This window comes from Salmo trutta, chromosome 5 (genome assembly GCF_901001165.1).
Source record: "Salmo trutta chromosome 5, fSalTru1.1, whole genome shotgun sequence".
Classification (NCBI taxonomy): domain Eukaryota; kingdom Metazoa; phylum Chordata; class Actinopteri; order Salmoniformes; family Salmonidae; genus Salmo; species Salmo trutta.
This window is the reverse complement of record NC_042961.1, coordinates 57,841,653-57,913,741: the sequence shown is the minus strand read 5'-3', so window position 1 is coordinate 57,913,741 and position 72,089 is coordinate 57,841,653. Positions and strand designations below refer to the sequence as shown.

The 72,089-nt window shown below is 42.6% G+C and overlaps 1 protein-coding gene across 1 annotated transcript; it reads right to left on the bottom strand.

The window, feature by feature from the left end:
• Positions 1-18,598: 18,598 nt before the first annotated feature.
• LOC115194993 (collagen alpha-5(IV) chain) lies at positions 18,599-70,056 on the bottom strand. Its single transcript, XM_029754894.1, has 48 exons — positions 70,000-70,056; positions 69,770-69,829; positions 69,534-69,623; positions 69,399-69,443; positions 67,007-67,051; positions 63,940-64,002; positions 63,015-63,068; positions 62,890-62,916; positions 62,641-62,721; positions 62,296-62,358; positions 57,657-57,692; positions 57,332-57,373; positions 57,028-57,120; positions 56,036-56,089; positions 55,658-55,759; positions 55,126-55,179; positions 54,993-55,034; positions 54,192-54,282; positions 53,748-54,035; positions 51,534-51,623; positions 51,249-51,319; positions 50,642-50,833; positions 49,782-49,950; positions 49,386-49,478; positions 49,060-49,164; positions 48,665-48,762; positions 47,972-48,122; positions 47,477-47,590; positions 45,744-45,911; positions 44,296-44,385; positions 43,879-44,025; positions 43,406-43,504; positions 41,814-41,903; positions 40,149-40,288; positions 39,690-39,816; positions 39,398-39,577; positions 39,142-39,192; positions 36,943-37,128; positions 29,663-29,796; positions 29,357-29,429; positions 28,969-29,040; positions 28,721-28,849; positions 28,453-28,551; positions 26,492-26,704; positions 26,019-26,196; positions 21,496-21,610; positions 21,123-21,295; positions 18,599-20,901 (listed from the first exon to the last, which is right to left on the bottom strand). The coding sequence occupies exons 1-48, from the start codon at positions 70,054-70,056 to the stop codon at positions 20,820-20,822; spliced, it is 5,016 nt and encodes a 1,671-aa protein (XP_029610754.1). The 3' UTR covers positions 18,599-20,819.
• Positions 70,057-72,089: the final 2,033 nt, after the last annotated feature.

Below are 72,089 nucleotides of genomic sequence, written 5' to 3'. Positions count from 1 at the left end.
AAGTGTCAGCACACAACTTGAGAATCGAGGAGGAGTGATAGAACGACCGTCGTAAAGCTGAAGACCTTCCTCTTTATCATTTTATTTTCCCTTCAGTGTTTTACTTTTATGCAAGTTTGACAATTTGAAGTACTTTTTTTTTCACCACTGGTTTAAATACCACAACATTAAGCAGTGCTGTGCTACAAAGCTGTACATGATGTTTGCATTTATAGTACAGCGCATAAGAGCAAAATCCAATGGGTACAGATTAGTGTTAACTGCAGATTTAACCTCAGCGGACTGATCTCCGCTGAATGGAACTTCACCAACTGTATTTTGACTAAAGTGTGCCATGGTTTTTTGTATTCCACTTTTTGCATTTTTTTTTTTTTTTTACCGCTATCTCTCCCTTCTGAAAGGCTGGAAGCAGTTAGTCCTAGAGGACTGTTGTGTATTTTGCGGTATAATCTCTGCCAGCCTTTTCTGTAGTTAACCCACTGTAGGGGTGTAGAGGGAGGGAGAGATGGACGGAACAAGGAACGGAGGGAGGAGGAGGTGTGACTGGATATTTTACATTTTGTTTTTGTACTCACCTGATCATTATACTGCCTCCCTCCTTCTCTTCCTCTCCTTCCCTCTCCAAAATGTCAGTGGAAATAAAAACGAGCTTGACATTTTGTTTCGAAAAGAGAGAGAACGTGAAAAGCAAAAAAAAAGGTGTGTTTTCAGTAAGAGGGCGATCATGGTGATGATATAATGGTTGGTGTAGAAAAGAGGACAATATAAGAAAGTTGACCCCAAACCCTTTCAACAACCAGTCACATCCCGTCTAGCTACCACTCCAGGAATAGGGTGACTTAACCTGTTTTACCCCATTTGGTACAACCAATGTCTTCTATGGTACAGTTATATGGCACAGAACCTACTGTTATGGAAAAGGAACCGTTACCATACCTACCAAGGCTAGAACTATAGAACTAGAATTATCATCATTCTAATTCTATGGTTGGAACACATTTTAAAGGCTGTACTGTGATTTGTCTGCAAAATTTTAAACTTTTATTTGTTTTAAAAAAAAAAACATTGGAATTTCGAAGGTTACGATATGCGCTGAAACAAACTTTGTTGCTTTCATATTTCGGGTACGTTTAGTTTGACAATGTTTAATTTCTTTAGGTTTTTCTGCAGCGCTTTTTGGCTTTGAGCTATTAGATTTGACCAATACAAAAGCTTTATTTGGCAAAATACTTTCTGTGATTGAGAAGTCTTACCTAATCAATTCAATCAATCAGAAAGATGAGTATCGATTATCAAGCCTATCGGCATTGTTCAGATTTTCTTACGATTTAGTTTTAGTGAATGAGGATTCTGTTGTCCTGATCTGATATAGGCCACTACGGCCACGTCCTAAAACTCCATTCTAGACATGTACTGGACTTGCATTCTCAGTAGTGTACGACAAGCTACTAGTGTGCATACTAAGTTGTATGCTAGTGTGATGTTTTGAAAAGGGCCATAGTGTTCTGAGTAAAGAATGGAAAAATTTGGATGATGATACCTACATAATATATTACAGAGGAAGTAAGTGGTACTGCGTAAACATATGCAGTTGTATTTTCTTTGTTTTATCTAGTTTACAGAAAAGAGCAGAAGTTAAATCTCTGTAGTTTTTGTTGGTGTTGTGTTGATACTTTTGGTTGAGACTCTTAAAGACAGACGAGGGTTTAAAATCATTTTTAAACTACAGACAGGAGAAACTTTTTTTCAAAAAGTACGACTTGGAAATTTTGCAGTTTTGTAAAAAAAAAAGAGAAAAACAAGTCAAAAGAAGTAAAAATCGCTGCCTAATGTTTTGTAACTATTACTATTTTATTTGCTGCTGTGTAGTACGAAATAACAACTGGTTGCTTGATGGCAACCACCACAGTGATGAGGAAGGTGTCATTTTCATTGCTACCTGTGTTTTGTTTCAGAATTGAATGGCTTTGTAATTTAGCTTTACGGAACAGACCGTTCTCTTCATACTGTGGAGGTGTTGATCCTCAGATGTGCATTATATTTTCTCAGCAACGTACGTCTTTAGGGGAAAAAATTCAAATAACAATGATTTTCAAAATAACTGTTCTTGGGGGATTCCACCCCCCTCCCCCCCCTTTAAATAGCATACAGTTGTTTTTCTTCATGTTAACAGCTCCTCAAGGCACCTCTTTTCTTCTCTTTATTTCTCATTTACTTTGGGGGGGAAGGGGGAGGCTCTATTCAAGGAATGTTGAGCGTTGCATAGTGTTTATATTTATCAGACTTTTTTTTGCTTTCGATAGAGCTATTGCAATAAAAATGTGTTAATGTACATCTTACCGCGTCAGCTGTCCCTCATTTTGTATTCGTGTGTGTTTGCACATGTACAGTGCATTCTGAAAGTATTCAGACACCTTGACTTTTTCCACATTTTGTTACGTTACAGCCTTATTCTAAAATGTATAACATTATTCCCCCCCCCTCATCAATCAACACACAATACCCCATAATGATCATGCAAAAACAGGTTTTTAGTACATATTTACATTAGTATTCAGACCCTTTTGCCATCAGAATTGAAATTTAGCTTTGGTGCATCCTGTTTCTGTTGATCATCTTTGAGATGTTTCTACAACTTGATTAGTCCACCTGTGGTAAATTGAATTGATTGGACATGATTTGGAAAGATACACACCTGTCTATTTAATTAAGGTCCCACAGTTGACCGTGCATGTCAGAGCAAAAAACAAGCCATGAGGTCGAAGGAATTGTCCATAGAGCTCTGAGACAGGATTGTGTCAAGGCACAGATCTGGGGAAGTGTACCAAAACATTTCTGCAGCTTTGAAGGTCACCAGGAACACATTGTTAAATAGAAGTTTGGAACCACCAAGACTCTTCCTAGAGCTGGCGACCTGGTCAAACTGAGCAATCGGGGGAGAAGGTCACTCTGACAGAGTTCCTCTGTGGAGATGGGAGAACCTTCCAGAAGGACAACCAGCTCTGCAGTACTCCACCAATCAGGCCTTTATGGTAGAGTGGCCAGATGGAAGCCACTCCTCAGTAAAAGGCACATGACTGCCCGCATGGAGCTTTCCAAACGGCAACTAAAGGACTCTGACCATGAGAAACAAGTTTCTCTGGTCTGATGAAACCAAAATTCAACTCTTTGGCCTGAATGCTAAGTGTCACCTCTGGAGGAAACCTGGCACCGTCCCTATGGTGAAGCAAGATGTGGGGATGTTTTTCAACGACAGGGACTGGGAGAGATGAATGGAGCATAGTACAGAGAGATCCTTGATGAAAACCTGCTCCAGAGCGCTCAGAACCTCAGACTGGGGCGAAGGTTCACCTTCCAACAGGACAACGACCCTAAGCACACAGCCAAGACAACGCAGGAGTGGCTTCAGGACAAGTCCTGAAGCCCGGAGTTGAACCCGATCGAACATCTCATATTGTTTTGGTACCCATTCAACCTGACAGAGCTTGAGAGGATCTGCAGAGAAGAATGGGAGAAACTCCCCAAATACAGGTGTGCCAAGCTTGTAGCGTCATACCCAAGAAGACTCAAGGCTGTAATCACTGCCAAAGGTGCTTCAACAAAGTACTGAGTAAAAGGTCTGAATACTTATGTAAATGTTTTATAAAATTCTAAAGATTTCTAAAAAACTGTTTTTGCTTTTTCATTATGGGGTGTTGTGTGTAGATTGATGAGGGGAACAATTTAATCAATTTTGGAATAAGGCTGTAATGTAACAAAATGTGTAAAAAAATCGAATTAAGGGGAATGAATACTTTCTGAATGTGTATGATAGTATTAATGTTCATTGTCTTAGACACACAGAACTGCTGTATACAAATAGTCACTACACACTCAACACGATACATGCATGTTACCCCATCATACACATGTACATGTCAATTATTGACTCTTGATCAAATGCGCTTTGCTTTCGAAAGGTCTATACCCAGAAAGCAACTAACCAAAAAACAGCCCTGATAGTTTGATCACCTTTCAAAAAGTGACATTTAGGTCAAAGTTTGACCTTCTAGTAGTTGTGGGCTCTGGTTACCTTTTGGTCCAAACAGCTTAGTGTTTATCAGGCTACTCTTTCGAGTACCTCAGGCAGTTCCAGTTAATAGTCCACACTGGTCAAAAGGAAGGCTGACAGCAGTGGGATTCAAACCCACAGCCCCAAGGAGATTACAGCCTTGAACCAGTTCAGCAGACCGCTCGGCCACACAACTTGGTTTATGTTTCTCTCCCACCCCATGTTACCCTATCACTGTCTATAAATATGTTTACATAAGGGAGTCCTCCTGGGCCTCTATCCACAAAGTGTCTCAGAGTGCTGATCAAGGATCTGTCCATAAAATCCTATTCATTGTGATCTAAAAGTCTAAACTGATCCTACATCAACACTGCTACTCTGAGATGTGAGTCATGGCCTCTGGTTGCAGTGACTGCTTTGGGCTATAGATAGCTCCTCACTCTGTGTGATAGTGTGGCTGAGCGGTGCTGGATTAAGGCTCCAGTCTCTTCGGGGGCGTGGGTTCGAATCCCACTACTTTTGACCATAGTGGACTACTAAATTGATGGTTCTGGAGTGTTCAGTTCGATTGGGAAACTGGACCAAAAGGGAACCAGAGCCCACAACTGTTAGATCAGACGATAGTAAACAAAGTTGTATGAGGAAAAATGTTGTCACTCACAGTTGTTACTTTATGACCTCGGTGTACTATGAACTGAAATACTGTTTTTCTGACAGCTAGAGGGTTGGGAATGGTCTTGGTATCTCCAGATTCCTGAAGGAAACACATTCTAATTGGATACAAACACTTTTCTCTCTCTCTTTCTCGCTCTCACTTTCTCTCTTTCTCAGTCTCTCTCTCTCACTCCACTATACTGTAGATATATTTCTAGTTCTCTGACTAACCCAGTGTTTGTCCCAAAGTCCACAGGGGGAGAGAGAGAGAGGCTCCTGATTGTCAAAACAAGGTAAAGTCCACATAACAGGGACAGGACAGCAATCAGCTGAGCTCTGGCTTTGATCAGCCGCCACAGAGAAGTATATAGGCCTTTCCCGTCTGCCTCCCATGCTTAAAGGGGCAATCTGCACCTCAAACAATAACGTGGTCAACCCCCACACTGTTTTGGTAAACAGATGAGGGAAGGGGTTGGAAAAATGTAGTCACTCTCAAATTCATAGACGAAGCAAATTCTGAGTCTCTGTAAAGGCTCAAGCAATGACGGTAAGGGTCTAAGTCAGAGATGTGTCTCAGCTCTTCCTGGAAGCTGTGCTGATATCTCCCTGTTGAACAACATGCAGGTCAACCTGGGGTCATGTCTGTAGAGGCAGATATTCTTCTGGTCACTAAAAAGATGAGCAAAAAGTCTTCCTTCTTCAGTCAGGATTCAACCTGACCACAACCTGACTACAACCTGACCACAACCTGAACACAACCTGAACACAACCTGACCACAACCTGACTACAACAACCTGACTACAACAACCTGACCACAACCTGAACACAACCTGACCACAACCTGACTACAACCTGACCACAACCTGACCACAACCTGACCACAACCTGACCACAACCTGACTACAACCTGACCACAACCTGAACACAACCTGAACACAACCTTAACACAACTTCACAAAATACGCTGGTCTCCATAAGACACAGATGCAGACAACATGAGAGCCAGTCATCCCTCTGAAGTTCTTTACCAGGTCTTATCCTGTCCTCTAGTCAGTTATCTACTTGACCCATAATACCACATCTATTGATCCCTCACAACCTGCCACCACCCAGCCACTGGACACACACACACACACACACATGATTATTCATTGTGATGTGAAAGTCTAAACTGATCCTACATCAACACTGCTACTCTGAGATGTGAGTCATGGCCTCTGGTTGCAGTGACTGCTTTGGGCTATAGATAGCTCCTCACTCTGTGTGATAGTGTGGCTGAGCGGTGCTGGATTAAGGCTCCAGTCTCTTCGGGGGCGTGGGTTCGAATCCCACTACTTTTGACCATAGTGGACTACAAAATGGAACGGTTGAGGGTTCTCAAGTAGCAGATTGGGAAACTGCTATAAACTAACTGGGCCAAAACAGAACCACAGCCCACAACTGTTGGAAGGTCAGACTATAGTAAACAAAGTGTGATACCATGGCCGAGCAGTGTAAAGAAACATTTTGTCATGGTTACCTTATGACCTCGGTGTACTATGAACTGAAATATTGTATTTCTGACAGCTAGAGGGTTGGGAATGGTCTTGGTATCTCCAGATTCATGAAGGAAACACATTCTAATTGGACACAAACACGGTTATCAGATAGAAGCCCACTACTAGCACGTTCTGTCTCTCTCGCTCTTTCTGTCTCTTTGTCTCTTTCTCTCTTTGTCTCTCTTTCTCTCTTTGTCTCTCTTTCTCTCTCACTCTCTCTCTCTCTCTGTTTCTCTTTCTCTCTCTCTCACTCCACTATACTGTAGATATATTTCTAGTTCTCTGACTAACCCAGTGTTCGTCCCAAAGTCCACAGGGGGAGAGAGAGAGAGAGAGAGAGAGGCTCCTGATTGTCAAAACAAGGTAAAGTCCACATAACAGTCACAGGGACAGGACAGCAATCAGCTGAGCTCTGGCTTTGATCAGCCGCCACAGAGAAGTATATAGGCCTTTCCCATCTGCCTCCCATGCTTAAAGGGGCAATCTGCACCTCAAACAATAACGTGGTCAACCCCCACACTGTTTTGGTAAACAGATGAGGGAAGGGGTTGGAAAAATGTAGTCACTCTCAAATTCATAGACGAAGCAAATTCTGAGTCTCTGTAAAGGCTCAAGCAATGACGGTAAGGGTCTAAGTCAGAGATGTGTCTCAGCTCTTCCTGGAAGCTGTGCTGATATCTCCCTGTTGAACAACATGCAGGTCAACCTGGGGTCATGTCTGTAGAGGCAGATATTCTTCTGGTCACTAAAAAGATGAGCAAAAAGTCTTCCTTCTTCAGTCAGGATTCAACCTGACCACAACCTGACCACAACCTGACCACAACCTGACCACAACTTCACAAAATACGCTGGTCTCCATAAGACACAGATGCAGACAACATGAGAGCCAGTCATCCCTCTGAAGTTCTTTACCAGGTCTTATCCTGTCCTCTAGTCAGTTATCTACTTGACCCATAATACCACATCTATTGATCCCTCACAACCTGCCACCACCCAGCCACTGGACACACACACACACACACACACACGCGCGCAAAAACAAACACACATGTAATGTCATGTAATATTTTAAATTGTATATAACTGCCTTAATGTTGCTGGACCCCAGGAAGAGTAGATGCTGCCTTGGCAGGAACTAATGGGGATCCTTAATAAATATACACACACACACACACACACACAGAGAATGCACAAACACACATTAGAATGGCACTGCAATGGAAAGCAGCAGTCTGATAGGCTCCTGATAAACTCTGCTATTTCAACTTTTTTTCTACATAATGTTTCCGCCATCAAGTTGGAGGACATACTGCTCACCCCGGGCCAGGCCCTGGGGGGGGGGGGGGGGGTGCAGCCCTGGTGCCGTTTCTTCCAGGGAAATGTCCTCCGTCACAGGGAGATGAGGCTCCCCTTGCCTTGCTGACAGACTGACCTCCACAGGGGCATTGGAGGTATGGAGATATGACTGAGTGTGTGTGTGTGACGTAGGTCAGTCCTGCTGTGTGGGGTTGGTATGGAGGGCATTTCAACACAATCATGTGATTGGTAGAGTTTAATTACTGCTTCTGTTAGCAGCAGGCAGCACAGAAATACACACATACATACCTAGCGGGTATCTCTCAGGAGAGATAGTATTTGTGGCGAACTTGAGTTTCAAAACAACACTGTCCCAAGTCTCAGAGTGTGTGTGTGTGTGTGTGTTTCAGATGTGGCAGTTCATCAAGAGGAAAGGTTAGGGAATTTACAGACAACGTAGAGAGCTTTCATCTGGTGTATGACACGCGCACACCATCATTCCTCCCTTTTATCATTGTGGGTTCATACTGTTTCTCCCAGTTGCATTTGTATGGCTTGGTAAGGTCAGTTCATGGACCTGGAATTTGCCAAACCTCTCCTCATACTTCTCTCCTCTACCATCACTCAGTTTCTCCGTGGTCATTTCCCGTCCATGTCTCTGTCGGGGCCGTCCGCCAGATCCTTCCACTGTACTTGACTCCCCACCTATGTGACCAGCTGCTTCTGTGTGAGCTAAGTGGTCTGGCTCTGCAACTCACCCTGACCATCTCTTCTTCTTCTTCTCTCTGTGTGTGTCAAATCAAATCAAACTTTGTTTTGTCACATGCACCGAATACAACCTTACCGTGGAATGCTTACTTACAAGCCCTTAACCAACAGCGCAGTTGAAGAAAGAGTTAAGAAAATATTTACAAAAAACAAATCTGAAAAAAGTAACACAATAAAATAACAATAATGAGGCTATACACAGGGGGTACTGGTACCGAGTTAATGTGGAGGGGTACAGTTTAGTCGAGGTCATTTGTACATGTAGGTAGGGGTGAAGTGACTATGCACAGATAATAAACAGCAAGTAGCAGCAGTGTACAAAACAAATTGAGGGGGAGGGTCAATGCAATTTTCTGTTCAGCAGTCTTATGGTTTGGGGATAGAGCTGTTAAGGACACTTTTGGTCCTAGACTTGGCGCTCCGATACCGCTTGCCATGTGGTAGCAGAGAGAACAGTCTATGAATTGGGTGACTGGAGTCTTTGACAATTCTTTGGGCTTTCCTCTGACACCGCCTGATATAGAGGTCCTGGATGTCAGGAAGCTTGGCCCCAGTGATGTACTGGGCCGTACGCACAACCCTCTGTAGCGCCTTACGGTCAGATGCCGAGCAGTTCCCATATCAAGCGGTGATGCAACCGGTCAGGATGCTCTCGATGGTGCAGCTGTAGAACTTCTTGAGGATCTGGGGACCCATGCTAAATCTTTTCAGTCCCCTGAGGGGGAAAAGGTGTTGTTGTGCCCTCTTCACGACTGTCTTGGTGTGTTTGGACCATGATAGTTCGTTGGTGATGTGGACACCAATCAGGCCGCTGAGGCCTGGTCTAGGGTATCCGGGATGATGCTGTTGATGTGAGCCATGACCAACCTTTCAAAGCACTTCATGGCTACCAACGTGAGTGCTATGGGGCGGTAATCATTTAGGCAGGTTTCCTTCGCTTCCTTGGGCGTCTCTGTCTCTGTCTTGGGACCGTCTGTCATGTAGATATTATAGACTCGGTCAGGGAGAGGTTGAAAATGTCAGTGAAGACACTTGCCAGTTGGTCAGCGCATGCTTTGAGTACACATCCTGATAATCCGTCTGGCCCGTGTCTTTGTGAATGTTGACCTGTTTAAAGGTCTTGCTTACATCGGCTACCGAGAGCGTTATCACACAGTTGTCCAGAACAGCTGATGCTCTCATGCATGCTTCAGTGTTGCTTGCCTCAAAGCGAGCATAAAAGGCATTTAGCCCGTCTGGTAGGCTCGCTTCACTGGGCAGCTCACGGCTGGGTGTCCCTTTGTAGTCCGTAATAGTTTTCAAGCCCTGCCACATCCGAAGAGCGTCAGAGCTGGTGTAGTAGGATTCAATATTAATCCTGCATTGCCTGTTTGATGGTTCATCTGAGGGTAGAGCGGGATATCTTATAAGCGTCCAGATTAGTGTCCCGCAACTTGAAAGTGTGTGTGTGTGTGTTTGAGGACTGGAGTGTGTGTCCAAATGTCACGCAAGTGTCCATCAGAGACATGACTCTCTCTGTATTCTCTCTGTAACGCCCACAGGAGGAATCACCAATATGGGATTAATTCACACTGCAACCGTAGACATCTTAATCACAATACTAAACCAGGGCTGTCTCCTAGAACTTCTGGGTACACAAGCAGCTGTCACTCTTAGGAATGACTTCAAGGAGTCATTGGGCTCCCTGCCTGTGCCATTAAACCCCTACAACTCATCCAGAACTCCACAGCCCGTCTGGTGTTCAACCTTCCCAAGTTCTCTCACGTCACCCCGCTCCTCCGCTCTCTCCACTGGCTTCCAGTTGAAGCTCGCATCCGCTACAAGACCATGGTGCTTGCCTACGGAGCTGTGAGGGGAACGGCACCTCCGTACCTTCAGGCTCTGATCAGGCCCTACACCCAAACAAGGGCTCTGCGTTCATCCACCTCTGGCCTGCTTGCCTCCCTACCTCTGAGGAAGCACAGTTCCCGCTCAGCCCAGTCAAAACTGTTCGCTGCTCTGGCACCCCTATGGTGGAACAAATTCCCTCACGACGCCAGGACAGCGGAGTCAATCACCACCTTCCGGAGACACCTGAAACCCCACCTCTTTAAGGAATACCTAGGATAGGATAAAGTAATCCTTCTAGCCCCCCCCCCTCCTTAAAAGATTTAGATGCACTATTGTAAAGTGGTTGTTCCACTGGATATCATAAGGTGAATGCACCAATTTGTAAGTCGCTCTGGATAAGAGCGTCTGCTAAATGACTTAAATGTAAATGAGTCTTTCCCCTCCACACACCTTTTACCTCGACCACCACACTGAAAACAGCATGCAGTGTGTGTGTGTGTGTGTGTGTGTGTGTGTGTGTGCGTGCGTGCGTGCGTGCGTGCGTGTGTTTGTGTGCATGTGAAGGGTGTGTCTCTGAGGTCTTACCAGATCTTTAGTTCATCCACAAACTTCATTCATAGGAAACCATGCAATAAACCCGCTATAGGAATCAACCTGCTATAGGAATCAACCTGCTATAGGAATCAACCTGCTATAGGAATCAACCTGCTATAGAAAACAACCTGCAATAGGAATCAACCTGCTAAAGGAATCATCCTGCTATAGGAATCAACCTGCTATAGGAATCATCCTGCTAAAGGAATCAACCTGCTATAGAAACCAACTTGTTATAGGTATCGTCCTGCTATAGAAAACAATCTGCTATAGGAATCAACCTGCAATAGGATTCAACCTGCTATAGGAATCAACCTGCTATAGGAATCATCCTGCTTAAGGAATCATCCTGCTTAAGGAATCAACCTGCTGTAGAAAATAACATTCTATAGAAATCAACCTGTTATAGGAATCATCTTGCTATTGGAATCAAACTGCTATAGAAAACAACCTGCTATATAAATCAACCTGCTATTGGAATCAACCTGCTATTGTAAACAACCGTCTATAGGAATCAACCTGATATAGAAACCAACCGTCTACAGGAATCAACCTGATATAGAAACCAACCGTCTATAGGAATCAACCTGATATAGAAACCAACCGTCTATAGGAATCAACCTGATATAGAAACCAACCGTCTACAGGAATCAACCTGATATAGAAACCAACCGTCTACAGGAATCAACCTGATATAGAAACCAACCGTCTATAGGAATCAACCTGATATAGAAAATAACCGTCTATAGGAATCAACCTGATATAGAAACCAACCGTCTATAGGAATCAACCTGATATAGAAACCAACCTGCTATAGGAATCAACCTGATATAGAAACCAACCGTCTACAGGAATCAACCTGATATAGAAACCAACCGTCTATAGGAATCAACCTGATATAGAAACCAACCGTCTATAAGAATCAACCTGATATAGAAAATAACCTGCTATAGGAATCAACCTGATATAGGAATCAACCTGATATAGGAATCATCCTGCTATAGAAAACAACCTGCCGTAGGAATCAACCTGCTATAGGAATCAACCTGCTATAGGAATCAACCTGCTATAGGAATCAACCTGATATACAAAATAACCTGCTATAGGAATCAACCTGATATAGGAATCAACCTGATATAGGAATCAACCGTCTATAGGAATCAACCTGCTATAGAAAACAACCTGCCGTAGGAATCAACCTGCTATAGGAATCAACCTGCTATAGGAATCAACCTGATATAGAAAATAACCTGCTATAGGAATCAACCTGATATAGGAATCAACCTGCTATTGTAAACAACCGTCTATAGGAATCAACCTGATATAGAAACCAGCCGTCAATAGGAATCAACCTGATATAGAAACCAACCGTCTACAGGAATCAACCTGATATAGAAACCAACCGTCTACAGGAATCAACCTGATATAGAAACCAACCGTCTATAGGAATCAACCTGATATAGAAAATAACCGTCTATAGGAATCAACCTGATATAGAAACCAACCGTCTATAGGAATCAACCTGATATAGAAAATAACCTGCTATAGGAATCAACCTGATATAGGAATCAACCTGATATAGGAATCATCCTGCTATAGAAAACAACCTGCCGTAGGAATCAACCTGCTATAGGAATCAACCTGCTATAGGAATCAACCTGATATAGAAAATAACCTGCTATAGGAATCAACCTGATATAGGAATCATCCTGCTATAGGAATCAACCTGATATAGGAATCGTCCTGCTATAGGAATCAACCTGATATAGGAATCAACCTGCTATAGAAATCATCCTGCTATAGGAATCATCCTGCTATAGGAATCAACCTGCTATAGGAATCAACCTGCTATAGGAATCAACCTGCTATAGGAATCAACCTGCTATAGGAATCATCCTGCTATAGGAATCATCCTGCTATAGGAATCATCCTGCTATAGGAATCAACCTGCTATAGGAATCAACCTGCTATAGGAATCAACCTGCTATAGGAATCATCCTGCTATAGGAATCAACCTGCTATAGGAATCAACCTGCTTTAGGAATCAACCTGCTATAGGAATCAACCTGATATAGAAAATAACCTGCTATAGGAATCAACCTGATATAGGAATCATCCTGCTATAGGAATCAACCTGATATAGGAATCGTCCTGCTATAGGAATCAACCTGATATAGGAATCAACCTGCTATAGAAATCATCCTGCTATAGGAATCATCCTGCTATAGGAATCAACCTGCTATAGGAATCAACCTGCTATAGGAATCATCCTGCTATAGGAATCATCCTGCTATAGGAATCATCCTGCTATAGGAATCAACCTGCTATAGGAATCAACCTGCTATAGGAATCATCCTGCTATAGGAATCAACCTGCTATAGGAATCAACCTGCTTTAGGAATCAGCCTGCTATAGGAATCAAACTGCTATAGGAATCAAACTGCTATAGGAATAAACCTGCTATAGGAATAAACTTGCTATAGGAATCAACCTGCTATAGAAAACAACCTGCTATAGGAATCATCCTGCTATATAAATCAACCTGCTATAGGAATCAACCTGCTTAAGGAATCAACCTGCTGTAGAAAATAACGTTCTATAGGAATCAACCTGCTATAGGAATCATCCTGCTATAGAAAACATCCTGCTATAGAAAACAACCTGCTATAGGAATCAACCTGCTATTGGAATCAACCTGCTATAGGAATCAACCTGCTATAGGAATCAACCTGCTATAGGAATCAACCTGCGATAGGAATCAACCTGCTATAGGAATCAACATGCTATAAGAATCATCCTGCTATAGGAATCAACCTGCTATAGGAATCAACCTGCTATAGGAATCAGCATGCTATAGGAACCAAACTGCTATAGGAATCAAACTGCTATAGGAATCAACCTGCAATAGAAATCAACATGCTCTAGGAATCAACCTGCTCTAGGAATCAACTTGCTATAGGAATCATCCTGCTATAGAAAACAACCTGCAATAGGAATACACCTGTTTTTTGACATCTTTGTAAGCCTACCACACACACACACACTATACGATACATTTATTAAACATTACAATGAGTGTGAGTTTTTGTCACAACCCGCCTCGTGGGAAGTGACAGAGCTCTTATAGAACCAGGGCACAAATAATAATAATCAATCATTTTCTCTTTATTTAGCCATCTTACAGGTAAACCTTATTTTGTCACAACAAATTATGAATAATTCACCACAGGTTAATGAGGAAGGGTGTGCTTGAAAGGATGCACATAACTCTGCAATGTTGGGTTGTATTAGAGAGCGTCTCAGACTTAAATCATTTTCCACACACAGTCTGTGCCTGCATTTAGTTTTCATGCTAGTGAGGGCCGAGAATCCACCCTCACATAGGTCTGTGGTTGCAAAGGGCATCAGTGTCTTAACAGCGCGATTTGCCAATTTGATATTTTAGTCATTTAGCAGACGCTCTTATCCAGAGCGAACTACATGAGTAATTAAGTGCCTTGCTCAAGGGGACATCGACAGAATTTTCACCTAGTCAGCTCAGGGATTCGAATCAGAGCTCTTTTGGTTACTGGCCCAATGCTCTTAACTGATCTTAACTGCTAACTATCCTATTATCCTAGACTATTAACCTAGCCTATTATCCTAATAGCCTATTATCCTATTATCCTATCATATTATCCTAGCCTATTATCCTAATAGCCTATTATCCTAATAGCCTATTATCCTATTATCCTAGGCTATTACCCTAGCCTATTATTCTATCCTATTATCCTAGTCTATTATCCTAATAGCCTATTACCCTGGCCTATTATCCTAGCCTATTACCCTAGCCTATTATTCCATCCTATTATCCTAGTCTATTATCCAATTAGCCTATTACCCTAGCCTATTATTCTATCCTATTATCCTAGTCTATAATCCAATTAGCCTATTACTCTATCCTATTATCCTAGTCTATTATCCAATTAGCCTATTACCCTATCCTATTATCCTGGTCTATTATCCAATTAGCCTATTACCCTGGCCTATAATCCTATTATCCTAGCCTATTTCCCTAGCCTATTATTCCATCCTATTATCCTAGTCTATTATCCAATTAGCCTATTACCCTAGCCTATTACCCTAGCCTATTATCCTAGTCTATTATCCAATTAGCCTATTACCCTAGCCTATTATTCTATCCTATTATCCTAAATATGTACCAATCCACCTGGCGCTTGCCTGAACTGCCCTATGGCTGGGCTATCCCAAGCGTTGTGGAGACACTGCACAATGGTTGTATCAAAACCGTTGTGTCAAATGCGTTGTGGGCTACATCAGTTGTACAACTGAGTATGTATGGGGCCACAGAGAGACACGTACTGTCACCTCCTTCCAAGCCCAAGACCTTAAAAAAGGATTCATTCATCATTCTACGCTACTCAATGAGCCTATAATGGGTCTAATATTAGAGTTAAAGACCCATTGTGAGAAACAGACGGGTAGCTTTAACGTGACCTGAGGACAATAGTAATAGGACTAGAGTAAATAAATATATCAGAAATCAAAACAGCTTGCAGTGTGGTTTAATGATCTATTTGTGTTTTATTGGTTTTGTTTAATAAGGGCTATTTAGGTATATGTAAGCTAATTTAGATTAATTCATTCGCTTTTTAAATGTTATTTAGGGACTGACGTTGATCCACTGTTCCCTCCTCCCTTCATCTTGCTTCCTCAAGTGGTGGCTTTGAGACATTACAGTTTCTCCCATAGCAAAGTGGTGTAACCCTCACCGTACAGAATGGTGTGAATTACAACATTGATTTACAGACAGTAATTCTACTCCATTCTATGATATGCTATCATATCTCTAGTGATTGTCTAGCATAGTCAATGTCTCCTTCAAGCTTGGCAGTGCAGGATTAAAGTGTATTGTGTGAGCTGCAGGAATGATGATAAGACAATGCACAGAAGGACATTAGTCAAGGTACTGTTACAGCAGTGGAGGCTCCTCAAAGGAGAAAGGGGAGGACCATCCTCCTTAGTGAATTTAATAAAAATAGAAATAGTGAAACAATACAAAAGTTGAAGGAGAAGCAAGCGAGATAGAGAGAGCTAGCTATATTCCATAGCATTTTTTTCTACTTTCACTTAATGATGCACTGTGAAGAAATTGCACTGCCATTTCCTTATTGCTTATTGTAATAGAAATAAGGCCATGCTCATAAAACAAAATCATCCTCCCTAATCTTTATCGGCACTTCCAAGACAGTGTGCACTTTCAAAATAGTGTGCACTTTCAAAATAGTGTGCACTTTCAAGATAGGGGGGAAACATTTGCACACAAAACGATGGACTTTGGGTTTATTTTTCAGTCTTAAAAGTTTATAACAACTTCTGAATAACATAACATGAAATAAACAAAAACAACAATAGATTTTCACACCCCAGAAGTACATTACAATAATAATAAAAAAGTAGCTTGGAAAAACATCACAGGAAGAATCATCCCCCTACAGCTCTCCTCATTGGCCTTAGAAAAAGAAATAATAGACCAAATTCTATTCAATTCTATTCTTGCAGTACATAACAATACACAATGTACTACCGCCAGTTCATAGTGGGACAACGTAGACCAGAGTAAAGATGTGAATTAATCAGTGGTGTAAAATACTTAATTAAAAATACTTTAAGGTACTACTTGTCGTTTTTTTGGGGTATCTGTAGTTTACTTTACTATTTATATTTTTGACAACTTTTACTTCACTACATTCCTAAAGAAAATCATGTAATTTTTACTCCATACATTTTCCCTGACACCCAAAAATACTCGTTACATTTCGAATGCTTAGTAGGACAGGAAAATGGTCCAATTCACGCCCTTTCAAGAAAACATCCCTGGTCATCCCTACTGCCTCTGATCTGGTGGACTCACTAAACACACATGCTTAGTTTGCAAATGATGTCTGAGTGTTGGAGTGTTCCCCTGGCTATCTGTAAATGATGTCTGAGTGTTGGAGTGTGCCCCTGGCTATCTGTAAATGATGTCTGAGTGTTGGAGTGTGCCCCTGGCTATCTGTAAATGATGTCTGAGTGTTGGAGCGTGCCCCTGGCTATCTGTAAATGATGTCTGAGTGTTGGAGTGTTCCCCTGGCTATCTGTAAATGATGTCTGAGTGTTGGAGTGTTCCCCTGGCTATCCATAAATGATGTCTGAGTGTTGGAGTGTGCCCCTGTCTATCTGTAAATGATGTCTGAGTGTTGGAGTGTGCCCCTGGCTATCCGTAAATGATGTCTGAGTGTTGGAGTGTACCCCTGGCTATCTGTAAATGATGTCTGAGTGTTGGAGTGTGCCCCTGGCTATCTGTAAATGATGTCTGAGTGTTGGAGTGTACCCCTGGCTATCTGTAAATGATGTCTGAGTGTTGGAGCGTGCTCCTGGCTATCTGTAAATGATGTCTGAGTGTTGGAGTGTGCCCCTGGCTATCTGTAAATGATGTCTGAGTGTTGGAGTGTACCCCTGGCTATCCGTAAATAAAATAAAAACAAGAGAATTGTGCCATCTGGTTTACTTAATATAAGGAATTTGAAATGATTTATTTAAAACCAAATACTTTTAGACTTTTACTCAAGTAGTATTTTATTGGGTGACTCTCACTTTTACTTGAGTCATTTTCTATTAAGGTGTGGAGTGGATTTAATGATCAACCTATTATCGCATTCAACGATAGATTACTAGTAAAAATCAAATACAAAAGCTTGAGTGATTGGCATTATCATACACAGTACATCATCATAGGATAGGGTCTTTGATTAGTTGACTGGGAAACACTTTTGTTGTCAGGAGGAGGACAACAGTCAATAGTTTTGGGAAAAAAATTACAACCTTTTGGAGATAAAATAAATGAATGATGAAAAAACCTCACGCCCGTATCCAAATAAAGTTGGTATAATTATACTTTTTTTTCTATATATATATATATATATATATATATATATATATATAGAAAATACTGTTTCATTTATTGATGCCATACTTTGTACAATATTTGTGAGCGAGTGAGTGAATTAATGAATCCATAAATCAATGCAATGTGTGAAGCAGAGTGAACAAACAAAAATAACCCAGAAATTCGTAATATAGCTAAATACCTATTTTATGTCTTACATAATATACACATTGAATTACTTACATGAAGAGAAAAAAGGCCAGTAGTTAACGGGCTGGGAGAGACACCGCAGTGTTAGTTAGTAGCACCAAGGAGAAAAATTTTTTAAAAACTTTTTAAAAAAGATCGATGGAAAGATTCATAAAAAAAATGTAAGCCTAGAAAATAAGCAGTCTTGCTAAGAAAGCTCATCAGTGCATCTGTTCTCTTTGATGTTCCGAGGTCAAAGTGCCGATTTGGTAACAACAAAACAAAAAATACTAAAAACAAAAAAATAGCACATCTGTCTAAAAACAAAATGATGTACCTCGTCTGTGCCAATAACCAAAAATCCACATGTATTATTTTGGTAACATTTCCTTTTAATGGGTCCTTATTACAGTGTAATCACATATGTAATTACACTGTATCAAATACTGTAGTTAATTGTAATAACTCTAACTTATAGTTACACTGTGATAACAATATGTAACTGGTGGTAATTATTGTTACACACAGGGGTGTAACAACAAATGGTTGTTACCATGCTTGTTATAAATGTTACAGTTTCCGATAGTATCCCAACACACCATATTTCAGCCTGCACAAACCACGTGATAAGTGTTAGCCAATTAAAAACCGACCACCTCATTGACACAACTCTGCAAAAAAGAGCTGGAGTCTGATACCCAGGTCCAACGGCAAAAACGGGTTCCCAAATGGTTCACATCAACATTTTTTTTTTTTTTTTTTTAATGGTGCATTTGACAATTGGTCAATTACTTTAACCATCAATTAAACATTTTTAGACACAAACAGTTATGGTTAAAATTGTGAGATTGTAAGCCTATTAAGCTTGGTTAAATTGTAAGCCTATTAAGCTTGGTTGAATAATGGTATATAAATTAATTTAAAATGGTCATAAGGCAAACTCTTATTCCATCATGTAACTTTGCAAGGGTTTTACTGTTGAGGAACAGTCTCAGTTTTAGATGGGATGCATTGGTGCAATTATACTTTTTTTGCAGGAATTAAAGCATCATGTCAAAATCTTCCCATTTGTGCAACATGCTCGAAATAATGACCTCGAACGTGCCCACGTGTTGATGCTGACATCATGTAACAGTGTGCAAAAAACAGGGTCGAGAAGGTCATTGTGCAAAATCCAGATATGAAAGATTTCCGTGAAAAAAAAACAAAGTGTTGTAGGTCAAAAACATCAACACAGGAGAGAGAAAGTACATTTTCCATGCAATTTGTTCTACCTTTTTTGATACATGAATTCTGCTGGACGATTTAACATAGGTAGTTAGCTAGCCTTGTGTTGGCTAGCTAGCTAGCAAATGTTAGATGGCGTTTTTATTGGGCCTACCAACTAGGCTAGCTAGCTAGTTAGTTACCATCTACGGAATAGACTTTCCATGCAATCTGTTGAGATTTTTTGGATTAGCTAGCAGAAGTAATTACATTGTACTTATACATATATTACATGTACTCTGTTGTATACTAGTGTGTTTATTTTCTCACTTGGATGGTGCTTCCAGAAGCGTTACAATGAGGGCCAAGTTGTCAGGGTGGGCAATGTACTATATAAGTACACGTTAATTACAAGTTGTCAGGGTGGGCAATGTACTATATAAGTACACGTTAATTACAAGTTGTCAGGGTGGGCAATGTACTATATAAGTACACGTTAATTACAAGTTGTCAGGGTGGGCAATGTACTATATAAGTACACATTAATTACAAGTTGTCAGGGTGGGCAATGTACTATGTAAGTACACGTTAATTACAAGTTGTCAGGGTGGGCAATGTACTATATAAGTACACGTTAATTACAAGTAAGTAACCATCAAGATACACTTCATTTTAACTATCTGAAACCCTGTGTAACATCTAGTAATTATACTGTACTTATGCAGATATTATATGTAGTCTGTGGTGTACTTGTGGGTTTATCCCCCCACATAATGGACAACATACACATTCATTATAAGCAAAATATATATTATAATCCGGGGTATGACACCCATATGGTAGACCCCAGTCAGTGAGGTTGTCCTATAGCTGATCTGGGGGGCAACTGCTAGCAACAACGAGTGGAGATTTTGAAGCATGCGCCTTCACAGGTAGGTAATTAGAGCCTATTGAGCCACCAAACTTTGTAATCTTGGACCCAGAACATCTGTCCAGAAGAGATTACAACCTTGTGACAGTTGACACTTATTGGTGAATTTAGTGGAGACTTTCCCATTTGTAACAAGCATGGTAAGCATGGTAACAAGCATGGTAACAAGCATGGTAAGCATGGTAACAAGCATGGTAAGCATGGTAACAAGCATGGTAAGCATGGTAACAAGCATGGTAAGCATGGTAACAAGCATGGTAAGCATGGTAACAAGCATGGTAAGCATGGTACAAGCATGGTAAGCATGGTAACAAGCATTTGTTGTTACACCTCTGTAATTACAGACTGCAATTATCACCAGTTACATGTTGTTATTACAGTGTGACTATGAGTTATTACAATTAACTACAATATTTGATACAGCGCAATTACACATCTAATTACACTGTAATAAGGACCCCTTAAAATGAAGTGTTACCATTATTGATAACACTTTATATATATATATATATTCTCTGCGAAATAGAGAAAAAATTTAAACAAAATGCACTTTTGTCACACATTCACCATGGCACCTTTTGTGGATTTTGTGTGTTTCTTTTTGACGTACTTGAGGTAAGTAAAAATAATAAAAGATTAAATAAATTCATTTTATCAACGTTTTTTTTTCTTTTCTTGCTGTGTTGCACAGTAGCACCATTTAAGTTGCTGTTTCCGGAAGACAATGCACCATTGGAATTCCACCTTGTTCTCACGGAGACGTCAACATCACCCCCACTCCGCCCGCCTGCCGCCATTGTCGGTCGTCGCCGGCAACGGTTGCCACCACGCTGTTACGTCCTCTTCATACAGACCACACAGCGGCTAATGCGCGTCGATAGGTTACCTGCCTTCAGCGTCTCTGACTGTGGCTTCCTGTTATGGGTCAGGGGTTACAGGTCAGGGGTTGGCATCACTGCATGATCACTGGGATCTTTACATCGTATATGAAAAGAACCAATCTGTTTAGCTAGCACTTCCAGTTATAGCTAGAGTGCACTATATAGGGAATAGGGTGCTATTTCAGTTGCAACCTCAGTGTCTTGTACCTAAACATTTCCTGTTTGGAAAATCATTGGTCGATTTATTGATGGTACCTGAACATGTTTGATTGGTCGACAGTGGCCAGCCAGAAGCTGTATGTGTTGCCATAGTAGTTGCAGGTCCCTCGGCCGTGACACTCGATGAAGGGAGAGCTCCGGAACTCCTCTAGACAGGAGCCAGGAGAGGCCAGAGCCTGACCAGAGCCCTCAGCACCTGCACTGGTGTGCTGTTAGAGAGGGAGGTGGAGGGAGAGCGAGAGAGAGAAGAGAAGAAGAAGAGTGTGTGGATATAGTGGGCTTTGAATATGTGTCGTTAACACACTTAAAATGTAAAACTTCATTCATGTGTACTTTGGCAAGGGTTGGTTGGTGTGTGTGTGTGTGTGTGTGTGTGTGTGTGTGAGAGAGAGTGTGTGTCTGTGTGTACCATCATGAAGGAGTATCCGATCCACAGTGGTTCCCAGTAGTTGGGACAGGTGGGGATCTGAATGGTTTGACTGTGCACAGCGATCACCATGGCAGGGGCCTCACACACTGCACACCTAATAACATACACACACCGAGGAGTTAAACACACACTTTTCACATCTAGTCTCAGAGATCTTAGGACGCTCACACTGCCTTTACTTTTGAACCAAAGTTTGCCAGACTCTTTTGCCAGACTCTTTTGCCAGTTCACGTCACCTATTTGATGGTCTGAGTCCTCTTCGCATTCACACTGTTATGTTTAGAAAAGGAACCAATATTTTTTTTCCCCCACCACCAGCATTCACTCAATGTACTAGGTAAAAGTACAGGACAAGCCATTCCATCAGAACGTGTTATCGTACAGCTAGATATACCTACTTCACATGGAGGTTGGTGGGACCTTAATTGGGGAGGATGGGCTCATGGTAATGGCTGGAGTGGAATCAGTGGAATCGTTTCCATGTGTTTGATGCCATTCCATTGGCTCCATTCCAGCTGTTATTATGAGCCTCCTCTCAGCAGCCCCCACTGACCTACTTACATTTTGGAAACTAATATTCAGGGATTGGAAACAAAATAATTTTTCAATCATTTAGTTCTGAACAGAATCATTATTTTTTTTCATTCAGTTCCACTGTTCCAACCAGCAAAATACAGTTTTGAACCGATTCAAACCAAAAAAAGGCTGGTTTTATAGTGTTCCTTTCGGATATTTTTTAAACCTCTGAAATATATATATTTTTTACATTTAGCGTGACATTAAATTACTTCACCATTCAGTGTGGATAGAACAGCTTGCTGTGGAGCGGGTAAGTGATTTAATCTGTATTGGAAAGTTGTTAAGAGGAAATTGTATTTTGCTGCCACAGCATGGTTTCATTATAATGAAACAGGGTGCAAGATGCAACTGAAATTTAGAGGGTGAGGTGCAAGCAAGAGAGGATGGAGGAAGCTTGCCTCGAAGCGCTGGGCATCTTGTTATAATATGCATTATCTGAATTAGGACCACAGAATTATACCTACGGAGGAGCGCCTTCTATGGAGGAACTTTTAATGTCTTTGAACTTCTGTGTTGGTTTAACTTTGGACCAGAGCAAATGTTAGCTAGCTATCTAACAAACTTGTGTGTGCAAAGCAGCACTAAAATTAAAAACACATCTTACCTTTTAGTAGTTAATAAATCCAATGTGAAATGTGATAACTATAGTATCCTTAACTAGTATTGAAAAAGTAAATCCATTCTCTAATTAAAAATCTCTCCCTAATTTCTGAATTACGCTTGTAACGTTGTCAGTAGGCTACAGTAACCTATGCTTTAGAGGGGGAGGGGCTACAGTAACATATGCATCTGAGGGGGAGGGGCTACAGTAACCTATGCTTTAGAGGGGGAGGGGCTACAGTAACATATGCATCTGAGGGGGAGGGGCTACAGTAACATATGCTTTTGAGGAGGAGGGGCTACAGTAACCTATGCTTTAGAGGGGGAGGGGCTACAGTAACATATGCATCTGAGGGGGAGGGGCTACAGTAACCTATGCTTTAGAGGGGGAGGGGCTACAGTAACATATGCATCTGAGGGGGAGGGGCTACAGTAACATATGCTTTTGAGGAGGAGGGGCTACAGTAACCTATGCTTTAGAGGGGGAGGGGCTACAGTAACATATGCATCTGAGGGGGAGGGGCTACAGTAACATATGCTTTAGAGGGGGAGGGGCTACAGTACCATATGCATCTGAGGGGGAGGGGCTACAGTAACCTATGCTTTAGAGGGGGAGGGGCTACAGTACCATATGCATCTGAGGGGGAGGGGCTACAGTAACCTATGCTTTAGAGGGGGAGGGGCTACAGTAACATATGCATCTGAGGGGGAGGGGCTACAGTAACATATGCTTCAGAGGGGGAGGGGCAGGTAGCCTACAAACACCCACTGGCACATCCAGCTGGCAGCCAGACACTGGAATAACTTTCTGAGTGACAGAGTGAGGGCTTTGCATAGGCGCTTTGTTGAGATTTTTGTGGGAAAGGAAAAAAATGCCTGGAACGTAAAATAACATTATTAACCGGTTCCCATGTTTTTAAAATAACAGTTATGTTCCAGAACAGTATATATAACTTTCGTTTTGGGTTTGGGTTCTGTTGCTCAAATAATTGTGTTATTTTCCGGTTTTCGGTTCTGTTCCCTTAACCGGTTCCAACCCTTGAAAACATTGCATTTAGTTAAAAGATTAGACATAATAATTTTAATCAGAAGATAATATTTACATTTTACATCAATATTACATGTAAATATTATTGGTAACAGATTAAATAGCAGAAGAATAACTGCAGATTAAATAATGCTGTTGGCCTAATTGAAAATTGTACACCCAATGTAGGCTACTGCCCCTTTAAGAGCTAGAACGATTTTGTGCCCTATGTTGTTGTCTTCTCACACTATTCAAACCCCACAATCAATAAACAGTTTATGAATCTCTCTCTTAGCCTATAGATCCACATATTGCAAACAAATAATCTGAACTAAAAGCTCCACACATATTCTGGAACTCCTGTGCAACCTTGACAATCGCTAATCAATATTTTTTCAGCAAACCCACACATCATCATCTTCTCTTTTGTGGAACCAATGTGAGGGATTATGTCAGTAGTCTAGTGTGAGGGGTTATGTCAGTAGTCTGGTGTGAGGGGTTATGTCAGGGGAGTCTAGTGTGAGGGGTTATGTCAGTAGTCTAGTGTGAGGGGTTATGTCAGTAGTCTAGTGTGAGGGGTTATGTCAGTAGTCTAGTGTGAGGGGTTCTGTCAGTAGTCTAGTGTGAGGGGTTATGTCAGTAGTCTAGTGTGAGGGATTATGTCAGTAGTCTAGTGTGAGGGGTTATGTCAGTAGTCTAGTGTGAGGGGTTATAACAGTAGTCTAGTGTGAGGGGTTCTGTCAGGAGTCTAGTGTGAGAGGTTCTGTCAGTAGTCTAGTGTGAGGGGTTATGTCAATAGTCTAGTGTGAGGGGTTATGTCAGTAGTCTAGTGTGAGGGGTTATGTCAGTAGTCTAGAGAGAGGGGTTATGACAGTAATCTAGTGTGAGGGGTTATGTCAGTAGTCTAGTGTGAGGGGTTATGACAGTAGTCTAGTGTGAGGGGTTCTGTCAGGGGAGTCTAGTGTGAGGGGTTCTGTCAGGGGAGTCTAGTGTGAGGGGTTCTGTCAGTAGTCTAGTGTGAGGGGTTCTGTCAGTAGTCTAGTGTGAGGGGTTATGACAGTAGTCTAGTGTGAGGGGTTATGACAGTAGTCTAGTGTGAGGGGTTATGACAGTAGTCTAGTGTGAGGGGTTATGTCAGTAGTCTAGTGTGAGGGGTTATGACAGTAGTCTAGTGTGAGGGATTATGTCAGTAGTCTAGTGTGAGGGGTTATGTCAGTAGTCTAGTGTGAGTGGTTATGTCAGTAGTCTAGTGTGAGGGGTTATGTCAGTAGTCTAGTGTGAGGGGTTATGTCGTAGTCTAGTGTGAGGGATTATAACAGTAGTCTAGTGTGAGGGGTTATGTCAGTAGTCTAGTGTGAGGGGTTATGACAGTAGTCTAGTGTGAGGGGTTATGACAGTAGTCTAGTGTGAGGGATTACGTCAGTAGTCTAGTGTGAGGGGTTATGACAGTAGTCTAGTGTGAGGGGTTATGTCAGTAGTCTAGTGTGAGGGGTTACGTCAGTAGTCTAGTGTGAGGGGTTATGTCAGTAGTCTAGTGTGAGGGGTTATGTCGTAGTCTAGTGTGAGGGATTATAACAGTAGTCTAGTGTGAGGGGTTATGTCAGTAGTCTAGTGTGAGGGGTTATAACAGTAGTCTAGTGTGAGGAGTTACGTCAGTAGTCTAGTGTGAGGGGTTATGTCAGTAGTCTAGTGTGAGGGGTTATGTCAGTAGTCTAGTGTGAGGGGTTATGAAAGTAGTCTAGTGTGAGGGGTTATGTCAGGGGAAACAGTGTTACGGTAGTCTAGTGTGTGGGGTTATGTCAGGAGTCTAGTGTGAGGGGTTATGAAAGTAGTCTAGTGTGAGGGGTTATGTCAGGGGAAACAGTGTTACGGTAGTCTAGTGTGTGGGGTTATGTCAGTAGTCTAGTGTGTGGGGTTATGTCAGGGGAAACAGTGTTACGGTAGTCTAGTGTGTGGGGTTATGTCAGTAGTCTAGTGTGTGGGGTTATGTCAGGGGAAACAGTGTTACGGTAGTCTAGTGTGTGGTGCAGGAATAATGACAAGTGAACCTGGGGAGCTTTGTATTCACATTGCCCTAATGAAGTGATCCGATCTCAGACCACCTCTCGAGATTGTCTCAGCTTCAGGGGTTCTTTTGGGGGTCTGAATTCCTTTGGAGTGTTTACCCTGCACTAAAAAAATGCACTGAGTTCACTAAAAATGTCTCAAATGGACCAAGTGTGAAAACACCCTTAGACGTTATCAAATCATAGTCCCCTACTGTATCTTTCCCCTCCCTCCCTCCCTCCCTCCCTACCTGCTGATATAAGGTTTGATGCCTTCTCCTGTGATGGGGGCCATACTCATGGGCATGGGCATGGGTGTAGACAGCCAATAGGAGTAGTCGTTACGGGAGGCGAAGTTACACACGTTGTTGATGTTACAGAACATGAATGGCATGGTGCTGAACCGACGCAGGCAACTACCAGCAGTACCTGACAAATGAGATGAGAGGAGAGAGGGCGTGAGGAGAGGAAAGAGGGAGGGGAGGAAAGAGGGAGGGGAGGAAAGAGGGAGGGGAGGAAAGAGGGAGGGAAACAGAAGGAAACAGGAAAAAAATAAGTGAAGAGAAGATTTGAGGTTAATACTGTGAGTTGCTTCTCTCACAACAACAACCATCTATGTTCATGCATGTGCATGTCATCGTGTATCTCCAGTCTCCATCCATACCCAGGTCATGTCTGTGTGCCCTCTCATTACCCTGTGTGTGTGTGTGTGTGTGTGTCTTACCTAGGTCCTGTCCGTGTGCCCTCTCGTTGCCCTGTACGTAGAGCAGAGAGAATCCGTCGTAGATGAGGCTGGTCCCTTCGGGGCAGGGAGGGACATAGTCAGCCTGGCTGTGTCTAGAGATCAGGAAGCCATGGTTCACAGAGGCTGAGCCGGGGTTACCCGGGGGGCCCTGCTGACCATCTGAACCAGTGGGACCTGGGTACCCACGCTGACCTGGGAACAGGGGATAGAACGGACATTAAACAACTCAATACACTTAACGAACAATACTATAGTTTACTTGATTTTAGTTTATTTGACACTTCTTGAGCTATGTATTGATATTAATGGACTAGGAGAGATATAGGAGAGACAAAGGGGACAATAATGATAACATTATATTAATATGAATATGATTGATATTAATATGAACCCATTTTAATAAATGGTTCCAGCATGGAGTATCATTTGGCCAAACTATTTCTGGTTTGCTCTGGCAGACCTGAGCCAAAATGTGAAAAAACTTCTCTAATACTTGGTTTAGTTTGGTCGGTACAATGGACCCAGTGGAATAGTCCCAAAAATGGAAAACTACAAGCTAAATCAAATGCACCTCAATGTATTTGATCAAGGTTTGTCTGATGACTCAATCTTGTCTATACTGTCCAGTCATTGACACAGAGAACAAGGAACATTAAGAACTCAATGAACAATAGGCTACTATAACGAAGTTGACTTGATGGGAGTTTATGTTACACTTCTAGAGATATGTATTGTAATGACTATTGACACAATGCATTCAGACCCCTTTACTTTTTCCACATTGTGTTACGTTACAGCCTTATTCTACAAATGATTAAATCGTTTTGCCCCCTTATCAATCTACACACAATACCCCATTATGACAAAGCATAAAACTGGTTTTTAGAACATTTTGCAAATGTATAAAAAAAAAAACTGAAATATCCGACCCTTTACTCAGTACTTGACAGAGCAAAAACCAAGCCATGAGTTCGAATGAATTGTCCGTAGAGATCCGAGACAGTATTGTGTCGAGGCACAGATCTGGGGAAGGGTACCAAAACATTTCTGCAGCATTGAAGGTCCCCAAGAACACAGTGGCTTCCATCATTCAAAAATATATATATATTTAATCCATTTTAGAAAAGGCTGTAATGCAACAAAATATGAAAAAAGTCAAGGGGTCTGAATATTTCAGAAGGCACTGTACATGGCTGATATACACACTGTACATGGCTGATATACACACTGTACATGACTGATATACACACTGTACATGACTGATATACACACTGTACATGACTGATATACACACTGTACATGACTGATATACACACTGTACATGACTGATATACACACTGTACATGACTGATATACACACTGTACATGACTGATATACACACTGTACATGACTGATATACACACTGTACATGACTGATATACACACTGTACATGACTGATATACACGCTGTACATGACTGATATACACGCTGTACATGACTGATATACACGCTGTACATGACTGATATACACACTGTACATGACTGATATACACACTGTACATGACTGATATACACAATGATACATGACTGATATACACACTGTACATGACTGATATACACACTGTACATGACTGATATACACACTGTACATGACTGACATACACACTGTACATGACTGATATACACACTGTACATGACTGATATACACACTGTACATGACTGATATACACACTGTACATGACTGACATACACAATGATACATGACTGACATACACAATGGACGGTTAGGTCTGTGTTGCTGTGCCCTTGAGCAAGGCTAAAATCTGTTGCTGTGCCCTTGAGCAAGGCTAAGGACCCGAACAAGATGGAAGGTTAAGTCTGTGTAACATAGAGTATGGAGTTCAGGAGGTTTGAACCATTATTAGTGTTCTATGGACCTGAGCAAGATGGCAATCTTACCTGGCTGTCCGGCGGGTCCAGAGTCTCCCTTGCGGCCGAAGGCTCCACTGAATCCTGGGGGTCCTTCAGGACCGGGGTCCCCTGGTTGACCGGGCTGACCTGAAACAGACCAGAGGACTCAGTGAGTGGTCTCCATTTGAGGGGAAAATTAGCTTCCTCCAGTAACTAGCTAACTGCAGCTTTAAGCCTTCTCTGGCAAAATGAAGCTAACTGTAACTTTATAAATTAAATCCTGTGTCAAACAGACACTGTGTGACAGTCCAATGACCTGAGCGTCCCTCCTGTCCGGGGGGTCCTTGGGAGCCACGGTTGCCTGGCAGACCTGAAGGGCCGGGGGGGCCACGTTCTCCCTTCAGCATGATGGGGGTCGCAGCGACACCTGGGTCACCTTGGTTTCCTGGAGTTAACAAAGACGGGGGTCAGAGTGTATGTGTGTGTGATCGCTAACAGACACCCACTGCTTTTAGCCATTCATCTTTCTGGTGTTTCTCCTTTAGGGTGCAACACTAGACTCACCAGCAGGACCAGGATCTCCAGGATCTCCAGGGAGACCGGATGATCCAGGGCTTCCAGACTCTCCCTTTAGTCCTGGAGTGGAAAGAGAGAGGTAGAGAGAGTGAGGGAGGAGAGAGGGAGAGAAAAGGAGTGGAGAGAGAGAAGGAGTGGAGAGAGAGAGGGAGGAGAGAGGGAGAAGGAGGAGAGAGGGAGAGGGAGGAGGATGGAGAGGGAAGGAGTGGAGAGAGAGGGAGGAGAGAAGGAGAGGGAAGGAGTGAAGAGAGAGATGGAGGAGAGGGAGAGGGAGGAGAGAGGGAGAGGGAAGGAGTGGAGCGAGTCAACATCAGTGTTGACAATGTCAATGTTGTTGCTAATGTAAACGTATGTAATAATGCTGTTACTCGTTTACCTGGGAATCCGGGAACGCCGGGAAGTCCGATGTCTCCCTTCAGCCCGCTGACACCAGGAGGGCCAGGAATACCCTGGTCACATGATAGAGGAGAGGTCAGGGGTCATGTGACATCACAATCCCAGATGGAATTCAAATTTACTTCACACAATCCCAAACTAACCCATAGCCCCTTTCCCCGGGTTAGGATCTATATTTGAGAGGAGAGGATCAATGAAAGCAATTTGGTCCATGATTGAAATGTAATTTATCCTGCTAACAATGGGGGAAGGAACATCAGTGGATCTAAATTGTTTGGTTCCTTACTGGGAATCCGGGCGATCCCAATTCTCCCTTCGATCCGGGGAAACCAGGGGATCCAGAAGATCCAGGGATTCCCTTCTCACCTTTGGTCCCTCCGCTGCCCCCAAGGCCACGGGGACCCTCGGGTCCAGGAGGACCTTCACACACAGAGGTCAGAGGTCAGAGATAACAAACAACTCAACCTGACATTACAACAAAAAAGAATATTAGTAACCAGAGTTCAAACTAGATCTATCTGATCCATCTCTATGGTTACTGTATAACACTATCTAATCCATCTCTATGGTTACTGTATAACACTATCTGACCCATCTCTATGGTTACTGTATAACACTATCTAATCCATCTCTATGGTTACTGTATAACACTATCTGACCCATCTCTATGGTTACTGTATAACACTATCTAATCCATCTCTATGGTTACTGTATAACACTATCTGATCCATCTCTATGGTTACTGTAGAACACTATCTGATCCATCTCTATGGTTACTGTATAACACTATCTGACCCATCTCTATGGTTACTGTATAACACTATCTGACCCATCTCTATGATGGTTACTGTATAACACTATCTGATCCACCTCTATGGTTACTGTATAACACTATCTGATCCATCTCTATGGTTACTGTAGAACACTATCTGATCCACCTCTATGGTTACTGTAGAACACTATCTGATCCATCTCTATGGTTACTGTAGAACACTATCTGATCCATCTCTATGGTTACTGTAGAACACTATCTGATCCATCTTTATGGTTACTGTATACCACGATCTGATCCATCTCTATGGTTACTGTAGAACACTATCTGATCCATCTCTATGGTTACTGTACTAACCTGTTGTAATACAGTTGGTTTTATGAAACACATCCATTCAAATTTCACTGTAGCTGTATTAGCTACTATACATACAACCATTTAAAAATACAGTATGAATCAGAGGAAGCTATTGGGAGGAGCTATAGGAGGACGGGCTCATTGTAATTACTGGAATGGAATAAATGAAACGGAGTCAAATATGTGGATTCCATATCTTTGACACCGTTCCCTTCATATCATCCCAGCAATTACAATGAGCCCGTCCTCCTATAGCTCCTTCCACCATCCTCTTCTGGTATGCCAGTCTGTTCGAGTGCCAGTCTGTTTGTGCTATCATTCCAACAATGCAATGGAGTTGGCAAGAGCACAAACGGATCAGGGACCAGGGCTAACAAAATGGCCGCTATTCAATATGAACACAGATCAGTATTATCACAACAGAAAAACAGTGGTCATCATCATCATCAAACACCATGGAGTCTAACCTGGATTACCTAAGTATCCCAGAATTCCCTGTATAGCAGAGCCGGGCGGCAGAATGTGCAGGGGTAAAACAAGAGTTAGCATAGACACAGGATAACTAACATCTGACACAGCCAGATCTCAAGGCAAACCAAATAACTTTTTGAAGAAGTCAAATCTTATGTAGCTTATTGTCAATATCGTTATTTCATTTCAATTAATACCTGCTTGGGGTTTGGCTGTGTACATATATGATGAAGCGGAAGTATTTGTAATAGTTTGAAAGGGAAAGATAAATAGTGTCAGTTCTTAAAGTATTTAACAATAATGGAGAACATGCTAACATCTCTATATTATCTTACACGACATAATGCTAAATTCTTGTTGATCAACTACTTAATCAACAAATGAGTCAATTCCAAGTTTAACACAATTACTGTATTTAGCGTTAGAAGTTTGTGTTAATAACTAACATATTATTCATTCAAATTATCATCAGAAATAGTGGTTGCTAAAAAAGGTTTTGATTATTTCTAAACATGGTTTGTTTTATAACATCTCAGTCTGTTACCACATTTAAAGACAAAACATATAAAAACATTCTAGCAAAAGTTATGTCCTTTTAGTTAAGGTCCTTTGACCAGTGTGAGTACTCAATCAGAGGAAAATTGAGATTAGCAGGAGTAAAAAAGGCATGATCAGAAAATAAGGGAAGAAAGTAATTTATCAAATCAAAATCAAGAGATCCAAGATCATTTGGTAACACTTTGACTGCACTGTGTGTTCTAAGGTTCTAGATTTGTTTTTCAGAACAGGGTCACAGTGAGATTAATGAGTTATAAATGTTGTTTTGGTCAGGAGAACATGCAGTAGGACAGAAGCCTGGGTACTGGAACTCTGACTTGAGGGATCTGGTCACGGACACACGTGTCATCAGAATGGGCGGGGCCACACCACAGGGGGTGGAGCCAAGCCACAGGAAACAGGAAGTACATGTCATCGCGCTCAACACTATATGAGGATGACGCTAGTCACACACCGAGCTGGGCTAGTAGTACTGGGCTCAATAATGCTTGAAATAATAATATTAATAGAAAGTAAATACAGGTAACTACCTAAATAATGGAAAATGAGGGATACAAAGTATATTGAAAGCAGGTGCTTCCACACAGGTGTGATCCCTGAGTTATTTAAGCAATCAACATCCCATCATGCTTAGCGTCATGTATAAAAATGCTGGGCAGGCCATTATTTTGGCTGTCATGGCTATGCCCCCATAGGATGGTCTATACCGCCATCCACAGGACACGACCGGTCATTGAATGGTTTGATGAGCCTGAACAACGATGTAAACCATATGAAATGGCCGTCTAAGTCATCGGATCTCAACCCAATTGAACACTTATGGGAGAGTTTGGAGCGGCGCCTGAGACAGCGTTTTCCACCACCGTCAAACAAAACACCAAATGATGGAATTTGTTGCATCTCTCCGATAGAGCTCCAGACACTTGTAGAATCTAGGCCAAGGTGCAGAGAAGCTGCTCTGGCTTGTGGTGGCCCAACGCCCTATTAAGACGCTTCATGTTGGTGTTTCCTTTATTTTGGCAGTTACCTGTATGTGTACCTAGATCTCTAATAGAAGATATTTTTGGGAGGTATTTCCTAGTACAGCTATAGGTGGTAAGGAGATAGTGATTTGAGGAAATCGAATAGGATGCTATAGACCCCTGAAACTCAACTCTGGAAGCCAGATCCACTTTGTGTTTTCATTGTTCCCCTCTAATCAGGGACTGATTTAGACCTGGGACACCAGGCGGGTGCAATTAATGATCAGGTAGAACAGAAAATCAGCAGAAAATCAGCAGGCTCCGGACCTCGTAGAGTAAGAGTTGAATACCGCTGGTATAGAGGATTATAGACCTATAGCAATCCCCTTTTAGACACATTATCAATGTGACTCTTTGTATAGGGAAGTGGAATAAATCAGAAATTAAATCATGTTAAATTGCTCATGTTTGAACTGAGCCCAGTTAGTCCAACTCTGTGATATAGGCTGGCGTTGTGATTCAGGTGTACTTGGACACACATGGCCGTGCAGTACAGTGGGCCGACAGATACAGATGACTGTGGCAGAAACACAGACGAGTCACAGACAAACCTTCTCTCAGTCTTAAGTGCAGTATACAGTCAGGGTCCATGCTATAGCTTACATCTGCACTCAAAATGTTTAGTTGAAACTTGCAATACATTTTTAACTAATGGTCTGTAATAATAATCAATTCACTTTATACTGTAGTTAATGATGGTCTTTCTTGTTTCGAGATTCATACCCCAAATGTTAGTTTAACATTAGCATTAGTTAAAGGTAAGTTAGTTTTCTCCCCCTACTAGTATAACACAGTTAAAACTGGTACAGGTTTGGCTTAACTGCATCACACCAATCTAACGCAATTAGACAAACACAGACAAACACAGACAAACACAGACAAACACAGACATCACCAGGACACACACATCAGAGATGAAGAGATCAGGAACCGTTCCCCTGCAACCGAGAGAGGATGAGGGGATGCAAGGATGGAGGGATGAACAACAAACAGATAGATGGATGGAGAACGTAGACATTGGGTGTCTCTCTCAACTCCGGCGGTGAGAGAGACACAGCGATTGGTGTGTGGTAGCAGCACACCCTAACATTTTGCAGTAATAGGCTGGGGGGGGGGGGGGGGTAAGTTTGCTTGCAATGTGCATGGTGGTGGTGGTGGTGATACAATCGGTTGGTTTGGTTCAGTGCTCAGTGTACACACAATGCAGTTCGACGATGGTGATTTGAGTGAATGTGTGTGTTTGTGCTCAGTGACATAGCTGATCTGGGACCAGTGGTGATTGACAAAGAGGTTTACGTCTCATGCAAATCAATGGGATTAACATGAAGAATTCACACAACTGCAGTATGTCAGTTAGTTTGCTGCCTGGTTTTCACTTGGATTTGGGTGGGTTGGTTGTGTGTGTGTGTGTGGGCGGAGGTGTATGCCACATGTCAGAGAGAGAATATTTCAATAATCTATCTATCCACAGTGGATTCGGAAAGTATTCAGACCCCTTCCCCTTTTCCACATGTTGTTACGTTACAGCCTCATTGTAAAATGGTTAAATAAAAAATGTTCCTCATCAATCTACACACAATACCCCATAATGACAAAGCGAAAACATTTTTGCAAATGTATAAAAAATAGGTCTCTGTCACGTCCTGACCAGTGAAAGAGGTAATTTGCCATAGTAGAATGGTCAGGGCGTGGCAGGGGGGTTGTTTTGTAGGTATTTGGGGTTTTCTGTTTCTATGTGGGTTTGTTCTAGTTATCATTTTCTATGTGTTGGTTTTCATGTTCGGCCGGGTATGGTTTCCAATCAGAGGCAGGTGTTTTTCGTTGTCTCTGATTGGAAGCCATACTTAGGCAGCCTGTTTTTCCTTTGGGGTTGTGGGTAGTTGTTTTCCGTTTTGTCTGAGTACCTTACGGAACTGTTGGCTGTCATTTTGTTATTTTGTTTAAGTGTTCTCATAAAATAAAGTAAGAATGAGCACTCTACACGCTGCACCTTGGTCTCCATTTTACGACCCCTGTGACAGTCTCCCGAGTGACGCAGTGTCTAAGGCACTGCATCGCAGTGAGGCATCACTACAGACCTGGGTTCGATCCCAGGCTGTGTCACAACTGGTCGTGACCGCAAGTCCCATAGAGCGGCGGACAATTGGCCCAGCGTTGTCCGGGTTAGGGGAGGGTTTGGCCCGGCGTTGTCCGGGTTAGGGGAGGGTTTGGCCCGGCGTTGTCCTGGTTAGGGGAGGGTTTGGCCCAGCGTTGTCCTGGTTAGGGGAGGGTTTGGTCCAGCGTTGTCCTGGTTAGGGGAGGGTTTGGCCCGGCGTTGTCCTGGTTAGGGGAGGGTTTGGCCCAGCGTTGTCCTGGTTAGGGGAGGGTTTGGCCCGGCGTTGTCCTGGTTAGGGGAGGGTTTGGTCCAGCGTTGTCCGGGTTAGGGGAGGGTTTGGCCCGGCGTTGTCCGGGTTAGGGGAGGGTTTGGCCCAGCGTTGTCCGGGTTAGGGGAGGGTTTGGTCCGGCGTTGTCCGGGTTAGGGGAGGGTTTGGTCCAGCGTCGTCCTGGTTAGGGGAGGGTTTGGTCCAGCGTTGTCCGGGTTAGGGGAGGGTTTGGTCCAGCGTCGTCCTGGTTAGGGGAGGGTTTGGCCCAGCGTTGTCCGGGTTAGGGGAGGGTTTGGTCCAGCGTTGTCCGGGTTAGGGGAGGGTTTGGTCCAGCGTTGTCCGGGTTAGGGGAGGGTTTGGCCCAGCGTTGTCCGGGTTAGGGGAGGGTTTGGCCCAGCGTCGTCCTGGTTAGGGGAGGGTTTGGTCCAGCGTCGTCCTGGTTAGGGGAGGGTTTGGCCCAGCGTTGTCCGGGTTAGGGGAGGGTTTGGCCCAGCGTTGTCCGGGTTAGGGGAGGGTTTGGCCCAGCGTTGTCCGGGTTAGGGGAGGGTTTGGCCCAGCGTCGTCCTGGTTAGGGGAGGGTTTGGCCCAGCGTTGTCCGGGTTAGGGGAGGGTTTGGTCCAGCGTCGTCCTGGTTAGGGGAGGGTTTGGCCCGGGGGGGGCTTTACTTGGCTCATCGCACTCTAGCGACTCCTTGTGGCGGCGGGACGCCCGCAGACTGACTTCGGGTGTCAGTTGAACGCTGTTTCCTCTGACACTTTGGTACAGCTGGCTTCCGAGTTAACTGAGCAGGTGTTAAGAAGCGCGGTTTGACGGGTCATGTTTCGGAAGACGCATGACTCGACCTTCGCCTCCTGAGCCGGGTTGGGGAGTTGCAGCGATGAGACAAGATCGTAATTGGATCACAATTGGAAATCACAAAATTCGAGTGAAAAAAAAAATATATATAAAAATGTACATTAATACCTTATTAACATAAGTATTCAGACCCTTTGCTATGAGACTGGAAATTTCATTTATCATCCTTGAGATGTTTCTTCAATTGATTGGAGTCCACCTGTGGTAAATTCAATTAATTGGACATGATTTGGAAGACAGGATTGTGTCGAGGCACAGATATGGGGAAGGGTATCAAAAAATGTCTGCAGCATTGAAGGTCCCCAAGAATACAGTGGCCTCCATCATTCTTAAATGGAAGAAGTTTGGAACCACCAAGACTCATCCTAGAGCTGACCAATCAGAGGTCTGACAGAGCTCCAGAGTTCCTCTGTGGAGATAAGAGAACCTTCCAGAATGACAACCATCTCTGCAGCACTCCACCAATCAAGCTACTCCTCAGTAAAAGGAACATGACAGCCCATTTGGAGTTTGCCAAAAGGCACCTAAATGACTCTCAGACCATGAGAAACAAGATTTTCTGGTCTGATGAAACCAAGATTGAACTCTTTGGCCTGAATGTCAAGCATCACGTCTGGAGGAAACCTGGCACCATCCCTACGGTGAAGCATGGTGGTGGCAGCATCATGCTGTGGGGATGTTTTTCAGCAGCAGGGACTGGGAGACTAGTCAGGATCGAGGTAAAGATGAACAGAGCAAAGTACAGAGAGATCCTTGATGAAAACCTGCACCAGAGTGCTGAGGACCTCAGACTGGGGTGAAGGTTCACCTTCCAACAGGACAGCAACACTAAGCACACAGCCAAGAAAACGCAGGAGTGGCTTCAAGACAAGTCTCTGAATGTCCTTGAACCTGATTGAACATCTCTGGAGAGACCTGAAAATAGCCGTGCAGCGACACTTCCCATCCAACTTGACAGAGCTTGAGAGGATCTGCAGAGAAGAATGGGAGAAACTCCCCAAATACAGGTGTGCCAAGCTTGTAGCGTCATACCCAAGAATACTCAAGGCTGTAATTGCTGCCAACTATAACATACACTCCAACCAGGAGGTTCTACACTTCAAAATGGCCAGAAAACCAGGCAGCAACGTTGGCTATCAGGTGATGGAGTGATCGATTCATAACATACCTCCTCTCCCAGGGGGGCCGGGGGATCCACTGCTACCCTTGGGCCCCTGGAGGGCCACACCGGGGGCACCAGGGGGCCCGATGCTCCCGGGGGACCCAGGTTGGCCGGGGAAACCCATCTCTCCCTTCTGACCAGGGAACCCAGGGTTACCTGGAAGACCAGGGGCGCCAAAATCTCCCTTAGCACCTGGAGGGGACAGACGGCAACCACACAGGGTAATTTCAGAATCAGAATCACTTTAATTCGCCAAGTACATTTACACATACTCAGTGAATTGGTGCTTCCAGCAATAGACAAATTGTAAAGACAGAGTACAGACGGAATACAAACATTATACAGACAGTATATACAATATAAATACAGCAAACTTGAAACATTGAACATTTTGTGTTGTGTGCGAGAAGTGTTGATTGAAGGATGTCGGTCGATGTAGAGTAGTAGAAGTAGTAGTTGTTATAGCAGAAGTAGTAGTAGTAGTAATAGTAGTAGTAGTAGTAGTAGTAGTAGTGGTAGTAGTGGTGGTAGTAGTAGTAGAAGAAGTAGTAGTTGTTGTAGTGGTGGCGGTGGTGGTGGTGGTGGTAGTAGTATTAGTAGTACTAGTGGTTGTAGTAGTAGTAGTTGTAGTAGTAGTAGTTGTAGTAGTAGTAGTAGTAGTGGTGGTAATAGTAGTAGTGGTTGTAGTAGTAGTAGTAGTAGTACTAGTGGTTGTAGTAGTAGTAGTAGTAATAGTTGTAGTAGTAGTAGTACTAGTGGTTGTAGTAGTATTAGTTGTAGTAGTAGTTGTTGTAGTAGTAGTAGTGGTTGTAGTAGTAGTAGTAGTAGTAGTAGTGGTTGTAGTAGTAGTTGTTATAGTAGAAGTAGTAGTAGTAGTAGTAGTAGTTGTAGTAGTAGTAGTACTAGTGGTTGTAGTAGTAGTAGTTGTAGTAGTGGTTGTAGTAGTAGTAGTGGTTGTAGTAGTACTAGTAGCAGCAGTAGTATTTGTAGTAGTAGTTGTAGTAGTAGTAGTAGTAGTAGTAGTAGTAGTTGTTGTAGTAGAAGTAGTAGTGGTTGTAGTAGTAGTAGTAGTAGTAGTGGTTGTAGTAGAAGTAGTAGTGGTTGTAGTAGTAGTAGTTGTAGTAGTGGTTGTAGTAGAAGTAGTAGTGGTTGTAGTAGTAGTAGTTGTAGTAGTAGTAGTAGTGGTTGTAGTAGAAGTAGTAGTGGTTGTAGTAGTAGTAGTAGTAGCAGTAGTAGCAGTAGTAGCAGTTGTAGTTTTAGTAGTGGTTGTTGTAGTAGTAGTAGTAGTAGTAGTAGTAGTAGTATTAGCAGTGGCTGTAGTAGCAGTAGTAGCAGTTGTAGTTTTAGTAGTGGTTGTTGTAGTAGTAGTAGTAGTAGTAGTAGCAGCAGCAGTGAATTGACTCAGTGAATTGGTGCTGCCAGCAATTGACAAATTGTAAAGACAGAATACAAACGGAATACAATCATTATACAGACAGTAAATACAATATAAATACAGCAAACCTGAAACATTGAACAATTGGTGTGGTGGAGGAGAAGTGTTGATTGAAGGATGTTGGTCGATGTAGAGTTGTAGTAGTAGTAGTAGTAGTTGTAGTGGCAGCAGTAGTAGTAGCAGTAGCAGTAGTAGTAGTATTAGTAGTAGAGTTTTGTGGTGTGCATGGTGTGTGTGGTATGTGTATGCTGTGTGTATTGTGTCTGTATGATGTGTATGGAATGTGTGGTGTGTGTATGATGTGTGTATGGTGTCTGTATGGTGTGTATAGTATGTGTGGTGTGTGTATGATGTGTGTATGGTGTCTGTATGGTGTGTATAGTATGTGTGGTGTGTGTATGATATGTGTATGGTGTCTGTATGGTGTGTATAGTATGTGTGGTGTGTGTATGATGTGTGTATGGTGTCTGTATGGTGTGTATAGTATGTGTGGTGTGTGTATGATGTGTGTATGGTGTCTGTATGGTGTGTATAGTATGTGTGGTGTGTGTATGATGTGTGTATGGTGTCTGTATGGTGTGTATAGTATGTGTGGTGTGTGTATGATGTGTGTATGGTGTCTGTATGGTGTGTATAGTATGTGTGGTGTGTGTATGATGTGTGTATGGTGTCTGTATGGTGTGTATAGTATGTGTGGTGTGTGTATGATATGTGTATGGTGTCTGTATGGTGTCTGTATGGTGGGTACAAGCAAGTGGTGTGACTCTCACCTGGTGACCCTGGGAGACCAGGTGAACCGGGGCCGCCAAAACCAGAAAGACCTGGAAGAGAAGAAGATTTAGACATCCAACTATTATATAACACATTTTGGAAGAATCTTCATTTTCAAAGAGATTTGAAAGAGAATAGTCATACAATTATACAAGTACATGGTCTTTCTGCGTAATATCACCATGACAAGCACAACTCAGTGATGAGAACTGTCTCATGGGTAATGTAGTTTTCTCCTGTGACTACGCCACCTACCTTGGTCTCCTTTGACTCCCGCTGGTCCAGGGATTCCGTCGCGACCTGCCTGACCCTTGTCGCCTGGGAACCCAGGTGATCCGGCACGGCCATTCTCTCCCGGTCGGCCGGGGCCTCCGGCGGGACCGGGGTTACCAGGGGTACCATCCAGACCCTTAGGCCCGGGAATACCGGGAGAACCTAAATGAATTACCATAAAGACAGACGGACAGATTTAATGACACTATTCCTGGTTTTTCTACTATCCAGCACTGGTGGTTAGCACCGTAACCGTTAGTTACCGGAAGCGTACCTTGGAATCCTGGGAGGCCGGGGTCGCCTTTGGCTCCGGGGCTGCCGGGAAACCCTGGAAGACCTGGTGTTCCGGGAGTTCCTTTCACTCCATTTTGTCCGGGGAATCCCGACCGACCGGGCTCACCCTGTGTGTGAGAGTGTGTGAGAATGAGAGTGTGTGAGAGAGAGAGAGAGAGAGAGAGAGAGAGAGAGAGAGAGAGAGAGATGAATAAAGATACATTATAGATAGAGAACAGTCATTTATCTAATATTGAAAGTAAAACTAACAGTACTAGCTCTACAACTACTGATAATAAAGATAACAACTTCATCAATATAGCACTTTTCTATATATTACAAATCTCATTCATATTGAGTAGACAGTTCACTACAAATAACTAATCTAAACCTGGAGAGATAAAGATTCAAGCATAAAGGAACCCATGGTTCTATGATGGTTCTAAAGTCATTTCCATACCTTGGGACCTGTAGCTCCTGTGGCACCAAATCCGGGGGAACCTGGGTCTCCTTTAGCTCCGGGGAACCCTGGTGCTCCTGAACTACCGGGTACACCCGACTGACCTTGCTGACCTGGAGTTCCTTTCGCTCCTGTGGGTCCTGTGACATCATCAGAAATGGACAATAAGATTAGCGCAGTTGGCCAAATAGAGTTCATTCACAACACTCTAACTGTGATTCATCTATCAATCAGTTCACTGACAACACTCTAACTGTGATTCATCTATCAATCAGTTCACTGACAACACTCTAAACTGTGATTAATCTATCAGTGTCTATTTTCCATCACTAAACTGTTACAGAATTACGGGACACAGAAAATTATTCAGGCATATCAATTCATAATGGGTTTATATCAACAGGAATGTGTTAGATGGTTGAGAGTGGCCGAGTCTAAAGGGTTATGGGGAGTCTTTAAACACATTTTATAATTATTTATAGCATTTAGTGAATAAAATATAAAAGTGACAAGAGAATAAACAAACCATGGTGGTGCAGAGTGGATATGGGAATTTATAGAACATGATGGTGATGATATGAGGTTATAGAACATGATGGTGATGATATGAGGTTATAGAACATGATGGTGATGATATGAGGTTATAGAACATGATGGTGATGGTGGAGATATGAGGTTATAGAACATGATGGTGATGATATGAGGTTATAGAACATGATGGTGATGATATGAGGTTATAGAACATGATGGTGATGATATGAGGTTATATAACATGATGGTGATGATATGAGGTTATATAACATGATGGTGATGATATGAGGTTATAGAACATGATGGTGATGGTGGTGATATGAGGTTATAGAACATGATGGTGATGATATGAGGTTATATAACATGATGGTGATGGTGGTGATATGAGGTTATAGAACATGATGGTGATGGTGATGATATGAGGTTATAGAACATGATGGTGATGATATGAGGTTATAGAACATGATGGTGATGGTGGTGATATGAGGTTATAGAACATGATGGTGATAGTGGTGATATGAGGTTATAGAACATGATGGTGATGATATGAGGTTATATAACATGATGGTGATGATATGAGGTTATAGAACATGATGGTGATGGTGGTGATATGAGGTTATAGAACATGATGGTGATGGTGATGATATGAGGTTATAGAACATGATGGTGATGATATGAGGTTATAGAACATGATGGTGATGATATGAGGTTATAGAACATGATGGTTATGATATGAGGTTATAGAACATGATGGTGATGATATGAGGTTATAGAGAACATGATGGTGATGATATGAGGTTATAGAACATGATGGTGATGATATGAGGTTATAGAACATGATGGTGATGGTGGTGATATGAGGTTATAGAACATGATGGTGATGGTGATGATATGAGGTTATAGAACATGATGGTGATGATATGAGGTTATAGAACATGATGGTGATGTTGGGGATATGAGGTTATAGAACATGATGGTGATGATATGAGGTTATAGAACATGATGGTGATGATATGAGGTTATAGAACATGATGGTGATGATATGAGGTTATAGAACATGATGGTGATGATATGAGGTTATAGAACATGATGGTGATGGTGGAGATATGGGGTTATCGGCTGGCTGACGCCCACCTGGGAAGCCCATCTCTCCCATGTTGCCTTTAAGTCCTTGGCTTCCTGGTGAGCCTGATACTCCAGGGATACCCATGTCTCCTTTGGGACCTGGAGATATTACGTAAAGAATGGTACATCATCAATACATGACATTAGAGGTCTCGTTTGGGACCTGAGCACAATGGAAAGAGGATGTTAGGAGTGATTGTTCAGTAGAGGACATTATGGAGAACATTCTGGTGCTCAATAACAAATTGAGATATAGGTATTTTATAAGCGCATGTTGGTTGGGCGTATCTGAAGATGCAAGACACTAATAATGAAATAATTAATATGTGAACGGCACATTGAAGTCAACAGGAAACGTTATCAAGTAAGATCTCTAGGTAGGATGACTGTATTATAGGATGACTTTACTATAGGATGACTACTATAGGATGACTTTACTATAGAATGACTGTATTATAGGATGACTTTACTATAGGATGACTGTACTATAGGATGACTGTACTATAGGATGACTTTACTATAGGATGACTACTATAGGATGACTTTACTATAGGATGACTACTATAGGATGACTGTACTATAGGATGACTTTACTATAGGATGACTTTACTATAGAATGATTGTACTATAGGATGACTGTACTATAGGATGACTGTACTATGGGATGACTACTATGGGATGACTTTACTATAGGATGACTGTACTATAGGATGACTTTACTATAGGATGACTTTACTATAGGATGACTGTACTATAGGATGACTACTATGGGATGACTGTACTATAGGATGACTACTATGGGATGACTGTACTATAGGATGACTTTACTATAGAATGACTGTACTATAGGATGACTACTATGGGATGACTTTACTATAGGATGACTTTATTATAGAATGACTTTACTATAGGATGACTTTACTATAGAATGACTGTATTATAGGATGACTTTACTATAGGATGACTGTACTATAGGATGACTGTACTATAGGATGACTACTATGGGATGACTTTACTATAGGATGACTTTACTATAGGATGACTTTACTATAGGATTACTGTACTATAGGATTACTGTACTATAGGATGACTACTATGAGATTACTTTACTATAGGATTACTGTACTATAGGATTACTGTACTATAGGATGACTGTACTATAGGATGACTTTACTATAGGATGACTGTACTATAGGATGACTACTATGGGATGACTTTACTATAGGATGACTGTACTATAGGATGGCTACTATGAGATTACTTTACTATAGGATTACTGTACTATAGGATGACTTTACTATAGGATGACTTTACTATAGGATGACTTTACTATAGGATGACTGTACTATAGGATGACTGTACTATAGGATGACTTTACTATAGGATTACTGTACTATAGGATGACTACTATGAGATGACTTTACTATAGGATGACTGTACTATAGGATGACTACTATAGGATGACTTTACTATAGGATGACTTTACTATAGGATGACTGTACTATAGGATTACTGTACTATAGGATTACTGTACTATAGGATGACTACTATGAGATGACTTTACTATAGGATGACTTTACTATAGGATGACTTTACTATACCTTGAGGTCCAGGGAACCCAGGTCTTCCATCCTGTCCTGATATACCAGCGTCTCCAGGGAGACCGGAAATACCCTTCTGACCTGGCTGACCTCGCAAACCTACACAGCACAGAGACAGGATGGTTAGACAGTCAGACAGCCAGATAGACAGACAGACAGGCAGACAGCAAGACAGACAGGACAGTGTTTCAGCAATAGCAGTAAACATATCAAACAAGAGCTGGGTATCCATCTTTGCTGAGTGAAAGTCTTTCTTCTACACTGGGGAGAACTTCTACATTCATAACATTTGCAGAGGTGTCTAGATTTATTATGGGAGTGCCCAGCGGAGCACCATTGGGCACCCTTTTATTTACTCAAATCCTGCATTTTATAGTCATTATGACAGATAGATAGATAGATAGATAGATAGATAGATGATAGATAGATAGATAGATAGATAGATAGAAAGACCGACCGACAAACAGACGTACCTGGTTCTCCTGCATCTCCTTTGGCTCCCTTGATTGAAGTGGGAGAGTGGCTGGGACCTGGGAGTCCTACGAGACCGGGGTCTCCCCTGTCTCCCTTCAGACCTGGACTGCCGGTCCCACCTGGTCGCCCTGGGAAACCATCGTCACCTGGAGGAAGGAGACACTCAGGGTCAGAGGGTCTATTACCCAAGACACGTACAGTACTAACACGTGTGTGTTTATGTGTGTGTGTGGGTTCCTTATAGCTAATGCAGCAGATGTTTAGGACTAGTTTGCTTGATTGTAAGATCTGGCATCTGTGTGATCTTGGTCATATGTGGATCTATTGTGACTGCTGTCCTATGACTCCATGGTCTATATAGTAGCAGTCCCTTTAGGTGTGTGCTTGTGTGTGTGTGTGTGTGTGTGTGTAGCTGCCTTTAGGTCCAGGGAAGCCGGGCCCTCCGGGGTTGCCAGGGGATCCCAGAGATCCAGGAGTTCCCATTACACCCATGTCTCCTTTACCACCTGTTGAAAGACAGAGAGGTAGGTTAGCACCTTTCTGGAAGTCAGAGATGGAGCAACAAGCAGAATATGTAGACAGTCAGTCAAACACGTCAAACAGAAAATAAAAACAAAATAGAGAGAGAGGAGACAGGTTACAGATCTTCTGACTGGCCTCCTCCCATCAACACAGGTTACAGATCTTCTGACTGGCCTCTTCCCATCAACACAGGTTACAGATCTTCTGACTGGCCTCCTCCCATCAACACAGGTTACAGATCTTCTGACTGGCATCTTCCCATCAACACAGGTTACAGATCTTCTGACTGGCCTCCTCCCATCAACACAGGTTACACATCTTCTGACTGGCCTCCTCCCATCAACACAGGTTACACATCTTCTGACTGGCATCTTCCCATCAACACAGGTTACAGATCTTCTGACTGGCCTCCTCCCATCAACACAGGTTACAGATCTTCTGACTGGCCTCCTCCCATCAACACAGGTTACAGATCTTCTGACTGGCATCTTCCCATCAACACAGGTTACAGATCTTCTGACTGGCATCTTCCCATCAACAGAGATTACAAATCTTCTGACTGGCCTCCTCCCATCAACACAGGTTACAGATCTTCTGACTGGCCTCCTCCCATCAAGACAGGTTACACATCTTCTGACTGGCATCTTCCCATCAACACAGGTTACAGATCTTCTGACTGGCATCTTCCCATCAACAGAGATTACAAATCTTCTGACTGGCCTCCTCCCATCAACAGAGATTACAAATCTTCTGACTGGCATCTTCCCATCAACACAGGTTACACATTTTATGACTGGCCTCCTCCCATCAACACAGGTTACTTTGGGTCTTTACTGGAAGTCAGAGCATGCGTCCCAAATGACAGCCTATTCCCACTACTTTTGACCAGGGCTCTTATCAAAAGTACTGCACTATAAAGGGAAATGGATTCCATTTAGGACGTAGTCGGAGAATAGCAAGCATGACGTGTAAATAGTCAGTCAGAGATGTCAAACTGAAAATAATATCTTACTGGGCCATCCGTACATACATAAGACAGAAAGACATTGATAATTAGACAGAGACTGAAACAGACATATAGGCTGTGTTTACACAGGCAGCCCAATTCTGATCTCATGCCACTAATTGGTCTTTTGACCAATCAGATCAGATTTTTTTGCCATTAATTGGGCAAAAGATCAGAATTGGGCTGTCTGTGTAAAACTCTGATTCTGATCTTTTGCCTAATTATTGCCAAAAGATCTGATCCGATTGGTCAAAAGACCAATAATTGAACAAAATATCAGATTTGGGCTCCTGGGTAAACGCTGCCATAGATCAGAAATGGTTGACGTTATCTTACCAGGCAGGCCAGGTATTCCATCGCGGCCAGGGCCACCGGGGTTACCCTGAGGTCCAACTTCCCCGGGGCTGCCGGGGAAACCGGGACTTCCTCTGTCTCCTGGCAACCCTGTAATGCCCGGGCCAGGAAGCCCGGGGTCTCCCTTCTCTCCATTGTTGCCTGAGTATCCTGCAACGCCGAGAATCAAGGACAGTGTCAGGACAGATTCTCACTTTCTGATCAGCATCTGTCCCTCATCTATGACATCACAGAAAGTCAATTTTGTCAAATGCAACAACAAAAGAATTCTGTCTTATGGAAATTTGAAGGACAATAAAGCTTTTTGAGTTTGACTTGCAGTGCTAGTGGAATCTAGTGACTATTCAACACATTGTAAAGGTCCCATATGTCAGTCCAGATTAAAATACCCTAATTGTATATCATTACCTCATAGCTGGAGTAATGTCACGCAGAACAGAAGTACAGTCCCTAAACCAATCAACCAATCACACAGAAATACAGTACCAATTAACCAATCCGCTGCCAAAAAGAGACTTTAGTTCAGATAGGCTGCGGTACAATACCTTTCTTCCTTGAGGTCATAAGTTCAGAGAGCGGCAGGTAAGCAGGGCAAAGGTTCAAAATGGAGCTGATGGAAGGATGGAGTGGATCGAAGAATGAGAAAGAGATGTGGGGAAGGGGGGTGATGTCCTAGGTCTATCCAACACAACATACATGAGGAAAGAGCCTTCCGAACTGAACCCTGGGTGGAGCTGACTGCTTAGTAAGTTGTTTTGTGTACTAGCCAGGTAGAGGAGAGTATGAAGTTATTGGTGAGGTTTTGGCTTGAACCAGAAAGGTAAATTGTGTTTAAGTGAGGAGAACAAATGCAGGAAAGGTAGACTTGTGGAATTGTGCGGGTGGGTGATAGCTGACAGCTACACAAGTGGAATTCGCCAAAGAGACATCGACAACACACAAAAGAAGAATAGAAAAGACTGTTGTGAGGTGAGAAGACAAAGAAAGAGTGAACTCCCAAGATCAGGGTTCGGTTACCGTCGCTGACTGATAATCCACAATGCATCTCTCTGAGACAGGATCCCCCCCATAGAGACATGCTATCGCCATGTTGACATCATTCAGTGCTCAACAAATAAACCCTTTACAGGTGAGCCACTTACAAACTGTTTGCAAACCCTTTGGTGCTCAAAAGCCTTGCAGTGGGGTGATGTTACCTGCGTAATAACTAGTGTGACAACATAGCTTCAACCACATAGCCAGCCCACTGAGATACATCATTAACATTAATATAAGAGACCTTAAGGTGACCATGCACATAACACTGTGTGACTCAGGCAATCCATTCTGGAGAACACATATTCAGTCATCTCAAACACAAGATAACCTGTTAAAAACAACAGGATAACTATGTATTTTAAAATGCAGCATAAATATACATATTACATGGGTTTTCCTTTTGAATAGGTTTAATATGATAACAATTCTTAGCATTGCATCTACATAATGGTGATACTAGAAGGTCTGCTGCAACCACATATAAATGCTACCAATCTCAATCAAATTCTATCACTCAATCTCCAATCAATATATCTATCAGAAATCATCTCTATCAATCTCAAATCTCAATCAATGCCAGCAATCTTAATCTCAATATCAGACTCAAACACTATCGATCTCTAATCAATCAGCTAGTCAAAGGTCAGCTCTGTTCTGTTTGTTGTTATAAGGCTTACCTGGAGCACCAATAGGTCCTGGGGGTCCGACAGGGCCGGGGACACCCTGAGAGCCGATGGCGGGTGATCCTTGAGGGCCACGAGCTCCGGGTCTACCAGGGATACCAGAGTCACCTGGGAGACAGACAGATAGACAGGTACAGACCACAAAATATAGCAATATCAACTAACTAGGTAGCTAATAAAATAGACTGGACTAAAGATCATTTTTATTGAAGGTTCTCCATTGAGCAGGCTTTAAGTCTAGAACTAGGCTTAATCTGTGTCTGGAAAAATCATCACAGAAAGAATTTGCCTCGATTATAGTATGATATTGTTGACGTATGAAGAGTATATAATAACATAGTCATCTTAAAAAGGACTTTCATTCGAAACCACTGACACACACGTAGTCAGTATACATTAGGTGACCGATGTGGGAATCAACCCCACAATGTCAGCGTTTCTAAGAGCCAAACTCCAGCCGACCCACGCCATCAGAAGTTGGAACCGTACCTTTGGCACCAGGGCCGCCGTCAAAGCCGGATCGTCCTGGCAAGCCGGGGTTGCCAGGGAAACCAGAGTCTCCTTTGGGTCCAGGTAATCCTTTATCTCCGGGGAAGCCTGGGGAGCCCTGGGGACCTGGCAGCCCGAAGCCTGGCTCTCCCTATCACACACACACACACAAAGAAAAACTTCAATGAATATACAAACACAGACAAATGTTAACAGAGTCAACTGTGTCTGTCAGATAACTAGGTCTACATTTGCTGTTACGCTTCACTCGATCCTATGTTATCTAGTTTGGATTCTCATAGCTGTACATGTAAATGACTGTAATTAAGTCCATATACAGTAGTGGGGATGTGGTAAGCAACTTAACTCCGGGTCCACCTGGCTGTCTGTCTCTAAAGTAGTAGAGTTAATCTGTATCTACATTAGTAGAGTTAATCTTTATCTACAGTAGTAGAGTTAGTCTGTATCTATAGTAGTAGAGTTAATTTGTATCTACAGTAGTAGAGTTAGTCTGTATCTATAGTAGTAGAGTTAGTCTGTATCTACAGTAGTAGAGTTAATCTGTATCTACAGTAGTAAAGTTAGTCTGTATCTACAGTAGTAGAGTTAATCTGTATATATAGTAGTAGAGTTAATCTGTATATATAGTAGTAGAGTTAATCTGTATCTACAGTAGTAGTAGTGGGGTTGTACCTTAGCTCCAGGTGCACCTGGCTGTCCGGGGAACCCGTCCACACCTGGTCTACCTGGAGCTCCGGGACCACCTGGCAAACCAGGTGAGCCAGGGAATCCTGCAGGCATGGACAGGTGAGATGACAGTGATAATGATAATAGTATACTAATCTATAAGGCACTACTGTAAAAAACTAAAATAACTCTGTGCTATGATGCTAAGAGTGACATTGTGGCTGTTCCATCCTGTGCGTCTGACAGGGTCTTAAAGCCTAGTCCTAGACCAAAAAGCATATTCAATAGAGATTCTTAATTGAAAACGCTTCTTAGTCCAGGGCTAGGCTTAATCTGGACCTTGGAGTTCGCATTATAACCATAGAGGTGAGACTGTACCTGTTCAGGTATTTAGTGTTTACCTTTAGCTCCGGAGGGTCCTGGCAGTCCGATGCCAGAGAGGCCAGGATCACCCTTGGGACCTTGTGACCCGGGGAAACCGGGCTGTCCTGGCCCGCCGGGGTTACCTGTTGACACGGAAGTGAAGACTTAGTTTTGGCAAACATTTACAACACTACTACTAAACAGTTCACATGTGTGTATAACTCCTAGAATTACATCAAATATTACCCCAAACAACACCAAACATCTGTCTGTTACCTCCATCATCATTGTGGATGAAAGCTAAACTACCAGTTCTATCCATCCAGGTAAGTGTAAGACCTGTGCAGGTACAGGTGTTATCTACCTGGGTTTCCAGGTAGACCGGGGTCTCCATCCTGTCCTCGGGGTCCTGGGAGGCCCTTCTCTGCTATCGTCTGACCCGGCTCCCCTTTACCTCCTACAGGTCAAGGGTCAGAGATTAGGGAGTTGGGGTACAAGAGTTGTAGTCATAGAAGAACAGCAGTTGTAGTCGTCGATGCCAGACAAAGATAATGGTAACCAGTTGTAGTCGTCGATGCCAGGCACAGATAATGGTAACCAGTTGCAGTCGTCGATGTCAGACAAAGATAATGGCAAAAGTATGATAACGAAAATAACTAACACAACATCCCTGGACATCATATGTTAATGTATCTCACTTTTATCAACATTTGAATTACTACATCCCTGGTCTTCAAGAATATCAACCAACGTATCTCACCTGGTGCTCCAGGTGTTCCCGTTCTCCCTGAGACACCTTGGACACCCTTCTCTCCGGGGGGCCCCTGGGGGCCGAAGCCTGGGGATCCGGTGGCACCCCTGTCACCTGGGAGACCCTGCAAACCGGGCTCACCTGGAGGTCCTCGCTCACCCTTCACTAATAGAGATCCCTGCAGAGAGAGAGAGAGAGAGAGAGTGTGTGAGTGTGTGTGTGAGAGAGAGAGAGAGAGATAGAGAGAAAGTGAGAGGTTAATATAGAATGCTATGTTGTGGGAGAGATGGATGGATGGATGGATGGATGGTTGGATGGATGTAGGTAAGGGAAAGGGGGATACCTTTTCAGTTGTACAACTGAATGTATTTAACTGAAATCTGTCTTCCGCATTTAACCCAACCACTCTGAATCAGAGACGTGCGGGGGGCTGCCATAATTGACATCCACATCTTCGGTATCCGGGGAACAATGGGTTAACTGCCTTGCTCTGGGGCAGAAGGAAAGATTTTTACCTTGTCAGCTTGGGGATTCGATCCAGCAACCTTTCGGTTACTGGCCCAATGCCCAATGCACTAGGTAGGGATGGAGGGATAGAGACAAGTTGAAGGGATGGATGGATGAATGGATGGTTGGATGGAGGAATAGAGGTAGGGATGGAGGGATAGAGAAAAGGTGAAGGGATGGATGGATGGAAAGAGGGATAGAGTAAAGGAGAAGGGATGGATGGATGGAAAGAGGGATAGAGTAAAGGAGAAATGGAGGGAGTGAAGAACGGTTGGATGGGATGGATGGATGAAGGGAGGGATGGAGGGATGAATGATAACTGGAGGGATGAAGGGGAGAAAGAGGAAAACATTGCTACTCACAGATGTTCCTTTGGGTCCAGGAGCTCCAGGACCTCCATCGCGACCAGGTCTTCCGTCCAGACCAGGCAGGCCAGGGGGTCCGGGGAACCCTGTGTCTCCCTTGTCTCCGCTCACCCCATTCACAGCAGTAGCCTCACCTGGGTCACCCTTCTCTCCTGGGAAACCAGGAGCACCCTGGGGACCGGGCAAACCCTGGGGGAGAGAGCGGGATAGAGGAAAGAGAGATGGAAGGATGGAGGGGTCAGTTAGACACTCTATAAAGGCTGTTATAGACACTTAGGGACAGTTTCCAGTACACGGATTAAGTCTAATCCTAGACTAAAAAGCATTTTCAATGGAGATTCTCTAATTGTTGTCCGGGAAACAGGCCCTAAATTAGTCAGTCAGCCTCTAGGTTAGCCTACTATAAAGTTATTCTAAGTGTAGACACAGTTTCAAACCAACTTCAAGCCAGTGTCAACATGAGCTAGGTAGGGCTAAATCCAATGTTCTTATGTTGAACAATAATACAATCCAAAACATTAGTCCCTAGAATTGTGTGGGTTTGAAAACAGGAAGTGGGGGGTTGTAAACAGGAAGTAGGAAATGAAAAGCAATAAGTACTTACAGAAGAACCTGAGGGCCCTGGGCCGCCTGGGAATCCTCTGTCACCTTTAGACCCTGGTCTTCCTGGTACACCTGAGGGAGGAGGAGAGAGGGAGGAGAGAGGGAGAAGAGGAGGTGAGAGGAGAGAAGGATGAGAGAGAGGTGTTATGTAGAGTATTGTGTTACGGTGGCCTGCACATTGACAAATCAGCTGTCTGGTTTCTCCTCTCTACTTGGTCCTACCAGGTGAGAATATACAGAACCAAGTAGAGAGATAGGTGACCAGGTGAGAGGGGTGCAGTCTTACCTGGGAGCCCAGGAGGTCCGGGAGGGCCTATTTCTCCAGAGACACTGCTGCCGCTGGAGAAACAGTTAACACAGGTGTCTCCCTTCTCACCTGAAACACAGACGGACAGACATGGATGTCAGACACAGTCCCAGTTTTGGCATCAACATCAATTATACATTAGTCAGGGTTGGGGAGTAACAGATTACATGTAATCTGTTACATGTAAGGGATTACAAAAAAAAACGTTAACTGTAATCCTTTACCAGCTAAAATATTGTAATCAGATTACAGATACTTTTGAAAAACTAGATGATTACTTCGAGGATTACTTTTAAATTCAGAAAGGATGTTTGCTAAAATACATCTTTGACACTTGTCTGTTTCCTCAATGACATTCAAATCAGCATTGAAAAAAGGACCATGTTTAAGTTTGTTCCACCTGAGCGAGTCTAACCACAACTCAGAGACCACTGTGGATCGCAGGAAAAGAGCAGGAATAAGCTTTTGTAGGCTAAAGTCCAAAGATTGTCCAATTTGAATAAGCGCTTGGAGGTAAGGATGACAGTAGTGGTGTAGTCTACGGCGATACGTAGATCATACCACTGCTGTCGTCCTTATTTAGCTATTTGTGCCTTACGGTTTGTGGTTGTTGTGGATGGCTGTTCACAAATCTAAATGTGTATTTGAACCCAATAATGGTTGAATTCAAGAAGTTTAAGCTGCTTATCAATCATTGTTTTCTAATTCATGCTGATAATGGACACATGCTCAAACTTGTTCCCTTTTGATTGATTTAAAAGGGCAATTTTTGGAGTTATAAATTAAATATATTAATGTAAAGATATTCATTTAATCATATTATTATATGTAGTAGAAAGCGATGGGTTAGAAGAAGCCTACATAAACAACTCATAAAGTAAAGTTTAACATCCATATATGGCCAGCTATGTAAACTTTAACATTTATTTATCCTGCAATAGATGTCGTTCAATTGGTAACATACATTTTTGTCTTCTTCTAATGCCACTCAAGGCGAAAGTAATCTAAAAGTAACTGAATGTAATCAGATTACGTTACTGAGTTTGGGTGATCCAAAAGTTACGTTACTGATTACAATTTTGGCCAGGTAACTAGTAACTGTAACGGATTACATCTAGAAAGTAACCTAGCCAACCCTGACAGTAGTTCGTTATTGTTCATGTTACTATGACAATACTCTGGAGGTAAACAACAGAGAACACCACAATTATATCAATAGAATATCGGCCATTTAGCTAAGGGAGAATGACTGGCCCCTCTCGTTGAAGTTTGGAGGTACTCCGGTCGGCCTTCAACTTGAGATACTCAATGAGAAGGGTCAGTCGTTCTCCCCTGGTCGCAGCCTGCAACACCACTTCCTGGACCAGCTCAAACTGCGCACGTTATGTCTTGAGCATCCCCTCATGAGACACCATTTTAGCAAACTGAAACCGACTTGCTGATCTTCAAATGCGCCATTGAGAATGAACGGTGTAGAAAGTGGATAGAAAGTTGTTGTGTGTAAAACCAGCCTATTAATGCCCAATAACACAGGCAGCCCACCTTAAAACACCAGTTTATGGGGGAGGGTTTCATAATGCAGGGTACTATCGATACTGTAGTTATATACAGTATTTAGCTGCTATTTATCAACTTTTAAAATAATAATTGCACATCAAATAGCCTAACAATGAGGAAAAAAGTAGTCGCCTTGAGGATAATTCAGCCGCTATTTATTGTTGAACCACATTTTTCGTTAAAGATAATCATCTGTTTGTATCTGACAATTTATTGGCTGTCCAGTTTCCAGACGACCTGTCCCCAGAGCGTCCTATACAGTTAATATCTTTCCCTAACGCGTTGAGGCAGGCATTTAAGGAGAACGAGAGGCTCAATTAAAGATGTTGCAGAAATGCTGTATTTGAAACGCCACTCCATTCGGCCCAGTTTCCCTGATGTTGCTACGGCAATCAAGCTGTTTCTAATCATCCCTGTAACCGTCTCTTCTGCAGAGAGATTGTTTTCTAAACTGAAACTCATAGAGGAAAACCTAAGAAGCATTAAGCCAGTGCACATAGGGCCACAAACAAAAAACATTCTCTCTCTCGCTCTCTCTTTCTCTCTTTCTTGCTGTCTCTTTCTCCGACCCACCTTCTTTCTCTCTCTCCCTCTCTCTTTCTCTCTTTCTCAACTCTCGCTCGCTCTCCGACCCACCTTTCTGTCCGGTCTCTCCTTGGAATCCTATATTCCCTTGTTGTCCTGGTAACCCGGGGACCCCTCCTATACAGTTAATACCCCCATTGGAGACCCCTGGGGGCCCAGGAGGTCCTGGAGGTCCCTGCAGACCAGGGGCGCCACTTCGTCCTGGGTTCCCGGGGATGGAGATGGCTGGCTGGCCCTCGTCTCCCTTCTGGCCCCTCTCTCCTGGGAAGCCTGGTAAACCAGGCTGGCCTCCACCTCCGATACCTGGGGTTCCTGGTTGACCTGGAGGACCCGAGAGACCTGGGGAGGACAGGGGGTCAAAGGGGAATGATCACCATGGAAACTGAGTTCACCAAGCCGCTTAAAGTAGGAGTGCTGATCTAGGACCAGGTCCTCTGTGTTCATTTAATCTTATTCATTATAATCTGACAACCTTTATGAATATAGAGTACCTACCAGGTTGTCCTCTGTCTCCTTTCCTTCCTGTCTCCCCAGGACGCCCAGGTTCTCCTTTAGGCCCAACTGTAGGTGGACCATTGCTCACCTGCTATATAATGGGATACAAAGGTCAGTATCACCATATAGTGGTCACAGACTAATACTGCACTGTCTGTAGTCATCACTGGTCATCTGGAACAGTAATGTGATATAATGGTTAGTATCACCATCTAGTGGTCACAGTCTAATACTACACAGCCTTTAGTCTGACCACTGGTCACATGTTAAAGCAAATTTATGCTTGATCTGGCAAAGTGGACCGGAGGCGCCGTATGGAGGGTGTGATGCAATTGCGGAGCCTCTGGAGGCTTGAGGAGGCCAAATCAAGCTCTGTAAGGCGATGCCGGGCACCTCACAAATGTTGTAACAATGCAGAGGTCTCCTTATATCTCCTTATAGCTACGCATTGACATGATTGGTTGACTGGTAGGTGGGGCCTGTACATCCTTTTATAAACACAAACTCACTTCCTTGACAACTTCCTTGACAACAAACATGGAGAACTTTGACGAAAGGCTATCAGAGCAAGTTCACAAATAAAATACACCTTTATGATACCCCATCTAGTGATCACAGTCTTATACTACGGGATGCAGAGTCTAGAGGAGGTTACTCTGCCAATGTCAGGGTTACATTGCCATCTAGTGATCAATGTCTAAAAATATGGGAGGGCACCATTGGTCCACAAGTAAAGACACACAAAGATTCTGATTGTAAAACAGCTGAATGAATATATAAATAGATATATATATTACTCACCACGCCTGGACGTCCAGGATATCCACGGTCACCTTTGGTACCCTGAGAGAGAAACAGATAGAGATGGATGGATGGATCTTTAACAGAAAACAAGACTATATCTGTGTAGATAAGCATCAGAGGCTAAACTCACCCTGTCACCATCCCGACCTGGCAGACCTGGCCCACCTGGGTCTCCCTTACTACCCTGAGAGAGAGAGAGAGACAGAGACAGAGAGAGAGAGAGAGAGAGAGACAGAGAGAGAGAGAGACAGAGAGAGACAGAGAGAGACAGAGAGAGAGAGAAAGAGAGACAGAGAGAGAGAGAGAGAGAGAGAGAGACAGAGAGAGAGAGAGACAGAGAGAGAGACAGAGAGAGAGAGAGAGACAGAGAGAGACAGAGAGAGAGAGACAGAGAGAGAGACAGAGAGAGAGACAGAGAGAGAGAGAGAGACAGAGAGAGAGAGACAGAGAAAGAGAGTGATAATGTTTTTTTGTTTGTGGTCCTATGTGCACTGGCATACTGGAGAGAGGGGAAGAGGTAGATGTTGACAGATCATTCATATACAGCGGACATACAGACAGGCAGACTGTTGTGGAACTGTATCTGACAAGCTGTTGACTGGAGGGTAGAACCATATCAATAGAATGAATAGAATCATCCTAGTTCTGTGCGTAGAACTCACAGGGAATCCAGCAGGACCTGGGTCTCCATCCTTCCCTGGTTTGCCCCGTTTACCTGCTTCTCCGTTTTCTCCTTTCTCTCCCTTCAAACCACCAGATGAACCCTACAAACCCAACATTTGTCAGACACACACAACCATTGATTGACTGATTTGATTGATTGATTGATTTGATAGAATTGTTATAATAGGTTCTTGCATTATTCAGACGCCCAACCCACACGGTCTTATATGACACTGGTGATTCATAGAGCACATTATTTACAGTGTGTTACAAAATATAGGTGTATAGAAACACAGATAAAAACGTAGATATACAGTATGATAGATACTGAGTAAAAATGTAGATATATAATATGATTGATAGTGAGTGATACTCACAGGGGGTCCAGGATAACCAGGATCACCAGGTGGACCAGGTAAACCTTGATCACCCTGGCAACGAGAAAAGAAACAACAATAACAAGTTGTTGTTAACAAGAAATAAGAAGAAACCAAATGTTTTCATCAATAGTCAAGAATCAAAACAATGTCAATAAAGACTTATCTAACCTTTCAAAGAAATAAACAAAACAGTTGTAAGAATACAATAACTTTCACAACACAGTACCAAGAGATATAAAGGTTAAGTCTTGTAAATGTACGTTTTGATAACGAGGATAAATGCCACCCTCTACTGGTCATTATGAGAGTTGCATTTATAGGGGAATAAAAGGCGTGATGGAGCTCCCACCTGGTGTTGAAACGTAATAAAACACAAGGCCCAGTAGCTTATAGCTTTACACTTACAGCTGGCCATTTACATTACATGTCATAACAGAAGTTACTGGGCCAGTCCAGTTACAGCAGGGGTTCCTAAAACGTTTACTGGACACAACCCCAAACTGACACTAGAAAATCACAGGGACCCCCACATGGAAAAATTATATTCACAGGTCTCACAAGCTGCCCCAACTCATAACAATGACAGGAAAGTGCATTCTAGTAGTGTAAGAGATCCTTAGCTGACACTAAAAGGTTGTATTCTACACCCATTTGAAGATAAAAAAGTTCTTAATTTGTTTAAGATTTACAGGGGGTCCCACATGGGTTCCTGACCTCACGTTTGGGAGCCACTGAGTTACAGCCAAACATGAGCACACGAATGGCTGTCAGTTTACATGACATGTCATAATAGAAGCTACGAAGCCACTATTGATGTTCATCAAGTTCAACAAGTGACAGTTAAAAAGCTTGTGACGATCCAGAGGATACTATGTTTATACAGATCCTCTATTTCAGTAATTCTGTGTAACTCTATGGAGTTTCTGAGGTAAAAAAAACTGAAGGAATTCCTGATCAATCAGGTGAAAATGTGTAACGTAGGACATTACCGTCTCTCCTTTCTGAATACTCGACACTGAGGGTCTTGTTTGCTCCCCAACTTGTCCTGGTGGTCCGGGAGGCCCCTGCAGACCTGAATTACCCTACACACACGCACGCACACACACACACACACACACACACACACACACACACACACACACACACACACACACACACACACACACACACACACGCACACAGACACACACACACACATCAGTATTGAGGAGTGCCATTCGTTAGCACCCATTGATGACAGTCCTTCACTTGCGGTTCCTACCTTATCTCCTTTGGGACCTTGGAAGTTCCTACCTTATCTCCTTTGGGACCTTGGAAGTTCAACCCCATGTTTCCCTGTTGGAGAAGAACAAGAAGAACATAATACTGTCTTCAAATCAAATCAAATTGTATTTGTCACATGCTTTATAAGCAACAGGTGTAGACTAACAGTGAAATGCTTACTTACAGGCCCTTCCCAACAATGTAGAGAGAAAGAAATTATAACACAAGGAATAAATACACAATGAGTAACGATAACTTGGTTATATATACGAGGTACCAGTACCGAGTCCATGTGCAGGGGTACGAGGTAATTGAGGTAGATATGTACATATATTCAGTGTGGAAAGCAACTCACCTTAGGACCAGGAAGACCAGGAGGCCCGGAACGACCCTACAAAACGGCACACAACTTTATTAACAACTGAGTAACAACACATTAACAACTTTATTAAGAAAATATATAACTATTGATAGAATAATAAAATGTAATAATGATGCAAACTACGTTGGATCAGTTCTTACCCAGTTAGCACATAACGTTCTGAGAACTATATGTTTCTTAGGTGGGAATTTCAGTACTTTAGCATAACGTTCCTACAGGTTTCCTCATGGTTCTATTTATAGCAATGTTCTAAAATTGTTCAGAGAATGTTAAGTAATGTTAAGTAATAACGTTTTTCTGTGGGAATTTCAGTACTTCAGCATGATGTTTTCTACATGTTTCCTCAGGGTTCTATTTAAAGTCATGTTCTCAGAACATTAAGAAAACTTTCCATAAAAACCTCAAGAAAACATTAGTAACATTCAATGAACATTCTAAGAATGTAATTTCAAAACATATACATTGCATTCTCAGCATCGACAAAACTCTATCTATCTTGTTAAGTGTGTTCAGGTGTGTTGGCCCCACCCATTAATATCACAACCGGTAGTGATTGGGAGTCCCATAAGGCGGTGCACAATTGGCCCAGCGTTATCCAGGTTTGGCCGGTGTAGGCCATCATTGTAAATAAGAATTTGTTCTTAACTCACTTGCCTAGTTAAATAAAATGTTTAAAAAATGTAAATAAAAAATATGTATTGGCCACATCTGATCTGAAAGAGTGCTTGTTTCCATTGAAATGGGGTCTGTTTGAATAGACAAAAAAAAACACTGCACTAGTTAAAAAAACACTGCATGCTAACTCAATCCTGGTGGTGCAGTGGGGTGGATTCCATGAATAGAGAACAGAAGATCATAGGTTTGAATCTCAGTGATGCTGTGCTAAAATAAAAATAATTGTGTTTGCATGATTAATGCCTAAGCAAACTAATGTATATGTGTGATTTGAGTTCAAAACAGTTAGCTTAAGGTAAAAGTCTTATTCAAGCATTAACTTCAAATAACCTATAATTTCCATTCCCAGAATGTTAATAAAATCTCCCAGGAACACTTTAATGGAACCATAGAAAAACATTCTAAGAACCTCCATGTGTCACGTGCTGACCAGTAAAGGGGTCTATTTGTTATTGTAGTTTGGTCAGGACGTGGCAGAGGGTATTTGTTTTCATGGTTTTGTGTATGTGTTTAGATAGAGGGATATTTTGTGTAGAGTGTTTCTGGGGTTTATTGGTGTAAGTGTCGATGTAGAGGGGGTAGTTGATTTAGGTGGTTCGGGGTATGTGTGTATTGTAGAGGGGTATTTGATTTATGTGTTCCAGGGTGTTGGGTATGTTCTTGTGTTTGTATTTCTAAGGGGCTGTTCTAGTTTTGTATTTCTGTGTTGGCCTGGTATGATTCTCAATCAGGAACAGCTGTACTTCGTTGTTGCTGATTGAGAGTCATACTTAGGTCGCCTGTTTTCACCTGTTAGTTTGTGGGAGATTATGCTGTGTATAGCTTTGTGCCTTACCGGCCTGTTATTCGTTGTTGTGTTTGTTTTGGGTTTTTCCTTCTTTGTCCCAATAAAAGAAGATGAGTGTACATATTCCCGCTGCGTTTTGGTCCTCTCCTTACGACTATCGTGACACCTTGCAACCAAAAACGTTCGTTCCCACAACTTCCAAGGAACCAAAAGTGCTAGCTGGGATGTAACTGAATGTCTAGAATTAGAAAAAATTTCTAACTTCTAAAAGTTGGCCCAATTCTTAATATTCGGCACTGACAAACACCACTGGAAGTCACATGTCTGGGCCAGTTTGCCTGGGGACAAGTCTGAGACCAGTCCCACAAAACATACTGGATGTCACAGGTCTGGGAACAGTTTGACTGTGTAAAGTTCCTCAGATCATGGATGTTACAGGTCTGGGAGCAGTTTCACTGTGTAAAGTCGCTTGGAAAATACTGGACGACACAGGTGATGAGCTCTAAAGCAAAGTCTCACAACTCAATTGTTGGATGAAAACTGTTTTCATCCCCTCCCAAAAGATCGAATGTGTAGATAATTGGACAGGGTTTTTAACTCCTCTAGCTCCACAATGAGATTGGGTGCAGGCCAGGCAGCAGGCTGTTAGCCAGCCTGCCAGCTTAGTGGAGTCTGCCACTAGCACAGTCAGTGTAGTCAGCTCAGCTACCCCCATTGAGACCATGTCTGTGCCTCGATCTAGGTTGGGCAAAACTAAACATGGCGGTGTTCGCCTTAGCAATCTCACTGAAATAAAGACCTCTTTCATTCCTGTCATTATTGAAAGAGATTGTGATATCTCATATCTCAAAATAGGGCTACTTAATGTTAGATCCCTCACTTTGTGATTGGCGTGACTGAAACATGGTTCAAGCCTGATGAATTTACTGTGTTAAATGAGGTCTCTGCTCCTGGTTACACTAGTGATCATATCCCCCGAGAATCCCGCAAAAGCGGAGGTGTTGCTAACATTTACAACAGCAAATTTCAATTTACAAAAAAAAAGACAGATTTTTCCATCTTTTGAGCTTCTAGTCATGACATCTATGCAGCCTACTCAATCACCTTTTATAGCTACTTTCTGCAGGCCTCCTGGGCCGTATGCTCACTGAGTTCCCTGAATTCCTATCAGATCTTGTAGACATGGCAGACAATATTCACATTTTTGGTGACTTCAATATTCACATGGAAAAGTCCACAGACCCACTCCAAAATACTTTCAGAGCCATTGTCGACTCAGTGGGTTCTGTCCAACATGTCTCTGGACCTACTCATTGCCACAGTCATACTCTGGATCTAGTTTTGTCCTGTGGAATAAATATTGTGGATCTAAATGTTTTTCCTCATAATCCTTGACTATCAGACCACCATCTTATTACGTTTGCAACCACAACAAATAATCTGTTCAGGCCCCAACCAAGGATAATCAAAATCTGTGCTATAAATTCTTGGACAACCCTAAGATGCCTAGATGCCCTTCTAGACTTCCTCCATCTAACCAAGAACATCAGAGTACAAAAATCAGTTAACCACCTAACTGAGGATCTAAATTTAACCTTGCGTAATGCCCTAGATGCAGTCGCACCCCTAAAAAACAACAACATTTGTCACAAGAAATTAGCTCCCTGGAAATTCCCGAGCCCTGAAGCAAGCTTCCAGAAAATTGTAACGGAAATGGCGCTCCACCAAACTAGAAATCTTCCGACTAGCTTGGAAAGGCAATATCGAAGAGCCCTCACTGCTTCTCGATCTTCCTATTTTTCCAACCTAATTGAGGAGGAAAAGAACAATCCAAAATTAACTAAAAAGCAGCATTCCACAAGAGAGGATGGCTTTCACTTCAGCCGTGATGAATTCATGAACTTCTTCGATGAAAAGATCATGATCATTAGAAAGAAAATTACGGACACCTCTTTGAAGCTGTGTGTTTCTCCAAAGCTCCGTTGTCTTGAGTCTGCACAGAACTGCCAGGAACTAGGATCAATGGAGAAAATAGTCATGGCCTCTAAACCTTCAAGCTGCATACTGGACCCTATTCCAACTAAACTACTGAAAGAGCTACTTCTTCAGTGACCACAGAGAGTCAGGACACCCGTTTAACATCCCATCTGAAAGACAGCACCCTACACAATGGAATGTCCCTAATCACTGCCCTGGGGATTTGAGATATTATTTTTTAGACCAGAGGAAAGGGTGCCTCCTACTGGCCCTCCAACACCACTTCCAGCAGCATCTGGTCTGCCCATCCAGGACCAACCCTGCTTAGCTTCAGAAGCAGGCCAGCAGTGGGATGCAGGGTGGTATGCTCCCTCTAACTCTCTCTCTCTCCCTCTCTCCTTTCCCTCCGAGAGGACCTGATTCCTAGGACCATGCCTCGGGACTACCTGGCCTGATGACTCCTGGCTGTCCCCAGTCCACCTGGTCGCGCTGCTGCTCCAGTTTCAACTGTTCTGTCTATGGCTATGGAACCCTAACCTGTTCACCGGATGTGCTACCTTGTCCCAGACCTGCTGTTTCGACTCTCTCTCTCTCTCGCAGCCAACTGACATTTACTCCTGAGGTGCTGACCTGTTGCACCCTCAACAACCACTGGGATTATTATTTGACCCTGCTGGTCATCAATGAAAGTTTTAACATCTTGAAGAATAATCTGGCCTTAATGACCATGTACTCTTATAATCTCCACCCAGCACAGCCAGAAGAGGACTGGCCACCCCTCAGAGCCTGGTTCCTCTCTAGGTTTCTTCCTAGGTTCCTGCCGTTCTAGGGAGTTTTTCCTAGCCACCATGCTTCTACACCTGCATTGCTTGCTGTTTGGGGTTTTAGGCTGGGTTTCTGTACAGCACTTTGAGATATCAGCTGATGTAAAAAGGGATTTATAAATACATTTGATTGATTGATTGATTGAGGTCTGGGACCAGTTTGACTGTGTAAAGTCCCTCAGAACATACTGGATGTCACAGGACTGGGACCAGTTTTATTGTGTAAAGTCCCTCAGAACATACTGGATGTCACAGGTCTGGGACCAGTTTGATTGTGTAAAGTCCCTCGGAACATAACGGACGAGTGCCGGTTGTCAATAACATGATTTGGGGTGTTACTGTACTGTACCTCATAACCTTTGGGGCCGGGAGGGCCGGTAGGACCGGGCAATCCCGAGGGGCCTTGGTCACCCTAGAAACAAGACAGACACCACAAACGTTACACAATGACTTCTGGGTTGAAAGACACAGGTTTACATCTCCCATAATGGTTTACCATTTGTTTGATTGATTGATTCTGAAAATCCAAAAATGAGCAATATATTATATTAGACTACTATTTGATAAGACCAATCACTTGACAAAGTCTAATTAAGGTTTTCTGTTATATCTGTCTGAATACAGACTTTAGAATTGTAGGTCAGTTAAAATCAGTTAAGTTCAAAGTGGGTCTATGGTTCTATAGAATACTCACAGGAACTCCAGGCAGGCCAGGCAGACCTACACCTCCATTCTGTCCGAAACGGTCAGCTGTGATGACATCACCTGGGTCTCCCTGTAGAGACAACCGGAGGTTAAAGTGGAACCCATCACACATTGGGGTCGTATTCATTAGTGTACTCCGTAGCACGTATTAGATACACTGTTGTTTCCTAGTGAATTGTATGAGCCAGTACTTAATCTAAAGAGGACAACAGTTTGGCGGGACAAATATAGTAGTTACCTTTTGTCCTGGAAAACCAGGTGGACCCTGAAGAGGGAGACGAGAAAAAAATGGATACATTTTAAAGTCTCATTAGTTTAATCTTCCAAATTTTCTCAGAGAGACATGAGAGAGAAGGTACTCACCAATCGACCCTCCAGTCCGGGGAAGCCTGGACTTCCAGGGAATCCTCGCTCACCCTAAGAAGAGATAGAATTAAAGCTGCAATACAGTATGTGACTTTTTGGGCAACCTGACCAAATTCATATAGAAATATGAGTAATAGATATGTCATTCTCATTGAAAACAAGTCAAAGCAGCGGTAGATGTGTTCTATGTGGGCTATTTCTATGTTTCCCTGTTCTTAAGTTTTGTTTTTGCATCTTTTACTTTGGGTTTTGTACACCAGCTTCAAACAGCTGAAAATACAATATTATTGTTTAAGGAAAATATATTTCACAGCAGTTTAGATTGTACAATGATTCTCCACTCAATGACTGCTTGTTTTGTGAAATAACCTGAAATTAGGCAAACTACTACAATGTTAGCAACCAGGAAATGGTGGAGCAATTTCTGCATATTGCACCTATAATAATTTTAATTTTGCATCAACAGTCTCCAGCCCATTGGTTACTTTGCCAATATGCTATATGCTTTGACTCAGCAGCCTTAAAAGCACAGATAATAGCAGAGTACTGTCATCTAGTCGGCCAGGTGTTATACAACACCACAGATAATAGCAGAGTTCTGCCATCTAGTGGCCAGGTGTTATACAACACCACAGATAATAGCAGAGTTCTGCCATCTAGTGGCCAGGTGTTATACAACACCACAGATAATAGCAGAGTGCTGCCATCTAGTGGCCAGGTGTGATACAACACCACAGATAATAGCAGAGTGCTGCCATCTATTGGCCAGGTGTGATACAACACCACAGATAATAGCAGAAGGGTGCCATCTAGTGGCCAGCTGTGATAGAACAGTTTCAGTCCAAATTCAGTCTAACCCGTGTTCCCTCAGGACTTGACAGAGTTGTATCACTGTCAGTCAGTTGTAAAAATAGTAACCCACCTTTGTCCCGTTGCAGCCTGCAGTTCCTTTGGGGCCTGGGGGGCCGTCATGTCCCGGGAGACCCTGCAGGAGAACACAGACAACAGGAAGTCACACATCACACAGGAAGTGAGGTTACACAGCGATGCAGTACGGAACATTCAGATAAAATGTATGGTGTAGAACCATAGAGAATGATAGATGCCTCTAGTGGCCAAAAGGCTGTCTTAGCATAGGCAGCGCCATTGAGGGCTTCCACCATTTTAATGTAGCCAAATGGGTGGGACTTATAACTTCATTGGCTGATCCCTCCTGGTGACCCTGTTTCTCTCATGTCCAACCGGGTCATCAGGAAGGATCAGCTAATCGCGAAGAAGACAATTGATTACTTAAAAATGTAGATTGCCTCAATGGCGCTGCCCATGCTGTCACAGATGCAATATTGGCACAGATACAAAGATGAGTCCTCTATCTATCTCTATGTGTACAACATAAATCATTGTTGTAAGATTAAATATGGAATCGTGTCAGTTCTATTCATTATATGTTCTATCTGCTCCCTTGATGCCATGTGATGTTAATAAGAATAGCCAGTGATAGTTCAGTAAAGGTTAAACCGTCTCTCTACCAGAAGGGCTAGGCTATATAGATAAGCTAGGCTGTATAGATAAGCTAGGCTATTTAGATAAGCTAGGCTGTATAAATAAGCTAGGCTGTATAGATAAGCTAGGCTATATAGATAAGCTAGGCTATATAGATAAGCTAGGCTGTATAGATAAGCTAGGCTGTATAGATAAGCTAGGCTGTATAGATAAGCTAGGCTATATAGATAAGCTAGGCTATATAGATAAGCTAGGCTGTATAGATAAGCTAAGCTATATAGATAAGCTAGGCTATATAGATAAGCTAGGCTGTATAGATAAGCTAGGCTGTATAGATAAGCTAGGCTGTATAGATAAGCTAGGCTATATAGATAAGCTAGGCTATATAGATAAGCTAGGCTATACAGATAAGCTAGGCTATACAGATAAGCTAGGCTATATAGATAAGCTAGGCTATATAGACAAGCTAGGCTGTATAGATAAGCTAGGCTATATAGATAAGCTAGGCTGTATAGATAAGCTAGGCTATATAGATAAGCTAGGCTATATAGATAAGCTAGGCTATACAGATAAGCTAGGCTATATAGATAAGCTAGGCTATATAGACAAGCTAGGCTGTATAGATAAGCTAGGCTATATAGATAAGCTAGGCTATATAGACAAGCTAGGCTGTATAGATAAGCTAGGCTATATAGATAAGCTAGGCTGTATAGATAAGCTAGGCTATATAGACAAGCTAGGCTGTATAGATAAGCTAGGCTATATAGATAAGCTAGGCTATATAGATAAGCTAGGCTGTACAGATAAGCTAGGCTGTATAGACAAGCTAGGCTATATAGATAAGCTAGGCTATATAGACAAGCTAGGCTGTATAGATAAGCTAGGCTATATAGATAAGCTAGGCTGTATAGATAAGCTAGGCTGTATAGATAAGCTAGGCTGTATAGATAAGCTAGGCTATATAGATAAGCTAGGCTGTATAGATAAGCTAGGCTGTATAGATAAGCTAGGCTATATAGATAAGCTAGGCTGTATAGATAAGCTAGGCTGTATAGATAAGCTAGGCTATATAGATAAGCTAGGCTATACAGACAAGCTAGGCTATATAGATAAGCTAGGCTATATAGATAAGCTAGGCTATATAGATAAGCTAGGCTGTATAGATAAGCTAGGCTGTATAGATAAGCTAGGCTGTATAGATAAGCTAGGCTATATAGATAAGCTAGGCTATATAGATAAGCTAGGCTGTATAGATAAGCTAGGCTGTATAGATAAGCTAGGCTGTATAGATAAGCTAGGCTATATAGATAAGCTAGGCTGTATAGATAAGCTAGGCTATATAGATAAGCTAGGCTATATAGATAAGCTAGGCTGTATAGATAAGCTAGGCTGTATAGATAAGCTAGGCTGTATAGATAAGCTAGGCTATATAGATAAGCTAGGCTGTATAGATAAGCTAGGCTATATAGATAAGCTAGGCTATATAGATAAGCTAGGCTGTATAGATAAGCTAGGCTGTATAGATAAGCTAGGCTATATAGACAAGCTAGGCTATATAGATAAGCTAGGCTATATAGATAAGCTAGGCTGTATAGATAAGCTAGGCTGTATAGATAAGCTAGGCTATATAGATAAGCTAGGCTATACAGACAAGCTAGGCTATATAGATAAGCTAGGCTATATAGATAAGCTAGGCTATATAGATAAGCTAGGCTGTATAGATAAGCTAGGCTATATAGATAAGCTAGGCTGTATAGATAAGCTAGGCTATATAGATAAGCTAGGCTATATAGATAAGCTAGGCTGTATAGATAAGCTAGGCTGTATAGATAAGCTAGGCTGTATAGATAAGCTAGGCTATATAGATAAGCTAGGCTGTATAGATAAGCTAGGCTATATAGATAAGCTAGGCTATATAGATAAGCTAGGCTGTATAGATAAGCTAGGCTGTATAGATAAGCTAGGCTGTATAGATAAGCTAGGCTGTATAGATAAGCTAGGCTATATAGATAAGCTAGGCTGTATAGATAAGCTAGGCTGTATAGATAAGCTAGGCTGTATAGATAAGCTAGGCTGTATAGATAAGCTAGGCGTATAGATAAGCTAGGCTGTATAGATAAGCTAGGCTATATAGATAAGCTAGGCTGTATAAGCTAGGCTATATAGATAAGCTAGGCTATATAGATAAGCTAGGCTGTATAGATAAGCTAGGCTGTATAGATAAGCTAGGCTATATAGACAAGCTAGGCTGTATAGATAAGCTAGGCTATATAGATAAGCTAGGCTATATAGATAAGCTAGGCTGTATAGATAAGCTAGGCTGTATAGATAAGCTAGGCTATATAGACAAGCTAGGCTGTATAGATAAGCTAGGCTATATAGATAAGCTAGGCTATATAGACAAGCTAGGCTGTATAGATAAGCTAGGCTGTATAGATAAGCTAGGCTGTATAGTAAAAAGTGACAAATAAAAGTAGGAAACTCACTGGAATTCCTGGTGTTCCGGGGAATCCAGGCAGTCCGGGAGGTCCCTGTGGGAGGAACAAGGACGATTAATCAATAAGAGAGGAGTCTGGGGAGGTGAGGACGGCTTATAATGATGAATGGAATGGAGTGAATGGAATGGTAGGGTAACAAGTACATGGAAATCAGGTATTTGATGTGCTTGACACCATCCCATTGATTCCGTTCCAGCCATTAGTATAAGCCCGTCTTCCCCATTTAAAGTGACACCAGCCACCACTGATCAATAAAATACTTTGAGAAATGGTACATCATACACAGTGGTGTAGTGCAGCGCTGTCTCACTTCTTTTCAATTTGAGAATACACAGAGCTGGTAAAACTATTTCTGGAAAATATATTCTGAGAAATTCTAAATAACTATATTTAATTACCACTAACATTCAATGAAAAACAATAGAATACATTTTATTTTTTTAATAATATGTATAGCTGCCTAGAGGTAAATTATGATTTCTTCCCAGTCTTCTCTCTGGCGGTGGGGAGAATGAGAAAGAACTATAGGCTAGGTGTATGCACTGCGAAGGCCAATCACAGGCTTGACCACTTTGGCCAATCAGAACATTAAAATAAAAAAAATCTAAATTCACTGTGTGTCTGCCTTGATGTTCATAAAACTCCACCCCTCTTGGCTCAGAGCCATGTGACCACTACTTGGTTATGGCGCCAAGGACTCCCAAACCAGAGTGGTCACCACAAAGCCCAAAGAGGCTGACCCTCTCTGGATGTTGCTGTAGCCCTGCTTGAGATAGTTAGCCTACATTGGCTATTGGTTGAGAAGCAGGGCCCGTTCTAGCCTGGTTTGTCAGGGTGGGAAAAGGGAAATGTGAATTCGGCCAAATTGGAGGTAATAATGCATTTTGGTTATCGTTTATTTAGATGTGTGAATACACCACACCAGAAGCTTGATTTTCTGACTGTTTTAAAAACAAATTCCTGCAATTTTTATGTACACTATTTGGTCAATTGATTTGATAGCATGTTTAATCTATGCAAATACATTTTATGAATTGATAGTTCACCTCTGTTTTATTTTATTCTGCAATAGGCAATATTGTAACCATGTGTTCAAGCTAATCAAATCAAAGTTTATTTATGATACATTGTGTAAGCTACACAATACATTGAAATGCCTACTTGCATTAAAGCTCTCATCGCAAATAGTGCAATGATATTAAGCTGTATGTATTTGTACTTACATTAGGCTATAGCCTACAAATAGCAGTACCATGTAGTCATAGGCCTATTAGGCTATAGCCTACAGCAAATTATTGTTGTTTGTTCCTGAACTGGCCGAATTGCAGAGCTATCCTTCTTCAGCTATCCATCATTGCAAGATCTTGTCGCTGTTCTTTCAGCACCACGAAGTGGCTCCAGTCGCTTAGAAAGGACATCTCATCAAGGCCTGTTGACTAATAGTCCTGCTCATCACTTAGTATTACAAGTAGAAGATTATCACTTCTCACAACGGGGCTTGTTCAAAGATGAATCAATGTCTTGCAAGATCCCATAACAGAACCGAATATAATAGCGTACATAGCACAGTAAACCTATAAAGATAATGTTACATCAAAAACACCCCCTCATTTCTAATTATATTTTAGGATATGGTTAACTGAAGCTTGATAGTCACATTTTTCTTCTCATGTGGCAAAAACCCAACAGCGCAATCCACTAGGCAGGATAGATGCTTTGACTGAAACAAAATACAAGAAAATCTACTGGTTTGTTAACACCGTCTGCTCTAATTCACTGACGAAACAGTACTTCAAGAAGACCTGAACTCATATTCCCATGAAATTGATTGAGATCAATCAAATGGTTGGCATGGAGATGCAGTTGTGACGTTTCACCCGTAAAACGTGAATAACTATCATTCACGACTGACAGTGATGATGGCCTATTTGGAGATGAGGTAACCTATGCCTAACTTGGTGTTTGAGGGTATTAAAAATAGAACATTTTCTTTAGACAATAGGTGTGGGCATAGGCAGACGTCACCACTGGAGGATGCATTATACACGTATTAATGATATACGACTCAATTGGCCACATCTGTCCGTACAAATTTTGATCGAGGAGATTATGACGTGATTAAAAAAAAATGTTTATAAAAAAAGCGCGCTCCCTCACATAAAAATAACGCGCTACACCACTGATCGTACATTCACATCAGAAACCAATAAGGTTACTTCCCGTTTGTCTTGGAGTGAAAGGAGGACGTCTGCTGGGCTAAGGTGAGTACTACACTCTAGAGAGGGCTGTGTACTGGGCTGTGCTGTACTGGGCTGTGCTGTACTGGGCTGTACTGAACTGGTATACGGAGTGAGACGTGTGTGTGGGTCAGGTTACTCACTCTTATCCCCTTTGGACCTCCAGTCCCTGAAGGTCCGTCACTACCCTGAGAGAGAGAAGAAGATGGTGTCTAAATTCACTGATATGGTCAGGTATGATGTTTCTCCTACAACAAGATCCAGGAAGGACCTCCTACCTTCTCTCCTCTGCCACCGATGGGCCCCTCAGGTCCGGGGAACCCCGGTACGCCCAGCTGACCCTGTAGTCCTGGTAAACCCCTTTCACCCTGTGGAACACAGAACACAAAGGCATGACACCTCTTCCAATGCATATTGCACACGGACAAAACAGTCATTACAAATCAGATCAGGAAATGATGTGTTATGGTTGTTTTGTACAGTAGGTTAGTGTGTGTGTGTATTTCACTCTCACCTTGACTCCTTTCACTCCGCTGCAGTCACACCGTGATCCCGCTGCACATCCATGACACGCCTGTGGGACGGAAAGAAAGAGATGGAGAGGGAGTGAGGAGAAAGAGTGAGAGAGGGGGGAGAGGATGGGGGGTAGAGAGAGAAAGAGAAAGCGAGAGAGAGAGAGTATGTTAGACAGATGCTCATGTGTTTGTCATTTCTCAGACAGCTTAGTGTAGTAGAGGTCTATACCAGGGGTGGGCTACTCCAGTCCTCCAGGGCCTGGTTGGTGTCACTCTGTTTCTCCATCCCTAGCAAACACAGCTGATTCATCAAATGTCATTCTAAACTGAAGATAAATAATGAGGTGATTATTGGAGTCAGGTGTGTTAGCTGGGGCAAAACTGACACCAATCTGGCCCTGGAGGACTGGAACTGACCACCCTGTTCTAGAGGGTAGGAGACTGCAGTAAATAGTCTGAGCACAGGGTCTGAGGTACAACACAGAGACAGTGATGATATACACACACACACACACACACACACACACACACACACACACACACACACACACACACACACACACACACACACACACCACACACACACACACACACACACACACACACCACGACCCCTACGGTAAACTGCTAATAACTCAAGACCTGTGAAACACACCAACAACCCCTGTTAATGTGAACATTACACTATACTATAACATACTACAAAATACTACACTACACTTTACAGTGCAATGGGAAAGTATTCAGACCCCTTGACTTTTTCCACATTTTGTTACGTTACAGCCTTATTCATCTATATACACACAATACCCATAATGACAAAGCAAAAAAAGGTTTTTATACATTTTGCAAATTTAGAAAATAAAATAAACAGAAATATAACATTTATATAAGTATTCAGACCTTTTACTCAGTACTTTGTTGAAGCACCTTTGACAGCGATTACAGCCTCGAGTCTTCTTGGGTATGACACTACAAGCTTGGCACACCTGTATTTGTGAAGTTTTTCCCATTCTTTTCTGCAGATCCTCTCAAGCTCTGTCAGGTTGGATGGGGAGCATCGCTGCACAGCTATTTTCAGGTCTCTTCAGAGATGTTCGATATGGTTCAAGTTCGGGCTCTGGCTTGGCCACTCAAGGACATTGAGACTTGTCCCGAAGCCACTCCTGCATTTTCTTGGCTGTGTGCTTAGTGTCACTGTCCTGTTGGAAGGTGAACCTTCTTCCCAGTCTGAGGTCCTGAGCACTCTGGAGCAGGTTTTCGTCAAGGATCTCTCTGTACTTTGCTCTGTTCATCTTTACCTCGATCCTGACCAGTCTCCCAGTCCCTGCCACTGAAAAACATCCCCACAGCATGATGCTGCCACCACCATGCTTCATCGTAGGGATGGTGCCAGGTTTCCTCCAGACGTGACGCTTGGCATTCAGGCCAAAGAGTTCAATCTTGGTTTCATCAGACTAGAGAATCTTGTTTCTCATGGTCTGAGAATAGATTAGGTGCCTTTCGGCAAACTCCAAGCGGGCTGTCATGTGCCTTTTACTGAGGAGTGGCTTCTGTCTGGCAACTCTACCATAAAGGCCTGATTAGTGGAGTGCTGCAGAGATGGTTGTCCTTCTGGAAGGTTCTCCCACCTCCACAGAGGAACTCTGGTACTCTGTCAGAGGGACAATCGGGTTCTTGGTCATCTCCCTGACCAAGGCCCTTCTCCCCCGATTGCTCAGTTTTGCTGGGAGGCCAGCTCTAGGAAGTCTTGGTGGTTCCAAACTTCTTCCATTTAAGAATGATGGAGGCCACTGTGTTCTTGGGGACCTTCAATGCTGCAGAAATGTTTTATATCCTTCCCCAGATCTGTGCCTCGACACAATCCTGTCTCGGAGCTCTACGGACAATTCCTTTGACCTCATGGCTTGGGTTTTGCTCTGACATGCACTGTCAACTGTGGGACCTTATATAGACAGGTGTGTGCTTTTCCAAATCATGTCCAATCAATTGAATTTACCACAGGTGGACTCCAGTCAAGTTGTAGAAACATCTCAAGGATGATCAATGGAAACAGGATGCACCTGAGCTAAATTTTGTGTCTCATAGCAAAGGGTCTGAATACTTATGTAAATAAGGTATTTCTGGGTTTTTTTATATACATTTGAAAAACATTCTATACACCTTATGTCCGCGTTGTCATTATGGGATACTGTGTGTAGCTTGATGAGGATTTTTTTATTTACAAATTTTTAGAATGAATAAGGCTGTAACGTAACAAAATGTGGAAAAAGGGAATACTTTCTGAATGCACTGTACAACACCCCTGTTATTGTTAAC

Excerpts from the sequence above, each read along its gene's own strand:
- LOC115194993 (XM_029754894.1), bottom strand. The coding sequence starts at position 70,056 with ATGGAGAAACAGAGTGACACCAACCAGGCCCTGGAGGACTGGAGTAGC. Across the intron at positions 49,479-49,781 it reads GGGAACACCTGGAGCACCAG|GAGGTAAAGGGGAGCCGGGT; the intron begins GTGAGATACGTT and ends CTTGACCTGTAG. Across the intron at positions 29,797-36,942 it reads CGGCCCCCCTGGGAGAGGAG|GTCCTCCTGGACCCGAGGGT; the intron begins GTATGTTATGAA and ends CTGTGTGTGAAG.